At 46.7% G+C, this 71,785-nt stretch overlaps 1 protein-coding gene and 2 long non-coding RNA genes across 3 annotated transcripts; all 3 read left to right on the top strand.

The window, feature by feature from the left end:
* Positions 1-1,703: 1,703 nt before the first annotated feature.
* On the top strand, positions 1,704-6,358 carry LOC107402568 (uncharacterized). The gene is made up of 3 exons (XR_013050174.1): positions 1,704-2,818; positions 3,862-4,048; positions 5,598-6,358. It is a non-coding gene; the product is annotated as an uncharacterized LOC107402568 (long non-coding RNA).
* Positions 6,359-17,212: 10,854 nt separating this feature from the next.
* Positions 17,213-23,400, top strand: Kcna5 (potassium voltage-gated channel subfamily A member 5). The gene has a single exon (XM_016006409.3). The coding sequence runs from the start codon at positions 17,526-17,528 to the stop codon at positions 19,332-19,334; it is 1,809 nt and encodes a 602-aa protein (XP_015861895.1). The 5' UTR covers positions 17,213-17,525; the 3' UTR covers positions 19,335-23,400.
* Positions 23,401-42,181: 18,781 nt separating this feature from the next.
* Positions 42,182-56,828, top strand: LOC121828365 (uncharacterized). The gene is made up of 4 exons (XR_006070853.2): positions 42,182-45,973; positions 46,884-46,998; positions 51,312-51,449; positions 56,216-56,828. It is a non-coding gene; the product is annotated as an uncharacterized LOC121828365 (long non-coding RNA).
* The last annotated feature ends 14,957 nt before the right edge of the window (positions 56,829-71,785 follow it).

Genomic DNA, 71,785 nt, shown 5'->3' with positions numbered 1-71,785 from the left:
CCTTCCTTAGATCCTTGGGAACCACTACTCCAGAGGTGCACAAGGAGCTTTTACTGTGTCCAACACAGCATCTACCCCAGGGGGCTCCCAGTGGGGCCTGGGGCAGGGGTGTCAGGTGATGTAGGCGACTATTAGTCAGGGGAGACAGGCAGTTAAAGGTGCAAACTGTGGGCATGTAGAGGAGGCAGCACCTGCCTCTGGGCAAGGGCCTGGGGTATCAGAAAATGCTTTTCGTGAGAGGTGGCAACAATTCATGTTTGTACCGAGCAGGAGACTGAGCTGGGCTCATAGGTCTTTATGGCACTGCCCGCCGGTCGAGGCACCGAAGGTGCAGAGGTCAAGCACATCACAGAGGTCAGGAAGCAGAGGCAGGATGCAAAGCCAGGTGCTCTGGCTGTAGAGCCTGTATCCCCATCCCTGGTCCCTAGCCTCTAGAGGAGCCAGTGAGCTAGCCTGGTGATGCAAGACCCACCTGCCTCCTTCTTATTAGTTTGCTGTCTGCCAAAATGGCAGAGTGACCTACTCCAAACACCAAAGGACCTCACACCACCTTCGTGGGCAGCTGAATGCTTTGCTGAAGCTGAGGCTGAGGCTGAAGGCCTGTGGTTGCCCCCCCCCCCCCCCCGCTTCTGCCAGTCCCGGAGCCTGTGGAGGAGGCACCTTGGGGCTCTGGCTTTCCCTTGCTCCATTATTTATTTCTGTCTCCCTCCCAAACTGCAAAGTTGAAAGGTAGGGCCCTTGACTTAACAAATCTCTTTAAAGACAGGCCCTTCAGAGTGGCTGGTACCGTATGGGGGACACCGATTGATACCTCACAGGACACAGAATATACCCTGGAGAATGTGTCATTTTAATGGGAGAACCAGCCACTCTGCCTGCTGCCCGTTCTTGTCCTTGGCAAACCCCGCCTCACACATGCCACCTTCATGCTCAGGATCCTCAGTAGTTCCCGTCGCTTCCGTGACCCCGGAGGCAGGTGTCCTATCAGTGTGACAGTGCTCACACGGACAAGAGTGGAGCCAATCAGCACAGCACTGTCAAATAAATAAATAAATAAATAAATAAATAAATAAGTAAGTAAATGGCAGAAGCCATGTTCCTTAACCAGCCCCCAGCACCCATCCTGAACTACCTCCTCTTTCTCAATTCTGGTGGGTGGCCTGCTTCTCCCGTCAGAGATCTCCATCCACCTGTAGATGCCCAGGAGCTCAGCGCACTCAGGTGCCACACATCCTTGCTCTGGCAGAAAGTGGTATCTCCTCCCATTTGTTGAAGTTTGTCCATCTCCAGTCGGCCCCTGACCTATAGAACAACTCCTGTTCTCTTGGCACCAACCCTGGAGGTTGGAGTGTATCTTCCGTCCTCAGGCAGCCTTGGAGCTCCTTGTATATAGGAAGGATGTGGGTGCAAACTTTAGTTCAGCCCAGCTCCTTGGTGCCCAGCAGGGCTTCATGCCTTTTAGATACCCAGAGTGGTTCATAGTTGTGGTTTCTATTTACACACACACACACACACACACACACACACACACACACACACACACACACACACACACACACACACGGTCTTGGACACAGTGGAATGCTCTCACAGCATCACTGTGTCCGTCTTCCCAGACATGAGTGTCAGAATATCCTGAGCAAACGTGACTTTGAGACTTGATCCTCACCTTTGTCCCAGTCCTTCAAGTTCACGACTGCCTGGCTCCTGGCTGACCACAGCTTGCTCACTCTGCCAGTCACTCGACTATGGTGGGCTGGGGCTGAGGACACAACAGGAAGTTGGGGAGAAGAGCACGTGCCAGAACCACTGTGAGTGGAGTGAGATGGTGTTCCTGGGGCCTTGCGACAGGAGGCAGTGAACAAGCTCCCATGGCATTTTACCAGTTTGGGTGTCCATTCTGCCAGTTCTTTGCCGTGTGACGTGAAACTCTCCTGGGAGTGTGGTGGGGCTCAGTTTGTACGTGTGAATGGAGAGTTACAATACCTACCTACTAAAGGGAATGTTTGGAAAGAGGGTTGAACTCGACGATGCCTGAGCATTTCCCAGGCTGGCAGAGCTTGGTCACAGCCACGGGACAGTCACATCATTACTGCTAATGGTTCCATTTCAACCAGAAGCAGAGTGAAAGTTTCTGGATTGGAAAATCCTATCTGAGGCCCAACAAGTCACTGGATGGAAAATGGGTATAGCGTCATGGAACCTGGGCAGGGCCTTAGTGTGAGAAAACCAGCCGCCGGGGGAGCAGATCCAACCTGGCTCTCGGCCCCCACCCCACACATGGCAACCAAGAACCTGCTTTGCTTTTCTCTTCATTTCTTTCCTCTCTCCTTTTGTTTGATTTTTTCGTGGTTGGGGATTGAACCTGGGCATCGCGCACGGACTCTGCCACGGAGCTATGTCTTCAACTCTTTCTGTTTTTATTTTCAAGACAGAGTCTTTTACTAACTCACCCAAGCTTGTCTTGAACTCATAATCCTCCTGCTTCAGTCTCCCTAATAGCCAGGATTACAGGCCTGGCTAAGAATCTGAGTTTTCAACGAACAAAATCCTTCCATGATCAAGGTTGGCCTTAGTATATTTGGAAGTCCTTTTGTGATCACCCCAGGAGCTTCTCCCCTTCTTTTCTAAGATAGTAGCCATCTGCCTGCAGACAGGTAGACACCGTGGGAACAGAAAGCCCACAGAAACAGCTGGTTGACCCCAGGTTAACCCTGTCAGTAGGATGTAGTCTCACCGAACTTCCCTTTCATGACCAGCAGATGGCGAGCGTGTGTTAGTGCTGCTGATTCCTGGATGCCATCGAATTATTTGCAAGGTAAAAATCCTCCACCTGCTCCTATATGGAGTTCTATCAGGCAGGTGTGGGTAGCATTCCAGATATCCAGTGAAGATGTCTTCCTCCAGCTGGATGCAGAAGCTTTGTTCCCAGTACTTGCATAAGAAATGCTGAGATACTGAGGTAGCATCTTTCTACTATAAGAGTTGTTGGGTTCCTTACTCTTGACCTATGCACCCACATAGAGGCAGGTACCTCCCACCTGCTAGCAGCTGGATTCTAGATTAAATTAAAATGGAAAATGAGCAATTTAAAAAGAAATACTAGGGCAAAAGTCATCAGACAGCAACACCAACTTTCTTTCTTTCTCTCTCTTTCTCTCTTCCTTCCTTCCTTCCTTCCTTCCTTCCTTCCTTCCTTCCTTCCTTCCTTCCTTCCTTTCTTTCTTTCTTGTTTGTTTTTTTGTTTTGAGACAGGGTTTACCTGTGTAGCTTTGGAGCCTGTCCTGGATCTCTCTTTGTAGACCAGGCTGGCTTTGAACTCACAGAGGTCCGCCTGGCTCTGCCTACCTAGAGCTGGGATTAAAGGCGTGCGCCACCACCGCCAAAGCTACATGTCAGTCAGGGAAGGAGCCTGGCTGGGAAACCCAGAGGGTCTGCAGGACCCTGTGGATGGATCAGTTCATAATTCATTTGTGGTAGTGTGGAAATAAGGGGCCTTTTTCTTATAAGCCTCTTACATGGTTCATTGCCAGGGTTCTGGGAGGCAAGATGGGATGTCAGAAGGAGCCTAGTCTCTGAAGCCAGACTACTTAAATCCCAGTTTGGTCATGTATTATTAGTCATGTGCCTTTGGACAGGAGTCTGAATTTCTGGAGACCCAGTTTCCTTATCTGAAAGGCAGAAGCCACAAAAACATAAATTGCAAACTATTATGTATTGTTTAAATGATTTTAGAGTCATATAATGAACTTGACATCTGCAGGTGCTAAATAGATGTTAATAAATGGCTGCTGACATTTGTTTTGTTTTATTTTATGTTTTCCTTCAGTAAAGTAAGTTAATCACCTGTCCTTTCCAAAGGGGTGTCTGAAGTTCTAGAAGACGAGCCTGGAGGAAGAAGGCCCCAAGAAAGGACACAATTCCCTCCTCCCTCTCTAGGTCTTCCTTCTGTGAGAACCTACGTCAGCTCACCTTCCAGTGTGCCTGTTGACATGGCACCATGCTCTTCAACTGATGGGCCAGAGTCCAGGGCACTCTGCCTGGGAAGGTGAGTGATGTCCCTGTGGAGGTTCAGCCTCTCATGGAGCAGGTCTCTGCTGGGCTGAGTGACAGCTTGGGAGATGGGTGTCCATGCCAGCACAGCTTGTCTCTGAGCTGGCCCTTCCCTGAGGTCATGAGGCCAGGCCTTTGTTGCTCCTTCGTGCCTTCCAGGAGCTCAGGCAATAGCCCAAAGAGTGAAAGGGAATTATTCATATACTCACATAGCATTCTGCTCCCCCAGCCCTCCATCATGATCTTAGCTGGTTCACTCCAGATCTCAGGTAAAATCTTACTGATGATTTTCTCTCCCACCTGTCTCTGCAGCCTTCTTCAGTGGATGCTTAGGTTTTTTTGGCATACATCTTCAGAGCCTGGGGCCTCTCATAGGTCCTATCTATAGGGGAAACATCTTTTATGGTGATATTTTATTTGTACTGAAATATGATTTTATTTGCATGTTAATAAATAAAGTTGCCTGGGGGTCAGAGCTAATAGCAAGCCACAGAAGAAGCTGGGCAGTGGTGGTGCATGCCTTTAATCCCAACTTTTGGGAGACAGAGCTAGGTGGATCTCTGTGTGTTCAAGGATACAGCCAGCATGGAGACACATTGAGACACATCTCAATACCAACCACAGAAGACCTGGAGGTCTGTACAGACAGGCAGTGACAAGGAGGTCATGTGGTTGGGTCTACAACCAATGAGAAGGCAGAATAGAAAGTCTATAAAAAAGACAAACAGACAGGAAGTAGCTCTCGTGCTGAGGAGGACAGAAGTGGCAGTGAAGGGTAAGGTTTTTAGCTCTGACCTCTTGGGCTTTCATCTTTGCATTGGCTCTGTGTTTCTCATTTAATACGATGGTTACACCTACAATCTTTCATCCTCTGGCTGGTGAGAAGACCCTGTTAGCGCCAGGAATCTGGGCTGACCCCTCAGCTATGTTTTGAGTTACACCCGTGTCCTGATACCTAATCATGAACAGGTCTCTCTTATCCCAGGGTCTTCCTTGGTCTCCCTACATGTCAGAGTCTCAGTAGCTACCTCCTTTGTTCTTTGGAGCTAACCATAATGAATGAGCATGATAGAAAACTTTTAACAGGTGACCAGGGCTCATTCCCATCACCCACAATGTGAGTGCTGCAGCTAGATGGCCACTAAGCACAAGCATCCTGTGACCCATGACTGCTGATCTAACACGGATGCCTGAGTACCCTGAGGCTTAGGGACCATCACTGACAGATATTGTTGACAGTCTGAGGTATTCCTCGTAGGAACTGGGAGTCACTCAGCTCACCATCAGTGTTAGCATGACAAAAATGGATGACTTGTGGGGGGTAGAAGCAATGAACTTGAGAAGAAGGAGCAAGAAGATTCCTGGGATCATGGGCTGGGGCTTGAGTTTTTTGTTTTTTGTTTGTTTGTTTCTGAACAGTGGGAGGTCCTGCTTCTGCTGGTGGACAAGGGGACTAGACAAGAGGAACCCAGGAAGGGAGTTGTCCCTCCTCAGGATGATTTCTGATGCTCTCTCCCTTAACTCCCATGCTTTATTTCTTCTAGGATCCGTGACCATCACTGCTCACTCTCTCTGCCATCTCTTCACCAAGTACTGCTTACAGATGAATTTCAAAGCAACCATGGTTTTCCATGTTGGCCTCATCATCCTTTCCTTCAGCTTCCACCAGAAGACATCTCTCAAGGGACACTGGAAGAGGACACTCCTCTTCATGGAGACCTGGGCAGAGGACAGCATAGCACTCATCAGACCTCCCCTGTCCCGCCCCACGAGCTGCAGTTCATCTAACAAAAGAGGAAAATCTCCTCCCTTCTAGATTTCAGGAAGAATGAAATGGACTCAGGCTTCATACCCACTGCTCACATGGATTTATACTATCTGTGCACCTCCTGCCTCTACTAGATATAGTTCTTTAGTGGAAGGGACTGTCTTGTTTTCAGTGGCCACTATACTGGGCACCTACTTCATCTCAACAAATGTGCCTCTGAGGCTTGGATTCTACAGCTGGTGGTCATGGCCACTGTAAAGAACAGGTCTGGGTGTGGACAAAGTCAAGGATGGCTTGCCATCTGACTTGAAGTGGGAAACTGACTTGGTTTCCGATGTGGCTGTGAACAACTACCTCCTTCCACACACAGCTTTTGGCTCACCACCCTCAGCATGTGTGTCTCTGTAGTTGTATGTTTCCATAGCACGTTATTAGAGTGAGAGAAAGGGATATATGCACGGATCAGAATTGTTTTCTGTCAACATGCGGATTTCTCTGCTTTATTCAACTGTCAAATAAATATTGACAAATGAAATCATCTGAGGTCAACGGTTCTCCTGTCTCAGTGGGAGACACCAGAGTCCACTAAGAACTCTGAACGTAAACTGTGCAAAAAGTTTCTACAGGGTGATAAGGGGACTGTTGAGAAATGGTTGTTCTTCATTTATTCTCACATATAGAAGTCTCCTGAACCCCCTCCCTGCCAATCAACACCCGAGGCAGGTGGGCGAGCTGGCCCCGGGGTCATAAAAGCAGGAGAGCTGCCGGGTGGTGATGGCACACACCTTTAATCCCAGCACTTGGGAGGCAGAGTCAGGCGGATCTCTGTGGGTTCGAGGCCAGCCTGGTCTACAGAGCGAGATCCAGGACAGGCACCAAAACTACACAGAGTAACCCTGTCTCGCAAAACCAAAGGAAAAAAAAAAAGAGCAGGAGAGCTGTCCCAGTCCCCCACCAGCTGCAACACTCGGGAGAGCAGATCCTGCACCTCACCTGGGCAACACAATAGAGCCAACTCAATTGGCAGAGGTGTGGGTGAGCCAGCCCAGAAGTTGTGAGCATGGGAGAGCTGTCCCTATTACCCATCTGTTACGTGGTGGCGTGGGTTGGGGAAAGATGCCTCCACCCATCCATCAATGCCTGAAGCAGGTGGAAGAGCTGATCCCTACTTTACTTGGGGATTTGTTGAAGTTTACTGTCTTCCGTGTATATAAAAATAATATTTTTAATTTTAAAATTTCCAAATTTTAATATATATATTTGGTTTTTCAAGACAGGGTTTCTCTGTGTAGCTTTGGCCTCTCCTGGAACTTGCTTGGTAGCCCAGGCTGGCCTCGAACTCACAGAGATCCGCCTGGCTCTGCCTCCCGAGTGCTGGGATTAAAGGCGTGCGCCACCACCGCCCAGCCCTATATTTCTATATTATACTACTGAATATTTTCTTGATTTTCAAACTCATTCCCTGCCCCCCACATACACACTGCTTTAAAGTGGAATTGCCAGGGTCACTGCTTTGACTTCCTGGTTGTTCCTCTGTAGCAGTGAGGAAGACAGTGAGAACCTCAGAGCCACTCCAGACCAAGGGTGGGCCACATCCAATTCTTCCAGTGCTTTCAATGGACACAGCACTAGCCTGTGGATGTGTGAACTGGACACCTTTCCTCTTCAAATGAGAGAAGTGAGCCTGAGAGGCTTAGAGGTTAAGTGACTTACTTGTTCAAGGTGACCCAGAGTATAAATGATGGAGCGCCACCTGCACCCAGGCTTGTCTTGTTTTGGATCCTATTCCCTAAGAGTGCTTGGAGGGTGACAGGGTCAAGGACTGAGTTCCCCGGAAGGAAGTTCCTGAGTAAGCTGGAGTCTTTAGAAATATCCATCATGAGGTGAGCCCAGATGTGGCCCAGCTGTGCACCTTGACAGCTGAGTTCTATCTTAGTACACAATATTATTTCATTTTTAGTGTTTGCAAAGTGCTCCTGGCAGCTGAGGAGCATAAATTGATGCCTTTCTCATGCCTGCTTTCCTTCCTGGGCTGTGAACACAGCGGCTAGAATTGACCTACGAGAGAGCAGCCAGCAGGTGGTGCTGTCTCAATTAAAGCAGGCCACTCCTGCCTGTGACATGACAGTAAACTGGTCCCCAACATTTGCATCATGGAGGCCCCACCCTTTAGTGACTTTCTCGTAAGAACCTGCACAGGTCTGGGACTGCTCCAGGCTCTCATTAACACACACTGGGACACTGGCTTCTCTCCATCCAGCCTTTCAGTGCTTGAGGTAGCCAAGGGCATGATGGAAGAAGAACGCTGGACTAAACCAGTAAGAACCTTCCTCTGGCCTCTGTTCCTCAGAAAGGCCCTAATGACACTCTCACCACCAGAAGTGACCATGGCCCTGCCACTTGCCACTCAAGACCTGCCCTCCCAATCACCTTATTTGAACTAACTAACACTAAGTATCCAGATCCATAAAGTAGGGTTACTTGCAGCACCCACCTCTCAGTGTTGACTGTGTTGGCAGTGGCATTCTGTTCTGACTCAGTTTACCTGGAGGCAGGGTCAGATATAGAGGGTAAAGGATTGACTTATGAACCCAGGCTGCTTCACCTGTGCTTCTGACCTGATGCCCACAACCCCCTTCCAGACAGACCTGTAGACCTTGGTGAAATGCATGTATTTACCTATTCAATCTAAAGGCTGCAGATAAAGAGATGCACAGAAGAACGAGGTATAGAGCCTACAGAACGCACTCCAAGGACCCACATGTCTTCAGCATGCAAGCTCCCTGAACTCAACTCTTTGACGTTTTCAGGGAGACTTCATTGCGTGGACACAGCTGATGAAGTTGTTAGCTGCTAGTGACAAACTGACGTCAGTCGCTCTGTGCTAGTCCCCACCAGCTCTCAAGTCCTGCCTCAGGTCTTCCAGTGACAAGCCCTCATCCTGAAGCTCCCTAGGGGCTTCAGCCTTCAGACCACTCATTGTTCTGGAGAAAAATCCACCCCTTTGAAGATTCCAAAGATCTCAGGGGTTGTATTGTAGGACATGGAGCTGAAAGCCAAGTATCATGACTACACAGCTCAGCTCATGTATTCTACATGAACTTGCATTCTACATGGAACCTAAGATAACCTACAAACTCAAAACTGTGTTTCCATCTTCTAGAAGGAAGAACAAAGGTTTGGACAGGTTCGTTTACCTGTCCACATCATGTAACTAGTAATACCAAGTACAGACTGGGGACGCTAGAGAGATGGCTCAGTGGTTAAGAACACATACTGCCCATGTAGAGGACCAGAATTCCCAGCACCCATTTCAGTCAGCTCACAACCATCTGTAACTCTGGTTTCAGGGCATCTGCCACCTTCTTCTGGCCTGCAAGGGCAACTGTACTCCCATGAAAATACCCCCATGTAGACACACATGCATACACATAATTAAAAATAAAAATAAAAAATGTAAAAACAAGAAGTGTAAGGTGGCACTCCTGCCTTAATATTTTGTCTCCCAGTGGCAAGCTCTTTAATTCCATAGAGGGCTAGCAACCTTCTTTCCTCACCTCTGACACACACACACACACACACACACACACACACACACACACACAGGGGGGAGAGAGAGAGAGAGAGAGAGAGAGAGAGAGAGAGAGAGAGAGAGAGAGAGAGAGAGAGAGCACTCTGTCTTGAGCTGTAAGATTGCAGCTCACGAGGTTGGTAAATGACTTCCTCTAATCTAGTAGAATAATCCAGGACTTCTAAGGGGCCATGGAGCTCATGCAACCAGACAAATAGGGGCTGTTGTCAGCCATTTCTTTGTCGGTAGAAACAAAGGTGAGGACTTCTGAGACTTCCAGTGGGTGGTACCTAGACACCAGCAGACAGACTAAAATTCCTCATCACAACTCTTGATATTCGAGTCCTGCTAGCAACATCAGCTGGCTGAAAATAAGTCAGTTATTTTCCCCCAGATTAATAAAAAAGAAGCAGGGTAGGAGGGTGGGATCGATCAGTGGGCTGAGGAGTCAAGGGATAAGAGAAGGCACACGTTAAAATAGCAGCAGATGAATACCATGTAATTTCAAACAGTCGATAACGTCACGCCGAAAGGCTGGTATGTCCGCTGAGATAATTGCCCTTTTCCCGATTAGTGTCTTTATCAGGAAAAGAAATGATTGCTGTGTGTGAGAAATCACGCTGCCTCTCATTTCATGGAAGTGGCAGTAATGAGAGCCCAGACTCCCACTGTGTGGGCTATCCACACACACAGCCTTTGAGGAGTAGGCACGGGACAAGCCAGTCTTTGGGATCACTATTCATCTTCCAGGAGGTATGGGGGAGACTACTGCCTGAGCTGGATCTTATGTGTCTGGGTTTGAAACCAAAGACTCTCCAGTCCCTCAACAGAGCAAGCATCCTCATGTTTCACGACTGTAAGAGGCTATTTGACAAGCTCACCTCTCATTTCCCTTGCAGCTTTCCAAGTTAAACTCCGAATCACCAGGCCTACTCCCTAGGGTCAGAACAGTGTGACAGTACAATAATCATCCATTAAGAATGTCTGCATCTTCATCCCCAGAACCTATGAACATGCTACTGTGTGTGGTAGAAGAGGCTTTGCAAATGTGAGTGCATTTTAAGGATCGTCAATTAGGAAATGTTTTGGATGAGATGGGTGGAGTAAATGAAATCACATCTTCTTAAGACATAAGAGGATGAAGATGGGTCGGGCAAAGAAGTGTAACCAAGGATGATAAGGGAGCCATTAGCCAGGGAATGCAGGCGGTCCTGAGAAGTTGGAACAGACCAGAAAGTGAATGCTCCTCGAGTCCCTAAAAGGCATCAGACCTGCTGAAATTTTGATTTTAGTTTAAAGAGTGTAATTTTGAACTCGCAGCCTCTGGAACAGCAAAATACTGAGTTTATTCTTGGCAGACTATTATAGAAGCAATGAAAAGCTGATACTGCCTAGGAAGGCCTAGGGCAGATGATGTCAACATCAAGATGTCAACCTCTCAGATGACACAAACTAGGGTCATCTGAGAGGAAGAAACATCAACTGAGAAAACACATCCATAAAACCTGCCTGTAGGCAAGCCTGTGGGTTTTTTCTTGACTGATGATTGATGTGGGAGGGCCCAGCTATCATGGTGGTCTTGGATGGTATAAGAAAGTGAACTAAGCGATCCGTAGGGGCAAGTCAGTAAGTAGCATTTCTCTACTGTCTCTGCTTCTGTTCCTGCCTCCAGGTTTCTGCCTTGAGTTCCTGACCTAACTTCCCTCAGTGGTGGAGTGTGCTCTGACAGCTGTAAGCAGAAATAAACACTTGACTTCTCAAGTTGGTTCTGATCATGGTGGTTTATCTCAGTAATAGAAACCCTCACTAAGACAATAAAACTCTGTTACCCCAATACCTTCCATCAGGGTCTCCCATGCTGAAGCTGATAACCCAAGATCCACTTTCCCCAACTTCCCACTAACCCAGAGGATCACGGCTGCATTGTGGTGTCAGCACAGGGAGATGACACAGTGACAGTGCTGGTCACTCTGAACAGTTAATGGACATAGCGTCGGTGGGTGCTTACTATAGTCAAATGGCACAGACTGGCTGGTGTCAGTAACACACTGAGCACTGTGGTTTCTGAGACAGCTGACACTTAGAAACTCTATGGGAAGTGGTCTTGACTACTGTCTCCATAACGTCTTCACACAAGGAAACTGAGTCATCACGAGTAAGTGGAATTGCTGAGCCTCTGCCCTCAGACAGGCCCTCTGAGAAGTCCTCTCTAGCTTTAGTGCATATCAGGATCACACAGAAACTTCCGATAACACTGGTTCCTGGGCCTGTCTCCAGATACTCTAATGCCATGTGTGTGGAGAGGGCACTGACTTCCCAGGATGCTCCAGTTGCATCCGGTGTTGCTGGTCAATGAATCACATTTGAGTAGCACGCAGCTGATGGCTACCCCAGCTCAGCCTCCACCACTAGGACCAGCGGCTTTAACACTATCACTGAGCCTCAGTCCTCTTCCATGATTCATTCAAGTTCTTGCCAAATCAGAATGAAGAGGATTTACTTTGACAGGCATACTGAGAAGAAATCAATGCAGAGATGAGTATTGCCATGAACTGTGTACCATCCTCATGTTTTCTCCCAGGCTTAGAAGGAATGCTAATTGTACAACAACCAAAGGATCTTACATTTGCTTAGCTGCTTTTAAATAAAATGCCTTTATCATGCTTTTTGACAACCTCGCCTAGATTCAAAAACGTATCTTCTGACATAGACTGCAAAAGCCAGTGGATCTTTGGTCTTATCCATTGGGAAGAATGTTTAAAAATACGAATTATAGTTGGAACTGGGAAATTAAAAATACAAATTCCACCATCTCTAACCTTAGATGATAGGGAAACTATTGGCTAATGATCTCACAGAAGGTTTTCATCTTATGTGAGTGAGTGCTGTGGTTAGATAGTTTGAGAGAGGAAAAGAGGGATACAAGAAAGAAAGAAACTCTGGCAACTCAGCTCTAACCTGCAGCTTGTCAATGGAGGAGTGATGACCACAGGGAGGCCCAGGAGAAAGCAAGACACCCAGACTCACCAACGCCAGCTGTTTGGTGAATTTCCCAGCTACTGTATATTCAGGTCACATTACGCTCTCTGTTCTCTGAAAATGCACTGGACCCATTAATGAATTTATTCTGCGATTATCACTGTGTAGGGAGGCAGAAAGGGAGGAGGTGGGACGGGGAAAGCCAAGCTCCAGATGTGAACCTTAATTTGTGAATGGCCTCTCATCTTAATCCTTCTAAACAGAAATCTGGGTCAATGTAGGCATAATCTCTTTTCCCCTCTCCCCTCACCCTCCCAGGATGCTCCTTCCATGCCCAACCCCCAATTGTTTCCCACGTGTCCACTGGCGAGGGAGAGACCTGTGTCTCCAGCATGCACACATCTGACTTGTGTGTGCTGGTTCCTTCCTCTTCTGTGCTTTCTCAAACAGGAAAGGGAGGTCACTTCCAGGGCTTCCTTTCAAGGTGTTGGATTGCAGGGCAATGAGGAGGGAAGGGGTGGAGAGGAAGAACACCTTCTCCCCTCATTAATGTATATGCTACGTGTGGAGGAGGGCTATTTGTCTGGGACAGAAGATTGTGCAAAAGAGTATCACCATTCATTCTATGGTCAATGATTGCATGATCATGCATCTTTCTAGTGTAGCATAGAGTTGTATATTTTATGGAGTCAGCACTAAGACCCAAACTAGTAAGGACCCATTGATCAACTTTTCCTTTATTTATTTGAGATGAAAAAATGCTTTGGTAGATTTCAAACAGTCTGACTTCTATTGGGCTTTCATTGGTGCAGACAAAGAAGTCTTAAGGTTGTTCTGCCTTCTCTGGACAGCGCCTCAGAAAGATGCAAGGCAGATGGAGAAAACAAATCTCCCCTAATCCGGATGTGACTGTGTCCTACCATCTAGAAAGAGTGGTGGTTTTGTTTAATTACTGTTTCGAAAGGAGGAGAAATTCGATGATACAGGGCAAGCACGTGAGCAGGATAATGTGGGAGAGCTCCTTCCCAAGAGTGATCAAAGCGGGAGGGAGATGTATTCCCCAAATTCAGCATCTCTCAGTTTGCCTGGTGGAATCTGCCCAAACTATTTCTCCATCACAACAGTCTCTGGTCCACCTCCTTGAATGGGAGGATTGGAAGCAGCTGGAGCACTAAGCTTGCTGCCTGGATAAGTGTCTTCAGCCTGTTTGCAGGCTGTGGCCGTGCAAACATTTCTGATGAGGGTCTCCTGTGGATCAACCCTCCACAGTGGAAAAGCACAATTGATACCTGGTGCTGTAACCAGAGCCAAATGTTATTTCTGTTCCTCTCTGTCCACTTAAAACTTGCTCAGTAATGGAAGCTTCCCCCCACAATCTAGGTGAAAATATAGGTCTTCACATTTGGGGTTATAGTATGTATTAATTGATTAACATTATATTAATATAGTACACAGAACTACAGTGACTACTTCTCAAACAATAGGAGTTAGGCTGTATAATCCAACATGCTAAATTGACATTTTACCCACAATGTTGTTTTTATCCACAAAATTGATGTGGCACGTTTGGTAACAGGTAATTCAGTAATATATAACCTGAGTTAAGGGTCAGAGCAAACCTAATTTACTCTTTGCCCTATTTGGTCGTCTAAATGGCTCTTACATTTATCTGGTTAGATATCAACTCCTCAGTCTCTGTGAATGTTAGTTATTATTAGAAATCACCTTTGTTCCTGTCCCTCAGTTTCCCCTTTATGCCTGATCTAATAGCTGCATCTGTTATTAGTTCAGCTGCAATCAGTGTGCCTTCACTAAAATGTATAATATAGAGCTCACATAATGTATAATTTTATAAGGAGCCCGAAGTTAGTAAAGCATAGCCTGGTTCACATTTTCTCTTCAGTTCTCTCTCTCTCTCTCTCTCTCTCTCTCTCTCTCTCTCTCTCTCTCTCTCCCCTCATTTATCTACTTATATATTTACTTGTCTGTAGATAGATAGATAGATAGATAGATAGATAGATAGATAGATAGATAGATAGATAGATAATGAGTGGTTAAAACCAAGTGTAGGTGCTCACATACACCTTAAGCATAAAGACAAAGACATTTTCTAGAGGGAGGAATGGGAAGTGGGGAGAGGTCGAGACGAAATACAGGCTCATCAGCACAGCTGCCTCATAGAGACACAAGAGAAGTATCTAAGTGTGGAGGAAGGCACCACTGTGACAGGGCTGGGAAGAGAAGATCTCTAAGACATGGCCAGTCAGCTCCTCATGAACTGGCTTCCGTCCACCCGGCTGGCCGGTCTCACAGAACCCTTCCTCAGCCTGCTCTGTCAGTTCCATTAACTTTGTTTCTGGTCCTCAAGGCAGGCCTGGGATTTCCTTTCTGGATTCTGAAGTCATAGCCTTCCTTCCACCTCAACAGCCTGTCTTCCGCTCACCCCCTCAGGAGGGCCTCTCTAGATTCTGAAAGGAGCCCAGCCTTCACTGTTCTCACAGCACCCTGTGTTCTGTGAGGAACGTCTCAAAGTTGAAATTAAACAAGCAATGTAAAATTGGGTGTCATTGTGTTTTTCCTTTCTTGGGGTGTACCACTAAGGGGTTGCAAAATATGTCTGCCTTGGTCATTAATGTTTTATTTATACCCTGGAGAAATAGCTTGCATGTAGTAGACATTAATTAATTAATTTAGTAAGTGAGTAGTTTTCGATACTATCTCAAGCAGCCCAGGTGGGCCTTGAATTGTCTGTGTAGCTGAGGGTGACCTCTTGAACGCCTAATCTTCCTACATCCACTCCCAAGTACTGGCACTGCAGGTATGTGCCATTATGTCTGGCGTAGTAGGGGTTTTTGTAAGACGGTCTTGCTATATAGCCCAAGTTGCCCTCAACCTTTCAATTGTCCTGCTTCTACCTTCCAAGTACCGGGGGTAAAGGTGTGCCTTACCATTCTTGGTTCTCAATTAATAATGGATTAACAAAGTTGACATTTTCTCTCTCCCTTCTCCTCTAGCCCCAGCTCTCTTTCATTTCAATGCCTTGCTTATAACATCTCTCTTTGGTTACACAGTCTTGCCAAGTGTTCCTGTGGTCTAGGAGGACTACTCTTATGAATCAACTCCCTGCCCCCCCCATACATTTTATTCTGGAGAAATAATGAGGTGTTGCAAAAGAGTCCTTGAGAGTCATCATTTAGACTTTAGCTAAATAAGGTTGCTATTCAAGGTGTGTCTTCCAGACGGTTAAATCAGCACTACCCAAGAGCTTAGTCTAAGATCCATGCCACCTCAGAGTGCTTCCATTGTTCATCACCCTAGGGTCCTGTCCAAATGTAGACACTCAAAACTGCAGTAACTTCACAGCAGTGTAAAACCAAGAAACCTCTGAAGGAGGCTGTGTCTAGAATTGCCACGCATGCCTTGAGAAACCCTCCCCTTGGCTTTTGATGCCTGCAGTGGCCCCATGGACTAAAGATGAAGGTAGGGTATGTGTGTGTGTGTGGGGGGCTGATGTCTATAAATGCCTAGGACTATATGTTATCTAAGCTATCCTCCTGCCTCTTGCAATGAAAGCTAATGCTCTCCAGGCCAGATATGGGGAGGAGTGATTCAAGCAACTTGGATTTGAATTCCAGCTTTAACACTTTCTATTTCTGTGGACCTCTGCAATTCTGTCCATCATCTGTGCCTCAATTTTTGTGTGTGTTGAAGGTAGTAATAGCACTTACTTACAAAGGAAGATGATGTAGAAACACACAAGAATGACATGGACACACCACCACCACCAAAGTCCCTCAGACACCCTCCACTCCCTCTCTTTACACAGGGCTCTGTGCAGCTACTAGCAGAGAGGATTCCCCTGCAGCATCTTACCTGACCAGGATTTATAACCCTCTTTTCTCATTGTGGTTTTGACAGTTGAGGATTTGGTGGAGAGGTTGGAGGGACAGTGCAGGGCGCAGGGTCATGAGATCCGACAGTTTCTCTCTTGATGAGGCTGCCCCTGATTCTGTACTGCCAGATCAGATTCAGATCCCCAATGTCTGGGTTGGAAACCAGGTTCAAGGGCATGCTGTGAGGCTAAGAGGTCTCAGCTTCCTACCCTTCAACGGATTTGCTGGAAGATCAGAAGAGCGCTTTCCCTCCCTCCCTCCCTCCCTCCCTCCCTTCCTCCCTCCCCCCTCTTTCTCCCTCTCTCTCTTACACACACACACACACACACACACACACACACACACACACACACAGCTCACCACTCCCATCCAGTCTAATTCTTTCAAAAGAAGAAGGGAGGCTGTAAATACTCTAAAGCAGTGATTCTCAACCTGTGGGCAGCAAACCTTCAACAAACCTCTATTTCAAAAAAAAAAAAAATTACCTGACGATTCACAACACTGGCAAAATTACAGTTATAAAGTAGCGACCAAGTAATTTTATGGTTGGGGGTCACCGCAACGTGAGGAACTGTATTAAAGGGTCGCAGCACTAGGAACGTTTGAGAACCACTGCTCTAAAGAAACAATATGCAAAGGACTCTCTTCTCCTGGTTCTCTTGTTCTTAGATTCAGCTAAAAGCCTTTCCCTTCCATCTAAAGCAGCTCCCATCCGCTCGTGTCCCCTTGGCTTTCAGTGTGTTCCCAGGTGATCTGAGATCCTGAAGCTATTCTCATCCTGTTGCCCTGGGAGTTTCAGCACTCCTGGAACAACCTGTTCCTCTCTCCTCGCGCTCTTTCCCTCCTCCCCTTCCCGTCCATTTTTGCTGTGGAGCCCCAGCTGAACCCTCCAGAGAGACACTCTCTGACTCGGTCCCCAGAGGAGAAAAGGGAGGGGGAGGAGGAGAGGAGGGAGCCACAAAGGGCGGAGGCCGGGGAGCTCAGCCAGAGAGGGGCTGCTGGAGGTTGCATCTGCTGCAAGGAGGCTTTTCTGCTGCCTGGTAACCAGCTGCCAGAACACTGAGAGAGAGAGAGAGGCTGGGAGTAGGGGCAGAGGCTTCTTGACGTCAGGACCAGCCAAGGGGATCGGGCCAGCTACCCCAGCCAGCCCAGAGCCAGCTGGGCCCTCAGCTGGAGAGAAGCCCGAAGCAAGGCGCTGAGCGTGAGTTGGGGGTGTGGGAATCGGTTGTCTGGGGCGCAGCATGCCCCCTGCCCCTGGGCCATGGAGATCTCCCTGGTGCCTCTGGAGAACGGCAGTGCCATGACCCTCAGAGGAGGAGGGGAGGCAGGGGCAAGCTGTGCGCAGACCCCCAGGGGAGAGTGTGGGTGCCTTCCGACGGCAGGGCTCAATAATCAGTCGGAAGAACCCTCACCGAGGGGGCGCGCCACGCATGAGGATGAGGACCAGGGGGGGCAGCCTTTGCCCCCTCTGCCTCGGGAGCTGCCACAGCCTAGAGGGCTACCTGCTGAGGATGAGGAGGAAGAAGGCGACCCTGGCCTGGGCACAGTGGAGGAGGACCAGGCTCCACAGGGTGCAGGGTCGCTCCATCACCAGCGAGTCCTCATAAACATCTCCGGGCTGCGCTTTGAGACACAGCTGGGCACCCTGGCGCAGTTTCCCAACACCCTCCTAGGGGACCCAGCCAAGCGCCTGCGCTACTTTGACCCCCTGAGAAATGAGTACTTCTTCGATCGCAACCGGCCCAGCTTCGATGGCATCCTCTACTACTACCAGTCTGGGGGTCGCCTGCGCAGGCCGGTCAACGTCTCCCTGGATGTGTTTGCGGATGAGATCCGTTTCTATCAGCTGGGGGACGAGGCCATGGAGCGCTTCCGGGAGGACGAGGGCTTCATCAAGGAAGAGGAGAAGCCCCTTCCCCGCAACGAGTTCCAGCGCCAGGTGTGGCTAATCTTCGAATACCCAGAAAGCTCGGGGTCCGCAAGAGCCATCGCCATCGTGTCGGTCTTGGTCATTCTTATCTCTATCATCACCTTCTGCTTGGAGACTTTACCTGAGTTCAGGGATGAACGGGAGTTGCTCCGCCACCCCCCAGTGCCGCCCCAGCCCCCAGCCCCCGCCCCAGGGGCCAATGGCAGCGGGGCCGGCGCCCCTTCCTCTGGCCCCACAGTGGCACCACTCCTGCCTAGGACTCTGGCTGACCCATTCTTCATCGTGGAGACTACATGTGTGATCTGGTTCACTTTTGAGTTGCTTGTGCGCTTCTTTGCTTGCCCTAGCAAGGCAGAGTTCTCTCGGAATATCATGAACATCATTGACATTGTGGCCATCTTCCCCTATTTTATCACCCTGGGCACCGAGCTGGCAGAGCAACAGCCAGGAGGCGGTGGTCAGAATGGGCAGCAGGCCATGTCCCTAGCCATCCTCAGGGTGATTCGCCTGGTCCGGGTGTTCCGCATCTTCAAGCTCTCCCGCCATTCCAAGGGGCTGCAGATCCTGGGTAAGACTTTGCAGGCATCCATGCGGGAGCTGGGGCTACTCATCTTCTTCCTCTTCATCGGAGTCATCCTCTTCTCCAGCGCCGTCTACTTCGCAGAGGCAGACAACCAGGGGTCCCATTTCTCCAGTATCCCAGATGCCTTCTGGTGGGCAGTAGTCACCATGACCACTGTAGGCTATGGGGACATGAGGCCCATTACCGTGGGAGGCAAGATTGTGGGCTCACTGTGTGCCATCGCTGGGGTCCTCACCATCGCCCTTCCCGTGCCTGTCATCGTCTCCAATTTTAATTACTTCTATCATCGGGAGACTGACCATGAGGAGCAGGCTGCCCTGAAGGAAGAGCAGAGCAACCAGAGGCGGGAGTCTGGGCTGGACACAGGGGTTCAGAGGAAGGTCAGCTGCAGCAAGGCCTCCTTCTGCAAGACTGGGGGTTCCCTGGAGAGTTCTGACAGTATCAGAAGGGGTAGCTGCCCCCTAGAAAAGTGTCACCTCAAGGCCAAGAGCAACGTGGACTTGCGGAGGTCCCTATATGCCCTCTGTCTGGACACTAGCCGGGAAACAGATTTGTAAAGAGAAATCCAGGCAGACTGGTGACCGTGGAGCTGGGAACAGGGCCGGCCCTCTGGAGCCTGGACATCTGCTGTTTATACCACAGAGTATTCGAAGCCCACCTGATCACGATGTCTGGATGCCTGCCTGCCTTTCTGCTTTTCACCCTTCCCACCACCCCGCCCTCTAACTTCCCCATTTTTTCCTCCTCTTTGCAGAACACCAAGGGTCACCTATTTTTAAGAAGTATCACATTCCATGACGCAGGAGCTGTTGAGATGGTGGGCCCTGTGAGATGGATGTATTCGTAGCCAGTTTTCTATACCCAGCAGAGGGAGGGATAACTCAAACAAAAATGACTTTAAATAGCTCAGATCCCAAGGGAGTCATAGCCCTCCCTATCCCTGTGTTCCAAATTTACTTTACATGTGATTATATTTGTGTATGGGGCAAATATTTGTATGGCTGATGAGTGCATTTTTGTACAGCGGTGCACATGAACAATTTTTGGTGTGTTCTTAAGATATACTTTGAATTACAAAAGAGGTGGGGTCATCTTTTCCTAGGACACTTGGGGCCAGAGACCCTGAAAAAGATGTTCAGGTTCCTGTGCTATTGGTGCTTTGTGTCTAGGGTAGAGAATATTCTGGAAGACTAGAACATCTTTTTTTTTTTTTTTTTTTTTTTTTTTTTTTTTTTTTGGTTTCCCTTAAACATTTCTTGTGACATTCTTCACAGAAGCATTTTAATGATGTTGGAAGAAAACATTTGGGAATTCATTCTTTTCATTTTGATACCAGGAAATAAAACGCGACTCCGACTCCGTTGGGCCAAGTGTTAGTTTTTCTACTGCTGATGTGTGTTTTGGCATGTTAATGAGTGACGTCTGCCACTTGCTGTCTGGATTTGGAGTCAGTGCAAAGGCTTCAATGGGGTTAGAAAGCTAAGAAGCTCAACATGCTCTTTCTGATGGGTCTCTCTGAGCTCAGAAGGCTCATAGATGGATTGCTTGTCTCGAGGCTGTGTGACACGGATGTATTACAGTCAGCACAGACTCTAGAAGAGAGTGAGATCAAAGGAAAGGGGTGGTGAGCCCCGCCCGGCAACTGTCCTCTTGTGGCACCAGCTCGGAGCTTCTCAAGGTTGTCTCCTTTCCTGTAAGTCCTAAGTCCTTCATGTTATTGTTCTCAGTAGCTCTGAGAAGCAAGCCTGATGCTCACAGAGAAGCCTATTCAGAGGAGTATAGTCTGGGGAAGGTCACTCAGGGAAGCGCCTGCCTGTTCACTACCCTGGAGCCTGGTTTGGCAGAGGTGTGAGCCATGCCTTCATGGTGGGGAATATGGAAGGGTTTCCTTGTTCCAGCTCAAGGACAGCCTGTGGGTTCGCCCCCATAATTCCTAAACTCAGAATGAATCTCTTTGTTCCTCTTTCAGCTGGATGGTTTGTGGTATAACCACACAGCAAGTCTTATTCCAGCTTCAGTTTCTCTCTGGGTTCCTGAGCTGTCTGGGTTCCTGCTGCTGCTTTTTCTACGATACAGGCTGGTGGTTTTACAACCTCACTGGGGAAGCTGCTGGTCCAGTGGTCCCTGCTTCAAGGTGACACTGGGTTTCAGTGGCTAATTCTGAGAATGTGGCTGGGCCTCCCTATCACCGATTCACTAAATTCAAATTTAAGAGCTGTGGATATAAATAAGATGGGATATAAAAACCAGTTTCTGAAAGCCCGGTCACTCCTAGTCAAGAACTGTTCTGGTAGCCGATGATCTGCAAGAGAAACAGAAGGACCCAGAAGCCTGCCTCTGTGGGCTTTCAGTGCAGGGAAGCTTAGGGGGAGGAGCAAGAGGCCCTGTTGGTTGACAATGTGCAGTGTGTCTAAGCAGGGCACCTGCCAGAGTCCTGCTCCACAGTGTCACCTCTGACCTCTCTGTGCTTTGAAAGCTAATGTCTGAGATTTGGCACTGGCCTGGGAATTGGATCTGGGAGGTAGCCCCTAGGGCTCCGACTTCCCGGCAAAGCAAAACAGATGCAACAGGGATAGGCAGGATTAAGTGAGGTGGGCTGTGCTGCCCTCAGATTTGGGGTTCATCTAGGTGTCTGATGAAGTATTGGCCCCATTTACAAGGACTTCATCTTTAATGTGTCCAGGGAATGGGCGCAGTGTTCCGCACATGCTTAGGGACACAGTGGAGGAAATGAGAAAATCAGGACTGACTGTTGTGCCTGTGTGTGTGTGGGTGCTGGGGGTCCCCTAGTTCAGGTCTACAAAAAGAGACCAAGATGATTTAACTAGGCTTCCCAGTCCCCTGTTCAGCCTCCTACTGGAGATGGCGACAGCAGGAGACTTTCCACACTCTCAGTGCACCCTACCCCCCCCCCCCCGCCCCGTTGCACTGATTCGGGTAATTGCTGCAGTCACCCAGCCCACCACTGTGGTTTGCCGTGTGTCCAGTCACCAGGAAAGCCACCTGAGGTGCAGACTGCTGCTGAGCTATCTCTAGCCCTGTCCCATCCTCCTTTTCTCTGTGTCCTTGCTTTTCCACATCCTTTTCCTTTGAAGAGATGAAATCAAGTGACTTCAGCCATGCTTGTTTATCCAGCTGTTTCTTGCTGGCTCCCACAGCAGGAAACCTGTCTTCTGCATGGATAAGGTGTGCAGAGAGCTGGGGGCTGTGCTCTGGGAGGCAGGCACTGCATCCCCGCCCCATTTCTTTTTCACTGTTTACAGGTTTTCTTTTCCTGCTGTGGGTTTGAGGTGGGGCAAAGAGAAGAAACTCGGACTCTCTTTAAAAATTCCCAGCTCCTCGGTTGGCCCAGCTGGGCTGCTCCCTGGAGGGGGATTCAAACAGTTCAAACTGCTGGTCCCTGAGGAGTTCTCCACAGAGTTTGTATTGCATTATTCTGCATGATGCAACACTATCTGCCTTGGGGTAGGTGGAGCAGAACTTCTTTGGGGAAGGGGCACATTGTTCTGAGTACCCTCCAGAAATGGCAAGTTTGTTTACAATGGAGTCTGGTCCTGGGTCATGCTCTTTTCTCTCTGTTGTGGGCCTACTGTCTTCCAATGTGGTGTGGGACATCGGGAACAAATGGAGAGACACCATTCCTTCTTCCTAAGGCTTCTGAACTCACAGAGAAAAGGACCAGCCGTTGTAAAACAAAAGCAAGTCCCACAAGACAATGAGTGGCCAAATCCCTCCTAGGGATTCCCAGATGGAATGTCATCCTCGAGCGTGGTGAAGAGTTTGGTTTAGGCCACCGGGGATCTCCTAGAGAGCTCAAAGTGGAATTCCGGCAGCAGTCTAAAGGAAGACACTACTCTATGTCAGGTGGTGTCTTGATTTATTTAAGATTGATGGCCATAGTGCAAGCTCCAATCTTGCTAAGGGGTGAGGAGGTAGGCTTGGCTTTTATGGTACTAGTTGGCAACATTTCTGAAAGGGAGCAGTTTGAAAATGTTTTAGGTGTTGTGGGCTGAGGCAGAATCTAGCCTACTGTAGGTGTTTATATAACCATTCAGAATGTAATCCTTTACAAATGCAGCATCTGCCCCTGCTGGAGAGCTGCATGCCCTGTCACTTTGGCTTAGTTGTCACACAGAGTGGCCTCTTGGGGGTTTCATCACATTTGTGAGCCCAGATCTGTTCTCCTGATGTCCCTGTATTCAGCTTTATTTGTATTTATCGCCAATGCCAGATCCTGATGTGGAGAGGGCAGTGCCCCACTAAGAAAATGCCTTTGAGAAAGACTTAGCTTCTTCCTGCCACTTCGTGAAAGTCGGCTTTTGCCATCTGTCTGTGGAGCAGGTCGCTCTGTGTTCAGGGAGGAGGAAGGAGATGCCACACTGGACATCTTGTCCAGGATTTTCCTTAAGTTGCTGGCAGAAGGATGCAGCCTACAAGAGTGTGGAGACGCTCCTTCCCACATTTGACAATTGACATTGCGTAGGCAGTCCAGAGGATGTACTTCAGTGACCTTCTTCAACTGAGGTTTTTTTGCTCTCTCTGTGTGTGTGTGTGTGTGTGTGTGTGTGTGTGTGTGTGTGTGTGTGTGTGTGGAGAGAGAGAGAGAGAGAGAGAGAGAGAGAGAGAAGAAGAAGAAGAAGGAGGAGGAGGAGGAGGAGGAGGAGGAGGAAGAGGAGGAGGAAGAGGAGGAGGAGGAGGACAGAGAGACTTTGGGCTGGTTCACATTGTATGGACGAGTACAGCATTATGCATGGATGAAGGTGTCACGGCCCCTCCTGGAGTAAGTCCACTCCAGCCCACAGACCTCCAGACAAAGCAAGACAGACATTATCCTCCTTGGTGTCAAACTGTGCATCATGGATTGTTTCATCTGGAAGAGCTCTTATATGTTACCTGGTTTGTCTCCCCCATTTTACAGATGGGCAAGCTGAGGCCTGGAAAGAGATGATTCACACTATTTGTCCATGTGAGATTAAAATTGTTTTCCCCTGACTCCAAGACTGGATTTCTCTCTAGAAACCTCCGTGCAAGTTTCCTGCCTAGCCTCCCGAGGCATATCCTTGCCCTGTATGATTCTTGCACCCAGCTCTCTGGGACAACTTCTGCATACTTGTTAAGACAAATGAAGTTGTATTTATTTCTTTTCAAGCATTTCTAGGCTCGGAGGGATCATGCTATTAAAGAAGCAACACTGAAGCTTAACAGGGCACAGCGTCCAGACAGGAATGTGGGGTCCCTGGGGACTGAGAGGAGAGTCCCACGTTCCCTTACAACAGGAGAGCTCTGCTAGAGCCAAGGGCGTGGAAGGCCCAGGTGAGACCCAAAGGACGAGTTTCCAGTACCCCAGAGACAGACACAAGTCTGGAAGACAGTGACAAACACATTATTTTAGAGTTAGCTAATACACAGCGTCCATTTCCTGCCCTGGGAACCTCCACTCAGCTCCACTGCTGTCCCCAGGCACTCGCCCTGGTTGTTGGCTCCTGTCCGTGTCTTATCTTCTAGATTTGGACTGGGAGCTGTTTGGCTTAGACAGTGTGATTTTTGACACAGGTCAAGTCCCTGTGATATGATAGTGAGAGGTCATAGCAAATCGTTGAACACTGTGTTCACATATTCAAAAAAAAAAAAAAAAAGAGTGTGGCCTTTTGGGGCTTTAAGTCTTTGGGTTTTACAAAAATTCATCTCCTAAAATAGTTTCCTTCAAGAATTCCTCAGCCCCGTTGCTTGGTAGGCATATAAATTGTGTTTTAACCTAACCTGCCCTTCTGGATGCCCCAAGAGCCAATAACATAACACGGCAGCAGCAATGGGACGCCTGTTACAAAATTCCACGTCACTCTATTTGGAAACCCAAGAGCTGATTAGCAGCTTTGTCTCTAGCAACTGTGCCCTTGGTAGCCTGCTGTAACAGCGGAGATCACTCCTGTCTGGATGGTGCCTCAGAACCCCCACCACTGACAGGAGAGTCCAGGGGCTGTGTGTTTTTGGGTTGTCTTCCAAGCTGTCCTCCACTGAGGCCACTTCCGTTGTTAAGGTGGACATCACCTGGGCGACTGAGGCAAATGGTCCCATTTGCACTCGGGAGCCGCCTCATCCAGCTGCAATCCAAGCTGAGTGTCTGTCCTGGGCACCTGCCATTTGCTGGCACAGCTCTCCCTCCACCCAACCCCCTTGATGATGCAGCTGCTATTGGCTGTTCCTCTTCGGCTGAAGTGATGTCACCTCTGAAGTCCACGTCACCTGGGGCGGAGTAGTCTGTGGAGTCACCTCCTCAGATGGTCTTCCTGCTGCTCTTTCACATCTCCAGGCTGCTCTGCCTGTAACTCTCAGAACATCTCCTGTCACCACATCAGTCCAGGGCTCCCAAACTTTGGTCAGTGCCCCGAGCCCGACTTTGAAAGCCCCCCAGAGTGTGATGCCAAACCCCTCTTCCCCATGAAGCTGTCCCCAGTCTCTTTGGTCCAAAGTCATTATCCTTCTTGAGTGTTTCCTTCACAAATGTATTCTGCCCACCTGTGGGTGGTTGGTGGTTAACCTGCATCTCTGTCACACAAGCTCAAATTCCTTCTTAGGAGCAGACTTTAACTCACCACCCTCTGTGGGATGTCTTTCTGTATGCTGTGAATATGTGTTACTCTGATTGGCTGATAAATAAAGCTGTTTGACCAATGGTGAGGCAGAATAAGGTTAGGTGGTACATTCCAACTAAAGAGGGAGGAAGAAGAAAGGCAGAGGGAGGGGAGATGTCAGTTGCTGCCAAAGGAACAACAACATGCCAGCAGACTGGTAAGCCTTGGAACATGTGGCAAAACATGGATAAGAATTACAGGTTAATTTAAGTGTAAGAGCTAGTCAGTAATAAGCCTGACCTAATGGCCAAACAGTTATAATTAATATAAGCTTCTGAGTGATTATCTTATAAGTGGCTACAGGACCATGGGGCTGGGCAGGACCAGGAAAAACTTCTGATTATAGTACATACTCAGGCTTTTTTTTTTTTTTTTTAAATAACATTGACTTTTTTTTTTGACTCAAAATACAATTACTTCCAGGCTTGTGCACAAACATTGTCTTTGAGAAAGTAATGCCCTTGGCATCCATGCAGCTGTGGGAGAATGGCATTCATTCCCTGGTCATTTCCCTTTGCTCTCCCCTGTGTACCAAGGATACAGTCCAGGTGGATGTAACATGTCTTGTGAACTGAGATTTCTGGGAGTCATAAGGACAATTATGAACAAGGACTCAGGGCAGTGCTCCAGAGACCAAGAGGCAGCTATGGAGTAAGGATGGAAAGTCAGCACCCCGATGATGACAGGGAGAGTGATCCAGTCTGGTTTGCCAAGGACAACCCAGGCATAGTGTTATCATGAGCACTCAGGAGGAGGCAGAAGTAACATGGAGGTGCCATTTTCTCCTTCCATTGTTATCAGCTCTATTTTAGGAGCCCCGAGTACGACAATAAAAGCAGTAGCAGTGCCCCGAGGAAAGCCAAGCTCAGCCAGGCCCCCACAGATGCTCTAAGTTCCCCTGTGCCAGCTGCCGGGCTGGATGCTGGGATTTCAGTCTAAACAAGATGTTCTGTGGCTTTAATCCATCCCTACAGCCACAATCCATTCCTCAGCTTACGACTTGGTGGCACAGTAAGCAGTCAAAGAATGACAAATTCAAAATCAAACCGTACTAGCCAGCATAGCCAAGGACCCCAGAGTTCTATGGCTCCTGTACTGCTGTGTTGTTGCTGCTGAAATGTCAAATGTCAAGTTATTTTTCTTTTAGTTGGCACTGGGCATTCAGGTTGACATTTAAATTTTTAGAGTTTATTCTTGGACAATTTCATTCACACACACACACACACACACACACACACACACACACACACACACCATGTGTGGCTATACTACTGAATAAAATGACTTGCCTTCCCCTTGCACACACACACACACACACACACACACACACACACACACACACACACACACACACCATGTGTGGCTATACTACTGAATAAAATGACTTGCCTTCCCCTTGCAGCCTTTGGCTGCCAAAAGCTCTTTAGCCAGGAGTGAGGCTTTATGAGCCCACCCCATCCATGCTGGAATGTTCGCAGGCTCCATCTTGTACAGGTTTTGTGCAGGTAACCACGGCCACTGTGACTTCTTGAGTACTTGAGTATGTTGGCTATATCATCTCCAGAAGACAGCCTTTCACAAGCTTCTTCTCAAAAAAAAAAAAAAAGAAAAGAAAGTTATTTTATGCATATGAGTGTAAGCCTGAGGGAATCAGAAGAAGGCCTCAGAGTTCCTGGAATCCCAGTGTTACAGATGGTTATGAGCTGCCATGTGGGTGCTGGGAATCGAACCCAGCTCTTTGGGAGAGCAACCAGTGCTTTTAACTTTTCTTTTTTGTTGTTGTTGTTTTTTCAAGACAGGGTTTCTCTGTTTCTTCGTGCCTTTTCTGGAACTCACTCTGTAGCCCAGGCTTTTAACTTTTAACTGCTGACCCATCTCTCCAGCCTCACACACTCCTCTTTGAGTTGATTCTTGCTGGATACATGACACATTGGGCACCGAATGTCGCAAAGTGTTGCGGCACGGGTGTGTGGGTTCAAGCAGAGCCATGGAAAGAAAACTCAGACAGAGGCACCTTAAGAATGAATTTAGCCTTTTTTGGCTGCAGGTGGATCCAGTCTCTAAGGACTGAAAACTTTCCCTTCACCCAGGGCATTTTTATTTTTCTCGGTATTTACAGTTTAGCTAGTTGATTTCCATATGTTCAAAACAACCTGAAAGAAGCTCCCAATAATACAACACCAGTTCAAATTCTTTGATTCATCATGTACCACAGTTTTCCGTGTTTCCTGAACCAAGTTTTGCATAGGCCTCTGTATCCTTGGGAGACTCTCAGACAAGATTCACATAGAGAGCAACAAGAGAAACAAAAGGTGTCTTGTTAAAAAAAGATGGATTAGAGCTAGGTGCTACTCTCTGGGGACAGGACAGGTGTAGCCCAGCAGGAATGCCACCACAGGTACAGACCTTATCATCCCATTCTGACTTAGCCACATCAGGGGTCCTTATCTGGGTGGCTTTGCAAGTGGGGAATGGATTCCAGATGGGAACATCTGACAGTCACCGGAACAGAGCCTGAAAGGAATGAGAATCTCCTTGAGCTGGACAGAGGCCTTGCTCTGCAGTTTTGAAAGGGGCTATTCTCTAGGGGGAGCCTGGGCTGAAGGTGAAGTCTGCTCAATCATCTGTTTATTATTTAATTAAGTGAATTAAAGCTCTCTGGTCTGATGGTTGGTCTGAGGCACCTTCAGGCTGTGGCAGCAGAGGAGTATCATGACAAGGTATTGCAGAGATGAGGGAATCCAGCCAGAAACAAAGGAAAAATGTCACCGCAGTGGAAACTGTGTATGTGAGAATTGTGTGATAATGAGATGAAGAAAGACTGGCTATGAACTCAGTGGAATTTGTAAGGAAATGTAGGTGTGCATATATTTGGAGAAGAGATAGATAAATGTTCAAGGGGCCATTTTGGTGTGTGCTATACAAGAAACCAGGAGATGTTATCATTGCCCAATTGAGGGTTCTCTTTGGAGAGCAGATTCATAACCAGTCCATGGAACTGACACAAATGTCAAGTTCCTATTGCACTTCAAAGGACTAGTACTTATTCACACTTTGGTGTGAACTGGTTAAATCAAATACAACTAAACATAACCAAACACTTGAGGAAATGTGACTTTCAGATTTGGGATGGCGGAGGCCAAGCCTGGCAGTAGGCTGCCTAACAACAGAGCAGAGGGAGGGCTGGGGGTTAGAACATGGAGTCTCCAGAGAGCAGCTGTGTCCAGGAGGTGGAGGACAGAAGGGTTGGGGGTCAGGGGTTAAGAGTGGAAGGCAACTAGGAAGGAAGGCGAAAGAGGATGCTGGATGTGATCGCTGATATTGGTTGTTAACCTGACATACCTGGGAAGAGGGAACTTCAGTTGAGGAAGTGCCTCCGTCAGACTGGCTTGTGGGTGTGTCTGTCAGGGCATCTTCTTGATTGCTACTTGGTAAAGGAGGGTCCAGCCATCTATCTAACTGTCTGTAGGTGGCAGATGGGCCTGAGCCATATAAGAAAGGTAGCTGAACATGAACCTGGGGGCAAGCTAATAAGGAGCACCCCTCCATGATTGCTGCCTTGGCTCCCGAATTGTCCAGAAAGATGCCTCCATCAGTAAAGCACTTCGGTTAAACGAGTGATGTTTGGGCTCAGGTGGAGCTGAGTTCAAATGCAAGAGATCCCTTTCTAAATGGCCTCTTGTAAAACAATTTTTCCCAAGTGTGAAACAGGTCCACGGCAGGATTCCTTTTAGAATTGTCACAGAGCAAAACCAGTCTTGGGATCTGCCTCTGTACTAGAAGCACGGCCCAGATTCCACCTAAACATCAGAAAATAAAACAGCTAAACAATAAAATAAATCACATAACTGTTTGTCAGGCAGGAAACCTTCAGCAAAGGTGAATTGTTGTTAGGATTATAACACAAAACTCCAGGAAGAAGCCTGGAAGCCACCTTCAAAGCCACACCAGCAAATTCAGCTCATTCAAACTCACTAACAGCCCAAACCAGTCACAACAGGAAACAGGACACCTGGGTGGGGTAAAGGAGGCACTGAGATTGTTGTGGATCTTAGAGACAAGTAAGGAAGAGAGAGAAGAGAGAAGAGAGGAGGGGAGGAGAAGGGAGGGGAGGGGAAAAACAGTTTTCAGTGTACAGGAGGATTTGTCACCGGGATATGGAAGACAAGCAGATTCATAGCCATTCTGACTGTTTCTAAGTTTTAAAACACAGACCATGATTTGCAGAAGGGGGCCGGGGACTTCACTATAGTCTATGGCTTTGGGACAGAAGTGACTAGGATCAGCCACCATGGCTCCTTGGGCTCCTGTGCCATTTATCACTTATCAGCACTGAGCTCCAGGAGCTTGCTCTGCTCAAGCAGAGTCGTTGGCTGACAACTCCAGCCAGGGAAAGCCAGGGTATGTTTTGACAACCAAGAGTTTCCCTTTGCAAGCTGTCTGGGCTCCCAGGTAGCTCGGGAGAGTGTTAGCTGTTAAGTCAAGGCTGTCATTCTCAAGAACTTTCCCTTGGAGAGTACATGTTGACACTCTCCAAAGACTGATAGGAAGTGTCCTTCAGCTCTGGGAAAAGGAAAAAACCAACTGTAGACAGATTGCTAAATGGTCTTATTAAATAAAAAGCACGGAGCCAGATATACAGGTGAAAACCTGAGAGATCAGAGAAATAGGAAATGCCACAAGCTAACCTCACCTCATCAACTCTGCTGCTTCCAAAGAGAGCTACTTCCTGTCTACCCATACCCATATGCCTTTCTGTTCTGTTCTGTTATCTCATTGGCTCTCTCAGCCCAGCTACATCACTTCCTCTTCCTGCCCAGCTCTGTTACTTCCTGTCTGTCTGTACAGACCTCCAGACCTCTATGGTTAATGCTGGAATTAAAGGCCTGTGTCACCACACTTAGCTCTGTTCCCCAGTGTGGCTTTGAACTCACAGAGATCCAGACAGATCCCTGCCTCCCAAGTGACAGGATTAAAGGTGTGCGCTACCATTGTCTGACTTCTATGTTTACTATAGTGGCTGGCTGCCACAGCACTTAGCTCTCTGCTGGTTTCTTAGCAATATTCAGGAGAGAGTTTTTGAGATTTCCAGGTATTTATCCTGCAAGTTATCTGGGTCTTTTTGTTGTTTTTGTTTTTGTTTGTTTGGTTGTGGTGATGTATTGTGTCCCCCATATACCATGTCCTCCAATAAAGTTTATCTGAGGATCAGAGGAAAAAGCCAGCCACTATAATAATAATAATCTCAGTATGCTGTCCTGTCTCTAGTTCTGACTCTAGATATAGCCACTACTTTCTTTTGGCAATTCTACTTGAAGAATCTTACCATTTTTTTTTTTTAAATCTCAACTTTCAGAACTACCTCATGGATAAGTATAAGGCATGGGACCCCTCTCCTTACATCATGCAAAGGACAAAATTAAGTAGCACTAACTGCTGCTTCAGTTAGTGGTACTTAATCTTCATTGGCTAGTCAGCCTATCTGGACTACAAACAACTCCCAGCATTGTGAAACACACCTTTTGGTATGTCTATGAGCATGTTTGCAGACAAGACTAACTAAAGAAGTAAGACCTACCCTGAAAGTGGAAGGGACCATCTCATGTGTTGGAGTCTCCGCCCAAAAATGGGATGGGGAACGGAGGCACTTCAGCTGAGCATTGAGCCCTGGCATTCTCCTTTATTTGTTTTCTGGTCTACCATATGTGAGCAAGCAAACACATGGTCCTTCCACCACACTAAGGGCCACTCCCATCACCATACTTTGTCTATCATGATGGACTGTATCCCCCAAACTGTAAGCCAAAATAAATCCCTCCTCTTTGAGTTGTTTCTTGTCTAGTCTGGAATTGGATCACAACACACCCACCATCTACAAGCAACTGTAGTTAGAAATTTTTCATTAATCACTTATATTTGCCAGAGACTATTTTAAAGTTGTATGTAGTATTCAGTTTACTCCCCAGGACACCCATGTGTGGCACTACTGTAATAATCATTTAGAACTGGAAAAGGAGGCGAGAGATATATGCTTGCCTAAGACTCCATAGGAAGGAAACTGCAAAGCTAGGGTTTAATTCCAGGCAGTCCACCCTCAAAGCTGGCACCAAGCTAATCCACATCCTAAACTCCTCTCTTGCTGTGTCATAATGAAGATGAGTTCATCTGTTCAATAAACATTTACTGAGTGCCTACTCTCTGCTGGGAAAGACCACATGGTATCTGACTTTATATAATCCAGTCTAATGTGGGGGAAAGACATAGATCACATAGTTTTACAGAGCTTTGTGAAATGACCTGATGAAAAGGCACTAAAGGATCTACTGTGCCATGGGAATGTCTATTAGGACATTACCTGCTCAAATAGATCAAAGGTATGGGTCTTCAAGATGCTGTATGATGAGGTCCTGTTCTGCAAGCCTTTCTGTGGCCACTCTTGTTGGGAGCTCCTTGGTCTCAGTCTAGCTACAGGATCCTTGGGTGGAATGAGAATAGGGCAGGAGAATGCATCATGCAGCCCATTGGGTGACTGCTTTTCTCTATCCCTAAGGAGATGACTTGGGAGGATCGAAAGGCCTGAGCCCTGGAGGACACCATGGAGGCTCATTCTTCCCAAAATCAGAACTCAGAGTCAGATCCTCTGTGGTCAGAGAAAGTTCCTTTAAAAATAAAAAGCCAACCACATCTGGACTTCCATAAATGGGTGTCAATCACAGACTGAGCTAGCACCTTGGTTATAGTTAAAGCAGACAGAGAAGGTGGAAGATCGTGTGGCACTGGGGTCCCACTGGCCTATTTGGAAAGGCCTATGCACCTGGTACTCCTTCAGTGGCAAAGTGGGAGCACACCTAGGGTCCCTGATGCTGCCTTACAGAACGGCATGAATGTCACTGTTGGGGAGGGACAGGTAGACGAATTTCTAAACAGTCTTATTAAATAAAAACACAGAGCTCAGCACAAATAAAACATCACCAGAGGGACACAAACTCGGGGGCTGCACTTTAAGTTTCTGCTTTGATTTTGTTTGAGGTTTTGTGAGATAGGGTCTCACTATGTAGCCTAGGTTAGCCCCAAACTCCTGGCACCCCTCCTGCCTAAGCTTCTTAAATTCTGAGATTATAGACATGTATCGCCTGGCTTATGTCTGAAGTGTTTTATCACCGAGTGGGGTGTGTTAATTGGAGAGGGGAAGGACAGGGCTTCTCTGTCACCTCTGAAGAACCATGGTGGAGGCCTCCAAAGGAGGTCTCTGGGCTCTTTCCTCCAAAGGAGGTCTCTGGACTCTTTCCTCCAAAGGAGGTCTCTGGACTCTTTCCTCTGAAGGAGGTCTCTGGACTCTTTCCTCCAAAGGAGGTCTCTGGACTCTTTCCTCCAAAGGAGGTCTCTGGACTCTTTCCTCCAAAGGAGGTCTCTGGACTCTTTCCTCCAAAGGAGGTCTCTGGACTCTTTCCTCCAAAGGAGGTCTCTGGACTCTTTCCTCTGAAGGAGGACTCTGGACTCTTCCCTCCAAAGGAGGTCTCTGGACTCTTTCCTCTGAAGGAGATCACTGAACTCTTTCCTCTGAAGGAGGTCTCTGGACTCTTTCTTCCTAAGGAGGTCTCTGGACTCTTTCCTCTGAAGGAGATCTCTGGACTCTTTCCTCCAAAGGAGGTCTCTAGGCTCTTTCATTCCAAACCATCAGAGTTCTCAGGAATTAGTGACTCAGAAAATTAACTAATTTCATTCACTACAGTTCCTCAAGGAAGAAAATAACAGTCCAACCATGGACTTAGAGGAAAAAAACAATGTCCAGAAACTTGAGTGAGTGTTAGCCTTGTGTAGGTTGTGGAGAACAAGAAAGAGACACTGTCTCAAACAGTGTGGAAAGTGAGGAATGACATTTGGGATTGTCCTCTGACCTCTGTGTATGCACCATGGAGTGTGCATACTCTCACTTCCACATGTGAATGTATACACACACATGCACACACACGATATATGTGCACTATCTCACACATTACACATGCACACACATAATATGCATATATAAAATCTCACACACACCTACACACACACACACACACACACACACACACACATCTTAAATATAAATAGTGTATCTCCTCTATGCTGTTACACATTCCAAGCTTTCACATCATGATTCTGACTAACAGCACTTTTAGGAGCACGATGTGAATGGTGCTCCTTGAAGAGCTGATGCAGTACTGTGAAAGAACATCTAATAAGCTAAGAAGCATTTTAGTCTATAGTTTCCATCTATATTTCATAAAGCTATTGCATCAGAAAAACACTAACATGAAGCAGTGTATTAGTAAGTCTAGGTTAGATGCTGCTGCAGTAACAGAAGAATCCAAGTTCTTACTAACTTCATATGCACCTCAGAAAATGGCAGACTGCTTAGTTCATGCCAGTCACTTGGGGACCAACAGCAACAAAGTAGTCTCTGATGGTTAGTTCTTGATAACTTGACACAAACAAGAATCCTCTGGGAAGATGAATATCAGCCGAGAAATTGCCTCCATCAGACTAACCTACAAGCATGTCTGTGTGGCGTGTTATTGATTAATGGTTGACATAAGAGGGTCCAGTCCACTGTGGGTGATACCACCCCAGAGCAGGTAGTCTTGGGCTGTATAATAAAGGAGTCTGAGTTAATCATGGAGAACAAGCCAGTATGCTTACAGTAAGCAAGCCATGATTTCTGCTTCAGTTCCTGCCTTGAGTTCCTGCTCTGGCCTCCCTCAATGATGCACTGTAACCTGTAAGCCAAACAAACCTTTTCCTCTCCCAGGTTGCTTTTGGTCATGATATTTGTGCAGCATCAGAAACCAAACTGGGACATGGCCACTGTCTTGTACATCTGGAGTCATTACGTCAAAGGCAGAGAGCTCTAAAGAGTCTTGCCTGGGTAATTACGTATGTTTGCTTAGAGATGATACACATCATTTTTGCTTCCAACTTACTAGCCAGAACTAGTCACAGGGCTCCTGCATCCCACGAATGACCCCAAAAGAGTGCTCTTTCCCAGAAGGTCAGAAACATGCGGCAACAGGAATCACTGCTTCCAACCAGTAACTGAGAGGTGAAACAATCAGAACACAAAGGCATGAATCTGGTGGTGGCCAGTGTTTAGAGCATCCACCTTCTGAGCTGTTACTGAGGCTGAAGTGAGTCCTTTTTTTTTTTTTTTTTTAACTAGACACAGATGTGGCTTATTGAAGTTGTTCTCAGTGTCATGAAAATTGGCTGTAAGGGTCTTTCCATTTTCATTTACTGACTTGACTCTTAGGTTTATAAAATTTGGCAAGGTCTCAGGTTCTTGAATTTTTGAGGCAAGAAATGAATCCAGAAATCTAAGAGGCCACAGAGACACAGGACATTTGGGGCCAACCTAGGACCAGAACCTAGGACCAGAATCTGGCTCTCCTCCTTGGACTTCGTTCGTGCGTATCGACGTCATATTTACTTCAGCGGTTTCTCCAGGACCAGATGTTCCCTCTTTGTGGCACTAGCCCTGTCTCTATTTTTGCTGAGACAGCTGGATCATCTCACAATTCACCCATATCACTCCTTTCATCAAATAATGGGATACGTGTGCAGCGAGACCAACACCCAGGCCTGTGGTCTAGTTCCCCACGGAGTGGCCCTGTTTTCTAAAACACAAGTTCGTTTGATGGGATGGGTGGCCCATCCAGCTTACAGGGGGATGTGACAAGGCATGGCTGTTGGGCCGTGCATAGGGAAAAGTTCAGGTCCTTCTGTTTTGGTTCAAGTGCTTGTTTGTTACTTGATTAAATACTTCTTCAAGAACAGTCATGCACCTGTGCCAGGTGATGAACTCCAGAAGAGCTGGGACTGTTTTATTCAGTCCAGCTGCCGCGCTCCCGGGATAATTTGTGATGTGAAGGATTGCTTACCATGAACCACACCTCTGGTCGGTGTTGATGGCATTATCCTGTCATATAGGAGCTTTGCTGAACAACTGTTAGTCCCATTTACAGATGTATAAACTGAGACTAAATGGTGGAAGCCATGTAATATGTATACGAGACAGGGTTCAATCTGGACCCTCTAAAGAGTCTTTCTACAGATTCTTTCTACAGAACCATGATGTCTTAACGTTTTGGCCTCTGTTCACCTGCATCTTTGGTAGCCTATCTTCATCCTAGTCTACTGGACCACGATGAGGTCTCTTCTGCTCCATTTGATGGCCTCCAAGCCCTCCGTGTTTAATTCTCTTTGAACAATTCTTATCATTGAATGAATTTCCTTTTTCAATACAGAGGTCAAACACAGGGCTTTCTGCGAGCAACTTAGAGTATGCAGAACCCAGCCCTCAGGGGTTAACACTTATCATATGACCTTTTTTTTTTTTTTTTTTTTAAAGTTATCTCAAAAGTAGAAGAACTTTTTTTTTTCAATCACAAAACCTATATGGCTGAGACTGTACTTTTGATGACAAATGTCAGATTTTGCATCGTATGATGCTGTATTGTTCCAGTGTAAGTTCCATTATTTTCTTCTTCAAAGGGTCCCCTTTCCTCCAGGCAGGTGTCACCAGGCACTGTAGACTGAGCTGAGATGTCTTCTGACCGGTCTCTGTGGAGGGGATTTAAATTTTAGTGCCATGCTGGCAGGCAGTGAGCAGGGGTGTCTTGTGTGTGACGCCGGTGAGATGTATGTGGGACTCATAGGTGGACTCTGAACTCGGGGCAGTGTGTGTTTCCCTTGTGAGCCCTGCACCCAGCTCAGGACGTTGTTAGTGAGGCTTGACAAAGGTGAGCCTTTTTGTGCTTCAGAATGCACACTGTTCATTATAAAGGGGGCCACAAAAGGGCTAGGGTTAATAATAACTACAATAATGGTTTCTGTCACCTCTGTTGAGTAAAAGGTAAAGTGTATGCCTCGCTGTAATGGGCCACCAGTGTCCTGTGTGCTCATTAACAGGAAATCCGTGGTGGTAGTGGTGGTGGGGGGTCTTTTTTAGTTTTACTTTACAGCAGTGTAAGCAGCCCTTCTCCGCTGAAGTGCCTTTCTCTACGGAGACTGGCCTGTGTTTATTTGTATCCAAGTCAGTTTCCCCAACCATGAAAGATGTCTCCCTCACCTGCCTCCCAGGATGCTTTAACCACACGCCTGTGTTATGAGCACACACATGCAAGTCTCATGTCCTCCACGAGCCGCAGGCTTAGTCTCACAACTCACGTATCTTTGTTTTTTCTGTTACCTAGGAAAAACATGTCGTTCACAGAAGTGGATCATAAATCCCCGTTGAAAACATTACAAAATTTAGACATAATCACATTGACATTATAGGCCTAGAATCATTGCAGAAAGAGTCAGCCAAGGACTTAGTGACAGGAATCTCCTGGACCTGGCTCTGAACCCTTTCTGCAAGGGGAAGCTGGTGACTGAACAGGCTGAGGACCCTCTGGAAGCGTGTTTCCTTATCTTGTAAGTGCTGATGGGCTATGGCTGTGTCGCAGTGGAAGAGCGCTTGTCTCGTCTGGGAGAACTCCAGTCCAGCACTGTAAAATTAAAACCTAAATTCTAATCAAAACGCTCACTGAAGTTCCTGTCTTCACGCAGACGAGAACTGTAGTGACGGCAGCAGAGACTGGCAGTGACTCGGGCATCAGGCAGAGATTTTCTCCTACAGAAGCTGCTGCTGATTTATAAGAAGGCCATCCTGGACAAAGCTGGAATTAGTTCGACAACGGACAGGAAGCGTGGAGTTCCACTTTTGTGGTCTCTGATTATTTCACAGGAGTTTGGGGTAACAGGTCACTCACTGAAACTGAATATTAGACAGTCAACTCCAAAGGATGTGGGTGAGACAATGGAACCTTTTTGAAGACCCTAGTCTGAAACCCCAGGGAAAGCCACCATGATGGGGCTGGAAGGCAGGAAGCAACTTGAGTGCACATGTGACTGTGTGTGCATGTGCATGTGTGTGTGTGTGAGAGAGAGAGACACAGAGAGATAAAGAGACAGAGACATAGATACAGAGAGGCAGAGAGACAAGTACAAAGAGACAGAGAGACAGAGACAGAGAGACAGAGAGTGTGTGTGCTCCTGAAGTCAATTAAACCCCATATCTTGCTTCACTTTTCTTTGTAAAAAAAATCTGGAGACACAATGCTCCCAGTAAGCAAAGCTGATATGGGATTAAAATGTGTTCACAAATCTGAATTGACAAGGTTTTCCAAAGGCGAAATGTAAATACTGCATGTCCTCATCACTAACAAGGACATCCCATCATTTTAGAGGGAGGAAATTCTGGGCTTCGATTCTCCCTTTGTGACTTCTTTGAGCAGCTGTTAATCTCAGTGAGTTTAAGTCCTTGCCTTCCAAAGAGGTTAGCTGTCTTACCTCAGGGAGAGCAGGGGATGCAGGGAAGTGGTTGGTCTCGGTCTGAGGCCTTCACAAAAGTCAGGCCCCTCCCTCCTGCTGCTCTTGTTGCTATGCATCCACCCTGCTTGTCTTAGGGGAGGGAGCTGAGGAGGCAGCTGTGGGGTAATGGTTCTCAAGAGGCAGCTGTCTTGGTGGTGATGTTCAGACGTCAGCCCGTGGGGCAGGGGTGAGGGGGGAAGCAAAGGTGGCATCCTTCATCTCTTCGCTGACCTGCAGTGAGTGTTTTCTGGCCACCCATTTCTACTTTTGGAGGCTGTTATCTCAGGGGAACAGGGGTGCAGCAGAAGAGGTGGACCTCAGGGTGAGTTCAGGTACCCACCTCAAGAGGAGTGTTCTCCTTCCTACAAGTAAAACGGAAGTTACTTATGGCAAGAGGCCAAGGACTGAATCTGAAACCTAGATGATAGAGCCAGCAGGACTAGAGATCTGATTATAATTTAGATTCTTAGAGCCACTGGGGAGAAAGGGTTCATACTTTATAGTCCATTTACTAAATGCCCAAGATTGCCTGTGCATATGGTATTGCTAATAGATAGATGGCGAGTCTAATGCTCCTGTTTGACACAGCACTCTCTCTTGTCTGTCCAATAGATACACATATTTTAAAATCATAAGTCTTCTTCTCCTTCCTGTGCCTTTCCCTGCTTCATCAGAAAACTGATTATGAATTATTAACTACCACGTTATGGTTTCATTGTGAAATGTCCTCATAGGCTCATGGGTTTGAGCACTGGGTCCCCAGCTGGTGACGTTGTTTTGGGAGGTTGTGTCACCTCAAGGAGACAGGCCCCAGCTGGCAGAAGTGGGTCACAGCATTGTTTGGAAGGTTACCCCAGCTTCCAATGCTTGCTTAGAGTTCTCTGCTCCTGATTGTCACTGTCACACACTCCTTCTGCCTTGCCTCCTGTTGTGATAGACATGTCCCTCTGAAACTGTGAGCCAAAAGATAGCCTTCTTGAAATTGTCACACATTTGGTCACAGCAACATAGAAGTAACTAATACTGGATTCTAGTACCCACAGGTACTAGAATGCAGATGAATGACATGTCCCCTGCCATCTGAGAATTTTAATATCACCAAGCAAAGGAGAGTCATGGGGACTCTGGCCATGGAGGCAGAATTTCTCTCTAGCTGAAGCCAGGGGCATATGGGCTCTAGGCCTCTTGACCAGAGACTACTTCCCAGACCCTGAGGCCTAATAGGAGGATAGGGAGTTGAAAGTGAACTAGGCAGTGCCAGCTGAGCCCCAGAGAGGAGTTGCCTTGACCCAGATGAGCAGGGGGCGTGAAGAGATGGTGTGGGAAGATGGAGGGGCTGGGCTGGAAGTGGAGGGGGAGAGAAGGGAGAAAGGGTGCTTGCTCTTGAACACCCCATCTGAAGTCCAGTGACTACAGTTCCAGCCAAGCCTGGTCCTCTACATGTAAAAAGGCTGTAGGTGAGTCAACCTTTTATCAGTGGGTGATTTTCTGAACTCCCCACATGTAAATGAAGTGACTGCAAATGCGGCGCGCTCCTCGGCCAGCGAGGAAGAACGACCACCACGCGAGGATTCTTCTCAGATCACACTTTATTGGAGCGCCTCTTGATTAAGGGAGAGCGGGAGGTGAGGGGCCCCGAGGACTAAACTGCAGCTGCTTATATAGGGAATCAGGTAAACGTGCTGTACTGTGATTGGGTCCCGCCAGAATGCTAGCACGGGGAGCCACGGGATAGGCTGAGGACATAGAGCCAATTACCATACTCGTGCATCATAGCCAAATATGGCGTTGTTTACAGCTAGGCTACCAGGAAGCCAGCGCCATCTTTGAATGGCGGCTCCTTACATGCAAACGGGGTAGAGTTTCAGGAAGTTTTAGTGTGAGACCCTCATGCCTGCAGTGTGCTGTGGTCTTTCTATAGGGCACTTCTGGGTCACCTGTCAACCTGGCCTTGCATAGATTTTGGAGTAATGGTGACTTGCATTTAAGAATAATCATTGCTCCTTCTTAGGAGGTTAACCCCTTCAACTAACTGACTTAACCCCTTTGACTGTAAACCAGGAATGGTATTGTAAGTCATAAACTTGCTGGAAGGATGGAATTGAAAGTGCTTAAGTGGTTCTTCCCACACCCGACCCAGTAGGCTTTGGAAGGACAGGGCTCCACATTTGCTCTTGGGCTGCTGGTCCAGAGGTGTCACCTGCATCTCATAAAATGAAGGTGATGTGTAAGAAGATGTCAGCTTGCCCAAGCTGCTGGATGCTTCCTAATAATACAGAGCAGGCAAGGGCTTAGAGGTTCTTCAACTCAAGTCTCTCATTTTATACACCAGAAAGTTAAACAGCAATACACATTCCCCCAAGCCCAAGTCTGCACTTGCACTGAAGACTGTGCTGGATGATTGACCAATGAGAACTTTGTGATTGTATAGAGTTGGAATATTGCAAATCTAAAGCCGAAATTATCTTGGGCTGTCGTTAGCCCCCTTAGTAGCCATTTACTGTTCACTTCTGTGTCTGAACTAACAAAATTTTGATTATCAGATGAAACCTTTGGGATGTACTAATAGACCCTTGTTACTCACCAACTCAAAAGCTAAGAATGTCATTAGAAAGCATCTGAAGCCCACAGCAGAGAATTCCCTGCTTGTTGAAATCTGCCTACCTGAAGTCTGCATCAATGTATTTGGTAAATGTCTTGATATGTGACCTTCTTTTGTTCTGTAACTACAGAATTCACATAACCACTTCCATGAACACTCAGGACAACCCAAGTCCACGTTCCCTACTGTTAGGATTCCACCACTCCTCCAGCTATATGACTATGCATGCGCTGTAGTAAGTAGCTAAGTAAGGGGTCTTACGTCATCAGTGCGTTGTGTGATTATGCAATCTGAGCATGTGTGGCATAGCTCCATAAGCCCACATGTGCATGTGCAGGGAAATCCTTAAAAATCCAGTCACGGACTCCTCCCTTCTCTTCTACTCTCTCCTCCTCCCCCTTTCTCTCTCTCTCTCTCTCTCTCTCTCTCTCTCTCTCTCTCTCTCTCTCTCTCTCTCTCTCTCTCTCTCTCTCTCTCCCTGCCTGTGTCTTTCACAGACCTGGCCATGCTCCCTTCTGCCCCATCTCCCCTCCTAATAAAGCTCTGATACTGAGTTCTGTTATCTTTCTCGTATGGAAACAGGCGCTGTATTTAAAACCAACACCTACCATATCCATTCCAGATGGCTCAAAAATAAGTTATTTATTATCCTTTTTGCGATGAGAGCTATGTTTTCTGTGTCTTACACAAATGCCACAGAGATGACGCTGAAGGCGAGGTTACCTCCGAGTCCAGAGATCGGCCTCTCTCCTTCCTCTGATTCCAGCAACCTGGTCTTTGTTCTGGCTCATGCCATCTCAGCCTGCTCCTAGCCCAGTCACAGCCTTGCATGACAGCCTGTTCTGAGTGGCCACGGGCTGCTCATTGGAGCAGAGAGAAAGGGCTGGAGAGAGACATGCGGTGGTTGCCCCAAGGAGGAGGCATCAGCGACAGGACACTGAGGCGTTCTGGCAGCAGTGACCCACTTAGAGAGGGGACTGCTGCCATCATGCATCTTATGATTGAACAGGCAGGTACTGTGGGCTTCTCCTGTCAGAGGTGTGCGTGCTTAGTGAGGATGATCATCCAAATGAGGACGGGGAGGGAGAGGGAAGAGGAAAGGAAGGGTGAAGGGGAGATGGAAAAGGAGAGAAGGGAGGGGAGAAGGAGCAGGGCAGGGATAGGAGCAGAGAGGGGGAAGAGGGAAAGAGAGTATAAGGCAAAGGCTCACCTAAGGGTGGCTGAACATACAAAATCAGGAACTCGGAGGGCAGCCCTGGCTTTCCTGAAGGGATGACAGTGTCTTGGTGGTTCTACAAGAGCATGAAACATATTAGGGCTAGATATGAGTCATCTTAAGATGTCCCTCCATCCTCTCCAGGGACAGGGGGGCGGGAGGAAAGCTGCCTAGTGTCCAGCAGGTGGCAGCAGTTCCCAGGGGGACTACTCTTGGGGGAGCACGCTGGATGGGGTCACCTTCAGAGAGCACGTTTATACTCCCAGGTAGCATCCCTTGAAGACAGAGTGCAGGGCTGGGGGTTCCGAGTCACTTTAACTCCCTCCCTCCCATGTGCACAGTGCAGAGAGTATGCATCTATGGGCTTCATTTTGGGAACAAGAAAGGTGAGGTCCTCAGAGGGACTCTCCGATTCCCATGGAAGGATGATCACAACCACCTTCCTCTTCACATTTAAAATTGCCAATGGCAGGCTGCAGTGGTGCATGCATGCCTGTAATCCCAGCACTGGGGAGGATTGAAATTTCTGCCACCTAAGTAGCCAGGCTACTCTGCCTCAAAAATAAACAAATATAAACAAAAGCAGCAACAACAAAAGCAATGAACAAAAATGCAACCCAGAGTACGGCAGCCACGCTTCCTTTCCCCTGAGCCAGGACGACCTCTCTGTGCTCAGCTCCTCAGCCCATTGTGGCCCCCTGTGAACTTCAGCACTGGCTTCCTCAGAGGTGGGAAGGGATCAGTCAGAGGCAAGGGCAGGTGGAATCACCCATGACCCAGTGATGAGATGGATACTCAGTGCTGCAAACTAGAGCAGGCGTAGAGGAGGCAAAAGCAGAAGCTGGTGGGGGGAACTGGGTTCCCCCCTAGGCGGTAGTTCTTCAATAAGCAAAATACGTGAGGCCCTTCAGATATGTATCCTGACACCAAAACAATCCCAATGCAAATCCAATCACTTTTCCATTCCGAACTCAGGTGGCAGCCTTGCCATTCCAAACGCAGTTACCAGTTACCGTTCTTATTTGGAGAGAGCCTAAGAGAGCAACAGATGCCACACAAAGGGCTTAGTTGAGCCAAAAATACCCAGAGGACACAGCACTCAGAAAATGCATGTTTTACTGAGGGATAAAGGGCTTGCCAGGACTCTGGCCAATGTCAATAGTCAGAACAAAGGACATTCAGAGTCCAGGACTGGCAGAGGGCTCTGAAGTGGTAAAGGAGGGACGTGTCTGGGTTTAGATGTAGGTCAGTCCTAAGTGATGTTGTAGCTGAGGGCACCCCACACAGTGAGACATGCATTTGGGATGCTTTACTTTTAATATCCCCAGGATCAGTTTTTCCTCTAACATAGTTGGACCACTGTTCATTGTCATACCATTCCTGTAAATCTCCTTCATGCTATTTGCAAAAATACAGCTCAATGCTGTATTGTTTGTCTAAGCTTATTGGTGTTCTCGCCAAAATATCCCCCTTTTCTCACCTTTTTGCACAACACTGAAAGGTAATTCCAAGAATTAAAGAAATAGGCATGTCAGGACCTCCTTCAGACATCTCTACAGTCAAAGTTTGTGTATTACAATCTGCCTGCCTTGAGAAAGCACATAGACATTCATTATGGCCCAACCTATTCCTTGGAGTTTATGCTACATATTTCCTAGAGGGGATGCATTTGTCATTACCTGGAGCAGACTAGGCAAGAAAATAATGGAGGTGGCCTTGTTCCATTGACTTCCAGTCAGAAGACTGGAATTCTAGCTAGAGCTTAGCAGAGAACTAACTAGAAGCTCTTTAATATCTCCATACCTCTGTTTCTGCATGAAGAGGTGAAGGGGACTGAAGACAGAGTTCAACTCACAGAGTGTTTATTTACTGTGTTTGAGACCCTGAGTTTGACCCACAGCACTACATATGATATTTGTGGTACGTACTTGTTATCCTAGGATCTGGAAAGTAGATCTAGGAGGATGAGAAGTTCAAGGCCATCCTCAGCTACGTAGTGAGTTTGAGACCAGCCTGGACTACCTGAGAGCTTACCTACCCTAATTCCTCCACCAAAAAGAAAAAAATGTGATGGCAACTGTGAGCTTTGATCTCATGCTTTTTGGAAACCTAATGTGTTCATGTTGGCCTAAGTGGAAGGTAAACAATAAACCAATATCATAACTGCTGAGATTTTAAGGACCTTCCTCATCTTCCAGCTTCGCAAGGCTCTCCTTTGGGGCAGTAGGTGATGCCTTTTCTCAACTTCTGGATAAGTTTTCGCCATGAGCTTAACATCTGGAGGATCTGCTAGAGCACATCATGGGATTCTTTCACCATGTTCAGTCATCAGGGTCCTGGCGAGAGGTCCAGGCCAGGGGGTTCCAGTGGGGTCACAGGCTCTGCCACTAGACCCAGCTAACCAAGGAGACACGTGGTAATAAGCACATTAGGGGAATTTATTCAGTATGGCTACATCAAGAAGGAACAAGGTCTGCACCCTCTATTTCATGTTCCAGGAGCTCATAAGAACAACAGAATCACACAAGGAAGGAGTAGAAAGGAGGAACTAGGGGTCTGCAGAGCCAAGAAATCATGGAGAAGATTTGGTCTGGTTGATTATTGTCCTGGGACTGACCACGCAACTGCTTGGGGACAGCTTTAACTCTCATTATGGGATGCCAATAAGTCACTTGCTATTTGTGGAACCCAACAGTGACTGCTGAAGAGACTCTTCAGAGCAATAACAGGCCACAAAGGCAAATGGAAGTTAGTTAGTCAATATCTGGGTCACCCTTCAGGCTTAGATCAGCGCCTAGGATCATCTGTATGGTTCTTCTGTGTTTAATAAGACAGAGGGATCAGAGGGCCCCTAAGTGAATGCTACATACCTTTTCTTCCAGGTAGTGAGAAACACGTTCACTTTAAGAAGGGAGCAGTTAAAACTCCTTGGGTTAAGTCAGTCTGTAACAGGGGTCAACCTATTGAAGCGACTTCTTATATTATCTATTATTAAATAAAACTAGGGAGTCAGATATTGGGGTAAAAACCTGATTGATCAGAGAAGCAGCAGAAAAGCCACCAGTGACCTCCTCTCTCTCTCCTTTCTCAATCCAAAAAGGGCCTGCAAATCTTTTTAAGCCCCTCCCTATCACTTCCTGTGTCTCTCTATATGTCCTGGGTCCTCCAAAACCTCTATGGCTAATTCTAGTAAGCTAGTAGCTAACACTGCCCTCTGAGTTAGTCAGAATGCAATCAAAATACCCCAAAACATCCTACTTTCTCCAAGAATCCCTAAGTCACACCTACCAGGAGTCTCGGCATTCCCACTCTTGGGCCTGTGTGACTCTTGCCAGCGTTCATGGGAGTCTGAGCACTGTCAGAGAATGGTGGGTGAAGGAGAAGGTGCCCCTGAGAAGAACAGAGTGGATGTTTTCACTAATATTTGCATGCCCAGATTCCTCCATTCTTTGTGTTTGCCAAACTGCATGCTTCATAAAGATGCAGAAAGCAAGTGTTTAATACAGAGAAGTTGAGAAAACACGGTATGAAAGCAAGGCCCAGCCTGGGAGCATTCATAGCCTTGAAGTGGGTGTGTGTGTTGGGGGACAGCATACAGGGACAGGACCCCAACAGTGAAATTCTGTGTAGCAGAGATGCTAAGATTTCTTTCACCCCAACATGCTGCAGTCTTGGGGTGAGGGTTACAAACCCAGGCCTTAAATTTGATTGATTTATGTCTATGGTAAAGGGTGACAGAGGGGACAGAGGTTCAGTGTGTTAGAGTTCTACTTTTCAGAAAAATAAAAAGGCAGGATGAAAAGCCCATAGCAGCATGAAGCCACACCAGCCCCCAGCTCCTGCTTGGTGTAGGTGGTAGTTCTTTCTCGGGGTGGTGGCAAGGAAGCATCGGGCCCCCAATTATTTGGTCTGGGGCTTTCTAATGGCCCTGGGAGGAGATCTACCCTCCTAAGGTAGTTGTAAGGTGAGCTACTCTCTCAGATGTACTACGGGGTCAACAGCAAGGAAAGATTGACTTTGGACTACAAACTGTTTAGGACAATTTTGAGATGGCTAGCTGAGATGATCCAGCCTGACAGACTACTTGAACAAGGACTTGAGACAAGCCCTGCACTTTCTCAATATGCAGAGACTGGACAAATGGTACAGGACTTGACGATTAACCCAAAAATTTTCTCTTCAAGATTCCCTAAAGATATCTTCACCCCTAGAAAGCAAAAAGAAAAAGAGAATAAGATATGAGATAGATCATTGAATCTACTCTGAGAAAAAAGATAAAGAAATAATAGGATAAATAGGTAGATCACTGAATCTACACTGAAGAAAAAGGGGAAGATATAAAAATGACAAAAGGTAGACTACTGAATCTACTATGAAAAGAAAAAAGAGAGAATATGGATATGATAAGATAAAAAGGGAGATTATAGAATCTACTTTTTAAAAGGAACTACTTGTTTTAAATAAGTGATGAAAATTTTTTGTCTGAGTTTATCAAATGTTACTGGACTGGACATTGTTAATATATATAATGGAGTTTTTATCTGAATCTGTCAAATGTTAATGGACTAGACATTGTTAATGTAATCTTGACTGTGTATATTGTATATACTTACTGGATATAATTTTTCTTGTATTAGTTATAAGCTTTTTTAAATTTTAGACAAAAAGAAAGGAAATGCGGTATTGTATTCCCCCAAATATTGTGCGGGCTAATAAACTTATCTGGGGTCAGAGACAGAGCAGCCACAATATTAAACATAGAGGATAGACAGTGGTAGCACACGCCTTTAATCCCAGCACTTGGGAGGCATATCCAGGCAGAAATCCATGTTTTCAAGGATACAGCCAAGCCTGGTGACTCATGCCTTTAATCCCAGAAAGCAAGCCTTTAATCCCAGGGAATGATGGTAGAAAGCAGAAAGATATATAAGGTGTGACGACCAGAAACTAGAAGCATTTGGCTGGTTAAGCTTTCAGGCTTTGGAGCAGCACAGTTCAGCTGAGATTCATTCTGGATGAGGACTCAGAGGCTTCTAGTCTGAGGAAACAGGACCACCTGAGGAATTGGCAAGTGAGATAGCTGTGGCTTGTTCTGCATCTCATCTACCAGCATTCACCCCAATAACTGGCCCCGGGTTTGATTTTTATTAATAAGAACATTTAAGATTCATGCTACAAACAAGCCCAAACAAACAAACAAAACTGGGCTTGGGGAGAGGCTAAAGGTTGGGAGAAGTTTAGGAGTAATGAACTACTTTTACAGAATTCATCAATATCCTGAGTTTCTCTGACTGTTGGGACCACCAAGGAAAAGCCCCGGCTTCAATTCAGACTCCGGTTAGACTCTGAGACCAGTTAGTCAGCTCTGGAAGCTCTTGGTGAGTCCCACCCCTCCAGGACCAGCTCTCATGCTCTGAGAACACCCGCTTTGCTCTCCCTGATGCCCAAGGCTCCATTGCAGGCCCTTCATACAAGCTGCTGCCCTGATATCAGCCTGTAGTCCAGGTGAGCTTCTGTTCCAGTTGGAGAAAGCACACTTACTGATGATGGTCCTGATGTTGGAGGACCCCAGCCCTCAGAATAGGGGAGGTGTTAGGCAGGATACCAAATCCAAAGTCACCCCCAGGTCCCTGCCTGGCCGGGTCACCTCTAGCCATCACACATTATTCAGGAGAATCATGCTGCTTTTCGTTGTCCCAGGGTTCTCCCTTTGGATATGTTTGGGTTCCTCAGCCTTCATGGCTCTTTCATTCATTCAGGCTTCATTTCAGACCTCCCAACTCTCTGGATCTGTTTGTTCTTGTTGGGGGTATAAGAGAAGGTAGGAGATGTTGCTATGTGAATCCCTACTAGTGATTTGATAAGTTGAACCTTGAACTGTAGTCTAGATGCCTGGGCTAGAAGTATTTATGTCCTGTGACCTCGGATAAGGCATTCCCTGGGAGCCTTCCTATTTAGAAAGATTTCATTAGGAAAGAATATTGTAGGAAACCAGAATACCAGAGTGGCCATTTCCTGGCCTCTTTCTTAAGATCAGGTGCCCAGTACATCTTTGCAGCTCTCTGCTCTCTCAGGGGTCAGGGCAATTCTGTGCACACTGCAAACACCCAGTGAGTGTATGTGAATGTAGGAGATGAAGGATTGAAGATCTTTGAGAAGTGGATGTGCAACCTGAGAGCAAGAGACGATTATAATTAGAAACCCAGAGCTGGTGCTGGGAACCCAGCTGAAGGGCTGGCTCCCCGTGCCCTCCCTGTCAGACACACTGTGCAGGCTCCAGACAGCCTGGGCCCCAGCCAAGACTAGAACGCTGGCTTGAAATGAAACCCCAAGGGGAAAGTCATCCATCACAGAAGGTAATGGTCCATGGAAGGATTCGTCTCCCTCCTTCTCCCCCAATCTTCCTGGACTAGCTGTTGGGAACGAATCTAACTTTCCCAGGAGAAGAAAGGCCAATTTTAGAACTGTTTTCTAAGTTGGTTACAGTACAGGGCATTCTGTGTGGGTCCCATACTTAGGTACGCCTGAACATTCTTGGACTGACCCCAGACCATCCTGCGGTACCCCTGGTCTCACTGTCTGTCTCTTCTTCCAGTCTCAGCCAACTATGAGGTCATTGCATGGAATCCTTGGCTTCCTGAAGTGACACAGCAGGCCCAGCTCTATCTATAATATCTATATTAGTCACTATCCTTACCAGTGGTAAAGGGGGGTACGGCCAGCTCAAGAGTCATTGCTGGGCTGGGGCTACAGCTCACCCACAGAGCCTTTGCCTAGCATGAGCAAGACCTCGGGTTTGAACTCTAGCACTACACTAGAAAAAATTAAAAAATAAGCATCATAGTTGCTATTTCTCCTTCTCTGTATCTGTGTATTGTGTACAAAAGCACCAAGGCATACTCACATGGCTTCTTTTTGTGTTGTTTATTTATTTATTTTTGTTTTTACATCCCAACCAAAGTTTTCCCTCCCTCCCCTCTTCCAAGTTCCTCCCCGCCACTTTCCCTCTCACCCCCAAACTCCATCCACTCCTCCTCCACTGTTTCTCTTCAGCTACATAAGGGCACCCATGGATTAGCGGTGTTTTGGTTTTTTTTCTATTGTTTGCTTTTGGAGACAGGGTTTCTCTGTGTAACAGTCCTGGCTATCCTAGAACTCACTCTGTAGACCCGGCTGGTCTGAAACTCAGAGATGCACCTGGCTGTACCTCTCTAGGACTGGGGTTAAGGGTGTGAGCCACCACCACCTGGCATTCACATGGCTTCTTAAGACTTGACACTCAAAATAGCAATAACATGATTACCTGGGATATTGCTAAAATGTACAGACCTCAGGGTGTAGCTCAGACTCACTGAGTCAGGATCTGTGCTGTAACAGGCTACATGGTGTTTTTCATGCCCATTAAAGTTTGCAAAGTACTGCTTTAACTTGGTGGTCGTCAAAGAGGACAGCCATGGCGCAGCAGCAGCAGCAGCACCTGGGAGTTAGAGAGTCATTAGAAGCTGCTCATGGCACACACGTTATCTACACACATATACACTGTGAAGGCAGAGGGCCTCAAATTCAAGGCCTACCTGAGCTGCATAAGATACCTGGTCTAACGCTGTCTCAAAAGTGTCTGGGGACGGACCAGTCGGAGGGGAGGATATTGTTGCAGGAAGGGCAGGTTGGTTGTGTTAAGCCCCACCCAGACCTGCAGAATGAAATGCTCCAAAGACCAAACGTGCTTCAAGAAACCTTCCAAAGGGCTAGAATGATAGTTTATCAGTTAAGACCTCTGGGTACCCTTCCAGTGGACCCAGGTTCAATTCCTAGCACCCACATGGCATCTCACTACCATCTCTAACTCTAGTTCCAGAGAATCTGATCCCCTTTTCTGGCACCAGGCATGTGGTACCCCAACATATAAGCAGGCAAAACACGCCCCACACCCACACAATAAAATAAAATAAATTCCTTCCAGATGGTTCTGATACTTTCCAGCTTGAGAACCACTGGCATGATGGATACTTTCATTAGAATATAATTTTAGAAGCAAGGGGAACACTGTGAGTCAGTCTGTGGCAGCACCCAGTGTTCCTCTTTGAGGTGAGCTATAGTTTGAATCTGGAATGTCTATAAAACGCCCCTATATTAAAGCCTGGGAGCCTTTTAGGAAGTAGAGCCTAGTGAGAGGAGGATACAGCACCAAGGTGTGCCCTTGCAGGGGATGCTGAGATCCTAGCTCCTTCCTTTGCTTCCTGGTTTCTTCTCTGGCATTTGTTCCGGTTCATAATATACCATGATGCCACACGTCCAAGGCAGCAGAGCCGCTGATCCTGAACTGGAGCGTCTGACACCCAGAGCCCCAGAATAAACCTATTGTCTTTAGAAGTTATTTGATTGGTGTATTTTGTCAGTGATGGCAAACTGATGTACTGGGGTCTCAGCGTCACAGAGCTTTTATCCCTCTTTAATGAGAACATCAGAACTTGTAACTAGAAGGTGTATGTCTCCACATCCCAAGAGCTGAACAGATGTCAAGGGAAAATGGGCAAATCAGTGAGTTGGTCTGTGGGAAAAGAACCTTTAGGAGAGTGCTCTAGCTGACCTTGAATCCTTTCTCTTCAGGGATTAGACGATCGTGTTGACGCTGAACTGGTCCAGACCTGTGGAAATGGCTCTGCGTCCCCCATCTTACAATGCTGCCCATCTGTCCTTCTTAGCAGCTTGCTTTCTATTTCATAGCTCAAGGGCCAGCCTGTGGCTTGAGAGGGCTAAGTTCTCCCAGCCCACCACTACCTTTCACATGGTCAGGCGCTGTCCCCAGAGGCCCAGAGAATTCATCTGTCAAGTGAGGGGTGTTGGTGAGAGGTGTCAGCTTTCTGGCTTTTCTCCTGTGACATTTTGGGGTTGACTTTGCCCTGAAAGCTGGATCAGACACCTCTTCCATTGTCTTGCTGCTACGCCAGGGATCTCACATTTTCTGACTCTCACTCATAGCGTTTGCAGGGGGAGTGAGTGTTTCACTGCGAGCTGGTCCTTAGCAGAACTGTTTAAATGGAAATTCTTTTGGACCAACATTGACTCCAGGAGCCCAGGACCAAGTCTACATTGCCCTTCTCCTTCATCCCTGCTTTGGGTATTTTTAGATGCCAAACTCTTGTTCAACAGAGCCTTCCCTTACTTAGCACCCCAAGCAGAGAAAACCTGCCTTGCCAATTCCCTGTGCTGGAGAGATATACCACCACCACCACCACCACCACCACCACCAACAACAACAACAACAACAATAACAACAACAACAACAACAATAATAATATCAATAATAATAATTTAGCTGAGACTGTTGTCCTTTGTAAATGAGGTTGCATTACCAGTGTTGTTAGTTAGGGTCACAGCCTGTGCTAGACTGGATCTATTGGAGAAATTATTTTGGCCACTCCACGTAGTTAAAAGGATATTTATTTAATGGCATAACTCACAAATTAAGTAATAGGTAGGTTGCAGGGTCTGGGGAAGGTGTATTGCAGTCCAGCAGTGTTCTCTGGAGCTCTGCTCAGTCAACCTCCGCTGTTCAGCATCGGGGCACAGAGAGAGCGCACAGAGAGAGCACTGGCCCATCCAGCTCTCCGGTCTCCTGGCGCCTCCCCTGGCCCCGCCTCGTAGGCATGACAGTTGCCAGAGTCTCAATGGAGGTTGGAACTTCCAGATCCAAGCTGGAATGGCTACCCACTACATGGACCATCAGTCCTCAAGAGTCCAATGAAACAAACAAGCAGTGAAGAGCAGAGAAAGAGAACTTATTCAATGCGGCCACACTAGGAACAACGACAACAAAAGAGATCAGGTGAGCCTTCACGTCCATTATTAGGGTGCTGCCATGAAGTTTAAGTAGAAGGTAGGAGATGAGTTATCCATAAGCCATCGGTCCTGGGGGGGTATGACCCTGCCCATCACCCAACCCTTCATTATCGGCTCAGCTCCAGTCCCTCCTGCGAGGTAGCCTGACAGGTTGGCAAAGTGCATGGGACTTCTGTCTGAGGGACAAAGTTCCTCTCTGGCTGGCGCCAGGGCTTAGACTTTGACTTCTCTTACTTTGAGGTTCCTGGAGAAATTCCAGTTTCATGGGGACCATAGTTTTAACCGACGGATAAGCACAGGGAAGTCACAAATGGCTCTCTTTGAAATGTCTCACTCCTACCTGGATGGTTTCAGTAGGGATTTTCTGTTTCTTCATGCTAGAAGATCTTGGTCTAGTACAGGGTATGTAGAGGTTGCATGTCCTCTTTGCTGCCCACGTTAGTGATGCCTCCAGACATTAGGGCTGGCTCTCAGTTTTATCACTATTTATGGATATAGCATGGATTTACTGCCTTCTTTCCTATGAGTACAAATGCATATTTAAGTCTTAAACTTCGTGTTATTTAGTTAGCATTTATATACGCTATGGTAGATGCTTGCATTAGTTTAGCCCACACTGACCAGTAACTAAGCCCCAGGTAGTGGAGTTTCATGATTCCTTTTTAGATAAGGAAGGAACTGATGCTGAACTCAGAGCCAGAGATCCCAGGCATCCTGTTTCCTCTCTGTTCCCGGCTTAAGGGTGAGGGGAGGACCAAGCCACTAGGTGGAGGACCCATTTCTAAGACAGTTCAGTTTGAGGTTTTGGTGTCTTGCTCCACTCCCTCTCCCCAGTCCCTTCTAGGTTAGCTGGGTGTGGTGTGGGTCTGTCTGTGTTTGCTGTTTCCCCAGGGTGAACCAGGGAAGACGAAGAAGATAGAGTTAGTTGGGACAACGGGGTGCAAACAGCTCTTCTGATCTGCAACCACAGCTCTTGCTTCCCTGGTTTCAGTTATCTGTGGTGTTAGAAGATAAAACCAAGAGTTGTGTCTGTGACCCAAGAAGCTGGAAGCAGAAGTGTTGAAGAAAAAGGCAAAGGATGAGATTATTGGGAGATATTTTGCTTCTTAGAGAGATTTTAATGTGTTCGGCCATTTACAGAAAAGGGAAACCCTAGCCTTACTAATGCGAAATTTCCTTTTAGGCTCCATAGCACGTGGTTGTTTTCTGCGGTGGGGAACTAACACATGAAACTAGGATTTTTTTTTTTTTTTTTTTTTTTTTTTTGATTTTTTGAGACAGAGTTTCTCTGTGTAGCTTTGGTGCCTGTCCTGGATCTTGCTTTGTAGACCAGGCTGGCCTCGAACTCACAGAGATCCACCTGCCTCTGCCTCCCAAGTGCTGGGATTAAAGGCATGCAACACCACTGCCCGACTGAAACTGGGATTTTTAAGAGTCAGAGGAAGAGGTTAACACATTAGAGTTCTCATTTCCTACAGAGGCTCACAGATACTGTCCCAGATTAATATAAAATATTAATCTAAAAATTTTAAGGATATCCTAATACACAAATGATATTCTAAGTAATTTAAGTATGTTAACCAATGTCACAAAGATTACCAGGGAAAACATGAAAACAGTGTGACTAGTGAGAATCAGAAGCCTGATAGAGAGGAAGAAGGAAGAAGTAGATCCAGTGCATTCCTCAACTGTGACATTAAGCAGGCATAATTTCTGCTCAAATGAGGTGAATTAAGAATAGAAGCACAAATATTTTGTTTTCTGCTCTGCTAGTCAGAACAGGAAGAATAAAAACTCAAGTCCATGGGAGCCATCTCGAAGCACAGGGGGGCTGTTCTTTATCCACGGCTTTCTGTAAAATAACAGTTTAAAGATTATGTGTGCCCAATTATTTGTACAAAAATATAAGCCATTTGACATGTCCAGGGGGTCAGAGATAATTATGTCCCAGTCGGCAAGATTTGGACAGAGCAATGTTTTGACTTCTAGTCCTGGCAAATCCATCTTCTTAAGCGGGAGAGCCAAGGAGGCCAGAGGTCAATGGAGATAAGAGGTCATGTGACAGCTGGTGAGAGAAGAAGCCGGAGAAGACACCCTCCCCCAGAAAAGAGGGATCATGCACGCACATGCGCACGCACATGTGTGCATGCACACACAACAGAGAGAGGAATCATGGGATTAAACAGAAGAAGTCAAGGGCAGAGGTCAGCTATGAGACCAACATCATTTGTTCTAGGCTTATTCAAGTCCCATCTTAGAAGTCAGTCTGGAGAAAAAGACTGCCCTGTCCAGAGAACAGGAAAGGATATCAGAAAAGAATGTGGCCACTGTACTTTCCTCTTGTCTGAACCTCCAGTGTTCAATAACTGGTCTTCTGGCTTGTTTTAAGGCCCTGTCTTATTTAGGGTTACTATTACTGAGCTGAAACACCATGACCAAGGCAACTTTTATGAACAAAAAGCATTTAGTTGGGGACTTACTGACAGTTTCAGAGGTTTAGTACAAAATTATTCGCGGCTAGGAGCATGGCGGCCAGCATGGTGCTGGACAGCAGCTGAGAGATCTACATCCTGATCCACAGGCTGAGAGAAGAAAAGACAGAGAGACTGGGCCTGGCATGGGCTTTTGAAACCTCAAAGCCCACCCCCAGTGACACGCTTCCTCTAACAAGGCCACATCTACATGATCCTATGGGGGGCATTCTTATTCAAACCACCCACAGGCCCTATGATGGAGTCCTTAATTTCTGTAACATAAGGAAAAGCCTAGAAAAAATAAAAGATGAAAGACATGCCAGCTCATCTTCCCTCCACTCTGTGCAAAGGAGTTTTCTGGTGAGCATTCATTTATGTGGTGATGCCAAATGTGAGCTGAGAACTCCAGTTCTGGGCGGTCAGGATGGCGCAATTAATCCAGAAGAAGCTAAAAAAGAAGCAGTTTCTGTGCAGTGACTCCAGAACTTGTCACACACACACACACACACACACACACACACACACACACACACACACGCACGCACGCACGCACGCGCACACACACACACACCCCTCCAGCTGCTGGCTTTTTGAAGCTTTTCCTGTAGCCTGCCCATTTGTACTGTAAGACCCTCTGTCTATGGCTCTATGAATCTGCGTGCCTGGCTCAGCAGAAGCCCTCCCGAAATATGCTGCCTCTTCCTGGCAGTTCTCTGGTTTCTGATTCCCTCCTGATTTGTGTAAACTTTCTCTTTGGCTCAGATGCTGAGGACTCTCTCAAATCCACTGTAAGTGTGCGGGAAACACTCCAGATCACGTGGCCAGCAGAGCATGGCCAGTGAGAATTCATTCCGCTGTGTTTAGCAAAAGCACTTCTCCCCAGGCCTCCCAAACACTGTTACAAACCTCTTCCTTATGGCCTGTGTCTAAAGCCTACCCTGCATAGCACTGTACTGAGCTCTTCTATGTTGTCCATGACTTTTCCAAGTTCACCCCCTCATTCTCTTTCTTGTGCACCCCGCCCTCACCTCCTTTCTGTGCAGAGCGCCTGTCGATGCCCCTGTGTTTTAACATAGACTCTTCTCTCTTCCTGTAATGTGCATCTTCTCCTCTCATTTTCAAAGCTGCCCTTGGTGACTTCACAGGTTTACCAACGGGTCTTAGAACATTAGAACACTGAGCATCCTTCTTTCACCCATCTGTCTCCTCCCATCTTCTCTTAAGGTCCCATAGGGCCTATGACTCATCAACCTCTCTTGGCCGGCCACCACCACAGCGTCCATACTGAGCTCACACCTGGAGCCTCCATAGTGCAGTGGGTGAAATTAAGCTTTGTCATCTAATGGAATAGAAATCTTAGCCATGCCACATCTTTATGGTGTGACCAGGGCAAGACAACTACAGTGCATTTTAGTGTCCCTACTGAGCACCCACATGAGGTGGTTCACAGCAGTATGTACCTCCAGCTCCAGGAGACATGACGGACTCTTCTGGACTCTTGGACAACCCTACACACATGCCATGCACTCACATAGTCTCTCTCTCTCTCTCTCTCTCTCTCTCTCTCTCTCTCTCTCTCATAGACACTGATAAAAATAAATGTTAAATTTGGATCATTCTGTAAAGGGCTTTCTGTGCATGCCAAACACTGTTAATTTCAAATTTAATTATTATATCGAAGGAATGCAATGTAGACTTACAGGTTGGTTCTCTGACCACATTTTCTCTCATCTTTTTTAAAGGACCTGCATGAGGTAATATGGGTGACAAAGGTTTCAGAATTTGAAGATGGAGCTTTAAAATAAAAATAAATCAGCATTTGGAACCGGGAGGTAGCTAAGTGGTTAAGAGTACATGCTGCTTTTTCAGAGGACCTAATTTGGTTCCCACCACCCACAGCTCACAAGCACATGTAGCCCCAGCTCCAGGGGATCTGATGCCCTCTTCTGGCTTTTGTAGGTACTGCACTCCCGGGCACACACCCACACATATATACCTACACATACACTGCAGTCAATACAAAAATTCATGTCTGAGAACTATGAACATGAGTTACAAAACCACAAAAAAATAATCTCATAACATTTTAAGTAAGTTTGTGAGATTAAGTTGGTCTGCATTTATATTTCTACTGGACATGCCCAAACAATAGAGCTTTGCTCAGCAATAAAGAATAAGACGTTCTGTTCGGGGAAAATGAATGGAACTGGAGATTATAACGTTAAGTGAAAAAGCAAACTTGGGAAGGCAAGTCTCATTTGCTTTCCTTCCTTTTCAGAAGCCAGGGAGGGTGAAGAAGACATGAAACAGAGACGGGGACTTCTAGGGACGGAGAAGGAAACAGGCAAAGAGAGGGTATATAAATTTCAGAACGGGTGAGTGTGGCCAAATCACTTCCCAACCATGCACAGAGACCTCATAATTTAACCCCTCTGCAAAGTTAATATGCACTGATCAAAATTTTGAACTTCCCTGGAGGATGGCCACAGGCACAGCTTTCTGAAGAGATTGGCCTCCTCTTCGCCTGTCTCCAGTCAGTCTTTCGGCTTGCAGTCTGCTAAGAGGCTGCCACACCCAAAGCCCGAGAAACTTACAGGTTCCTCTGGCAAGTGAGCATCAGAGCTGGACTGTTTCTTCTGTCTTGGTTCCATCCATGACAAGACATGTGACACTCAGGCTCTCTGCCCTTGTTCTATCATGGGAGATCTGTGTCCCACACACATGTCCCCCACACAAATTATGGAAAAGCCTGCGGAGACCTTTTTTTAAATTTTATTTTTTAATGATTTAAAAATTATGATTATTATGATTATGATTTACATCCAACAGCAATTTACCCTCCCTATCCATCCCCTTCATTTGCCCTATCACCTCCCCCCCCCCCTCCCGCCCCGTTTCTGTCTCTATTGCAGGGACTCTTGAAAAGCTAGAATTTCCATTCAAGGCTGAAGGGCTGGGCTGAATCCCAAACGCTTGCCTTGGGTTCCACCTGCTGGAACAATGATGTACTGCAGCCATTTCACTGGCCAAGCTATCCTCAATGAAGCAAAGAAACAGTTTATCATTTACTGTTGTGATTTAAAATGTTTTTATTCTTCTCGCAAATATTACATCTATACTGCAGGTTTCCCTCTATCCTCTCCCCCAGTCTCTCGCCCTCATCTCTCCTCTCCCTCAAGATCCACACCCCCTCAGTCTCCCCTCAAAGAGCAGGCCTCACGGGAATAAGACTAGGCACATACCATAACATCAAGGCTAGACGAGGCAACCCAGTAGGAGGAAAAGGGTCTCATAAGTTGGCAAAAGAGTCAGTGGTTGACCCCCACTCCCACTGTTAGTAATCCCACAAGAACACCAAGCTATTCAGCTATAATATATAAGCAGAGGACCTAGGTAGGACCCCCACAGGCTCCCTGATCTCTGTGAGCCCCAATGAGTCCCAGTCATTTGATTCTGTGGACAGTGTTCTCGTGGTGTCCCTGACTCCTCTGGTTTCTCTGATCCTTCCTCCTCCTCCTCTGCAGGACTCCCTGAGCTCCACCTAATGAAATTAATTTTTTTTTGAGACAGAATTTATCTTCTTTTCAAACCTCTGGCAGACTGGAACTTGCTGTGTAGATCAGGCTTTCCCACAGAGTTCCTTTTCCCTTATTTCCTAAGAGCTGGGGTTACTAGCCTGCACCCCAGGACCAGGCTCAACATGACCATCTAAACATCCTTGACTTGTTTCCATCATTGAAGATAACTAGCTAGCTGGTAGTTCAAAAAATAGACAAATATAATCTGGTGGATGGGCTCTGGAAGTCCAGGTGACAGAAAAGGGGAGCAGAGGAGATAGATTCAGTTTTAATCATCTACCTTACCGAATTCCAATGAATGGCCACTGTTCTGCTCTGTATGAACTGACTCGTTTTTTGTCACAAGTTCATGGTGCCATAGAAGTGTCCTTAGGACCCTGTTAGCCACAGCAGTGGCCCCCCAAACAAGGCAATGACCAACAGTTTCAAGTTCCCCTTTCTTCCTCTTATTTTTTGGTTGTGAGCCTAGCCTTTAACGGCTGAGCCATCTCTCCAGCCCTCCCCTTTCTTCCTCTTTATTTTAAAGTGTGTTGCTAATCGAGCCTGAAGGAGCCTGAGCAGTGAGTCAGCATTGTTTTCCCAACCAGTCAGAAGACCCCCACACCAAGGCATGGTCCCCAAGATGCCACCACTGAGAGGTGGTGGGGCCTTCAAGAGAGAGAGCTTTATAGAAGCTCTTAAGGTAATTGGGGGCGTGCCCTCGAAGTACATTGTAGGACCTCAGGCCAATCATTACTTATCTTCACTTCCTGGTCTTGAGGTGGTAGTTTTGGCCCACCACATTCTCTGCATGGAATTTGTCACAGAGCAAATCAGTCAGACTAGAAATTTAAAAGGCGGGAGCCCAAACAACTCTTTTTCTGTATAGGTCGGTTATGTCAGGTATGTGGTTATGGTGACGGAAAGAAAGCTAACTAATGTGGTAGGAAGATGGCATATCTTTGGCAAACCCTATCTCTTGAAGACTCCGTCAATGTTGGGGACTCTGCCTTCACATGCAGACCAGAGAGCTGCTGTGAGGGCTAGCGCTGACTGCCAGGACGAGAATATAGATTCCTTTCTGTGATCCTAGTTTTTCTATGTCACAGTGGCTTTTTCTCCTGTTCCCATTGTCTCCAGCCTTCCATCTTTTCCCCGATTCAGGTCTTTCCATCTCTTGCTGCACTTGCAGCGGTGGCATTACCTGATCGGTCTCCGTTCTGTAGTGCCTCCCTTTCTGGTTTTCTGGTCTTGTTTTTGTTTGTTTAAGTCAGTTGCATGCTGAAGACAACAGTGACTCTGTGACTTTAAACCCAAACCAGACTGTCCTGTCCCTGGTACAACCAGGATAACGACTCCTTCTCATATAAAATATCCTGGATTCTTGACAACACTGACAGACCAATCAGCCCCTTCTCTCCGGTCCTCCTCTTCTGCCTGTGCTCTCTCCTAATCGGAACTCCAGACACAGAGGAGTTCTGGTCTCCATTCAGGCATTCTCCACTGTCATCCCCCTGCCTCCCTCTGTCTGTCCAGCTTCATACTTCCCTTCCCTGATGGAAATTCTTTTATTTTTCTCCTCTAGCTCCAGCTTCAGCCCGCCTCCCTCCCTCCCTCTTCTTGCCTATGGCCTGGAGGCCATCATTCAGATTCCATTTCTACTAGGTTTTTGCTGCTTCCTCCATAAATCAGCTAAGAAGGAAGCTTCCATCTCGCCCCACAGCTGCAGAGTGGTTCTGCTAGTCTCCTGAGTTCTGATTTTATAAGCAGCAACCCCCCTATCCCTACACACTACTCCTTGCCCCTTCCCTGCTCCAAGCCACAGCAGGGCCACAGCTACCGCAGAACTGAGTGGCTCACACCACTCCACAAGCTGTCTCTGCAGGAGGCTCAGAGGCATCCTGCTGCTCCCAGGCTCCAAACCTCTGTGCCCAGTCCTTTCTGAAGACTCTCTTTAGCCACTAGACCTTGAAGCAGGCAACCTTTCCCAGAGGACTCTGCATCATTCCTTCCTCTAGGTGGCAGCAATCATCTCCAGAGCACATGCCTAAGGGTAGTAGTTTGTGCAATAACAGCACAGTGGCAGGGTCTAGAAGTCCATTTGTGTGCACGGTCTGTCACGCAGTGTGAGGTCAAGGTGCTTGAATGAATGAACCAATTCACTCATCAGCTGCTTTGCTGGAGAGGTTGTGGTTTAATGGCATTGAGGTTTGGGGTTTTGGCTTTGGAGGGACCAGTTATTTTTATAAAGAGCCCAGAGCCTAGGTTCTGATCTAAGTGGTTTCCTCCGTGGCGTGGCTGGGCACACTACATCTGGATGACTGCACAGGCAGAGAGAAAGCCGGATTAGGGCTGAGAGAAGTTCTCTCAGGGCCTTAAGGAGGAAGCAAAAATATTAAAAGTACAGTCTGTGAGACCCAAAGAGGCTCAGCACCTCTGCCTCTGAGCGCTGGCTTCAAAGGTGTTCGCTGCCACCTCAGAACAGTTTTTACTTTTCAATTATTCCTTGGCAAAGGGGGTGGGGTGGAGACAAAGGTACAAGCATAGTTTCTGCAGGCAGAGTTGATAGCAGACGCTATCTTCCTCAACACGAGGTCCGGAGTACACACCCTCTAGTCCCTTCCTCAACAAGTTCTGTCTCTGTCTGGCTTCTCTGTTACCATGGACACCTAACCTGATCTCTTGCTTTTCCTGCCGAGTCCTTGTTTCTTGGCTCTGAGGCTCTGCATGCGGGGTGCAGTGGTGGAGCTGGCCTCTTCCCATTGCTATATTGGGAATTAGAGGCTTGCTACTGTGAATAAAGTGACATTTGCCTTCACATCCTTATTCTGGAAAGAGACTCCTATTCATGGCTGTATTTTTAGTTGTGGCTACTGAGAGGGGCTAGCAGGGGGGGTGGAAAGGCCGAAGCCTATCCCCCAGAGCCGGACGTCTGCAGACTGTGTCCTGTGTGCATAGGGGTGACCTTGGAGGCTGACAAATCAGGGATGTTCATCACCATTGCTTCCTCTTTAAGGACCCGAGATACATGTGGGAAGTTCAGTTTTCCTTAGTACCCCAGAGAAGATAGGTCTCCAAGAAGACTCACCGTGTGCTGTAGACATCATATCTCTACCTCTCACCAACCTGGAGGCTGGGGAAGAATGGGATCTGACACCAGGTGAATCAAGGACAGGTGGCACCAGCCCAGGACTGTGCTCATGGAGACTAGGCAGGCCACTGGCCAGAGCTTTTTGCTGCTGTGTCCAGCCGCCTCTTGCTCTCAAGGACTCAGTTAGGGACTGGGAGTGGGGAGGAGGGGGGCAGCCTGGATGTTTCTTCCACAGCCCTACCCTCCTTCAGGTGGCTGAAAAGCTCAGAGAGCCACTACACCTGGAGGTGGGTGTCTGCCCAGAGGCCTCCGCAATGGCTGTTAGAGGCTCCTGGGACTCAGGGGCACACTTACTACCTGTACTCTGCCTGTGGAATAAGGGGTTCCCAGGTCCCAACTCCTAGCTCCCCTTTCCTGGTGACAAAGAAAGCTGTGGTTGTGGTGGTATTGTGTTCCCCAATATATTGTGCACCCATATAACCTTATCTGGGGTCAGAGAACAGAACAGCCACTAGATAGACATAGTGGCCAGAAAATGGTGGCACACACACCTTTAATCCTAGCATTCAGGAGGTACAGATCCATCTGGGTCTCTGTGAGTTCAAAGCCACACTGGAAACCACCAGGCGTGGTGGCACACACCTTTAATCCCAGCACTTGAGATCTCATGTCTTGCTTGGGAAAGACACACGCCTTTAGTCCCAGGAAGTGATGGCAGGAAGCAGAAAGGTATATAACCGAGGACCAGGAACTAGGGCTGGTCAAGCTTTCAGGCTTTTAGCAGCAGTTCAGCTGAGATTCATTCCAGATGAGGACTCAGAGGCTTCCAGTTTGAGGAAACGAGATCAGCTGCGGAATTAATTGGCGAGGTGAGGAAGCTGTGGCTTGTTCTGCTTCTCTGATCTTCCAGCGTCCACCCCAGTACCTGGCTCCGGGTTTGTTTTTATTAATAAGACCTTCTGACAATTCATGCCGCACTGTGGCGACACAAGTGGGAGGCACTCATATTTTGTGCTTCCTGTCTCTCCAGGAGAAGTGCCTGCTAGCCTGTCCCAAACGCTCAGGATAGTCCCTCACAGGCACCGACCTCCATCCGTGGAATCTGACATACAGCGTGTGACGAGGCAGAGCAAACCCAGTGTCTGTCCTCGACTCTCCTCATCTGGACTTTGGCTGGCTTTTGGGATCCTACTCCTCATCCCGGGTCACCTTGCCCAACCTTAATACAAGGGGAGGTGCTTAGTCTTACTGCAACTTGTTATACCATGCTTTATTGGTACTTATGGGAGACCTGTTCCTTTCCGAACAGAAACAGAGGGTGAGTGGATTGGGGGAGAGCAGAGGGAAGGTGGGAGGGGGATGGGAGAGAGGGAGCAGTCCCAAAGCCAATAAAGGAGTCAGAGACAGCCCCTGCCCCACTGTTAGGAATCCTACAAGTACACCAAACTACACAACTGTCGCATATATGTAGAAGGCTTTGATTGGTCCCATGCAGGCTCCCTGGTTGTTGATTCAGTCTCTGTGAGCTCCTATGAGCCCAGGCTCGTTGTTTCTGTGGGTTTTCTTGTGATGTCCTCGACTTCTCTGGCTCCTACAATCCTTTCTCTATCTCTTCAGCAGGATTCCCTGAACTCAGTCTAATGTTTGGTTGTGGTTCTCTGCATCTGTTTCCATCAGTTACTGGATGAAGGCTCTCTGATGACAACTGAGGTAGTCACCAATCTATGAGTATAGCAGAATATCATTAGGCATTACTACATTGACAATTTTTTCTCCCTCCAGTTGTGTTTGGTTCTATCCTAGGTCTCTGGGCCATCCAGCCTCTGGGTCAGGGGTGGGCTTACTCTTGTGGCATGGTCTCAGGCTAGACCAGCCAATGATTGGCCACTCCCACAATCTCTGTGCCACCCTTACCCCAGAACATCCCATAGGCAGGACAGACTGTAGGTCAAAGGTTGTGTGGCTGATTGGTGTCCCAGTCCCTCCACTAGAAGTCTTGCCTGGTCACAGGAGGTGATCAATTCAGGCTACATATCCACTGTTGCTAGGAGTCTTAGCTGGGGCTGTCCTTGTAGATTCCTGGGAGTTTCCCTAGCATCAGGTTTCTATCTGACCCTGAAATGACCCTTCCAGTCATCTCGTTCAGTACCCTCCCTCTCCATCCCCCAAACCCGATCCCTCATGTTCCCATCCTCACCCAACCCCAATCCACCCACGAGATCTCTTCTATTCCTCCTTCCCAGGGAGATCCATGCATCCCCCTTTGGGCCTCCTTGTTACTTAGCTTCTCTGGGTGTGTGGATTGTAGCCTGGTTATCATTCACTTTACAGCTAGTATCTACTTATGAGTGAGTACATACCATGTTTGTCTTTCTAGGTCTGGGTTAACTCACTCAGGATGATTTTTTCTACTTCCATCCATTTGCCTTCAAATTTCATGATATCATTGTTTTTTACTGCTGAGTAATACTCCATTGTGTATAGACATTTGTGGTTGGTTATTTTTACTCTTTGCTCTTTGTGTGTGTGGGGGGAGTCTGCTACCCAGCTGCCAGATAGATCACACATAGAGGCTTATTCTTTCTTATAAATGCCTGGCCTTAGCTTGGCTTGTTTCTTGCCAGCTTTTCTTAACTTTAATTTATTCCATCTACCTTTTGCCTCTGTAGCTAGAGTTTTCCTGCCTTGCCCACAGTCAGGACAAATCTCTGTCACCTGCCAGTCCCACAGCCGCTCAGACCCAACCAAGCAAACACAGAGACTTATATTACTTACAAACTGTATGGCCGTGGCAGGCCTCCTGTTAACTGTTCCTATATCTTAAAGTAACGCATTTCTACAAATCTATACCTTGCCACGTGGCTCGTGGCTTACCAGCATCTTCACATGCTGCTTGTCCTGGCAGTGGCTGGCAGCGTCTCCTTCTGCCTTCCTGTTCTTTTATTTCTCCTCTCTGTTAGTCCCGCCTATACTTCCTGCCTAGCCACGACCAATCAGGTTTTATTTATTGACCAATCAGAGCAACTTGACATACAGACCATCCCCCAGTACAGCCAAGTGCAGACCATCTCAGACACCTGCACTCAGGCCCATGGTACTAATCATCCTCTATGCAAACCTGCTGGGTAACGCCACAAGGAACCCAAGAAGGGCTCCCACAGGACATACATTAACATCCCACAGCATGCCTCTGGACTTTTACCTTTCTTTTTCTGTATAACTTTTCTTTCCTTTTTATTCAGTGTCTGGCTGTGTGGCTGGCCCCTGGAGTCTTCCTCTCCTCCTCTTCCCATTTCTTGATCTTCTTTCTTTCTCTCTTTTCCCCATTTATTTTCTCTGCCTGCCAGCCCTGCCTATCCTTTCTCCTGCCTTGCTATTAGATCTTTATTAGACCAATCAGGTGTTTTAGACAGGCAAAGTAACACAACTTCACAGAGTTAAACAAATGCAACATAAAAGAATGCAACACATCTATAACCAATATTCTACAACAGATATTTACTTTAAATTTTTTAATTTTGTCATTTTAATTTGCTTACAGAAAACTTCCAAATATGATCGAGAGGGCTAGATCCTCCCCCACTGTTAACTAAAGACAGCACACAGCTGTGGTGCATTTGTCAAATCCAAGCAGTGAGCATTGCAGTATTGCTTTTGACTAAGCACAGACTGAAATCAGATCCCATAGTTCTAGTGAGGACCCTTCCTGGTTCCAAGGTCAAACACCAGATACAAATTCCATTTCATTATTATGTCTCAGTTTTCTCCTCCTGCATTTTCTGGTTTCTCATGGCCTTGGCAATTTAAAGGAGCACTGGTCAAGTGTTTGTAGAGTGCCCCTCTATTTGGTCCGTCTCATGTTTGCTCATGATTAAGCTGAGGTCATAGGTTAATGGGAGCAAGACCACAGAGGCCATACGGCATGGCCCTCTCAGAGTGTCACAGTACACTGACCAAACAGCTTACCATTCGGCTCCCATGTGCTTGCCGGCACCCTTGCTGTGGAGCTGCTGTTTCCTGCTTCCTGGAGGTTGTTCCCTGTAAATGCCACGGTCTAGCCTGCGCTCAGTTGGAGAGGAACTAAGTCTTGTCTCCAGGGCCATCAATGTCATCTACTTGCAAGTTTTCTGTGAAGACTCTATGTCCTTTCTTCAATTATTTACATCTCTCTGGGTGGGTGTTTCAATTTGCAGAGTATACTTCTGTAAGATAGTTATTTATTTGACCATTCGTGCCCCACTGTCCCAGTTCTGACCCTTGGGTCTTCTTTCAGGTTGGTTCTACTGTCCTTTGAGCATGCTCTCCTCATGGCTGTGCATGTATTTTGGTGAGTGCTTCCCTATTTTTAACCACACAAAATATCCTAGGTTTATTTTGCATTTTTCATGTTCACTTCTCTGGCAGCTTTGGGATATTATATTTTAAAACACATGCTCACTGCTGCTAGGGTATCACTGCTTTTTGGCTCTTCAGCAGACAGAGCTAAGAGGTGTGTGTGTGTGTGTGTGTGTGTGTGTGTGTGTGTGTGTAAACTCATGTTTGTGATTGCTTCTGAGTCTACTCTATTTATCTAGACAAATAAACATGAATTTCAAAACTGAACTAGAATTCCTAAACTATGTTGATCTCTAGTGCTGTGTTAGAGGGTTTATTAGAGGGAGGGTGGAGAGATGATGACTCCGCAGTTACGAGCATTTGATGCTCCTGCAGAGGACCTGAATTTGGTTCTTAGCAGCCAAATGGGAGCTGAAAACTGCTTGTAACTCCAATTCCAGGGGATGTGACACTTTCTTTTAGCCTCCAGAAGTACTCACATATATGCATGCACACGTGTGTGTGTGTGTGTGCGCGCATATAAATAAAACTAAAAATAAATAAACCTTTACAGGGTTTATTCTGGTCTTCTTTCCTTACTTTTGAGAGGCTTGACTCTCGTTATCGATAACATATTTACTTAACTTGTTCAAAGCCTAGGAATGTGTAGCACACATGTAAGGTAGTATCGGAATGACTATGAAACAGACCCCCAGACCTTAGCACCCCCGACTGCATGATGAAAGCAGTACTCAGGCCTTGGAGTCAGGGACATGAACAGCAACACCTGCCCAAAAGAGAACCAAGACCTAATCCATCAAAGTTCATGGCTCTGGGAAAGTCTCTAATGTTGTTAGAAACATTAGTTGGAAACAACTAATCTTGTTTTTTGGCTTTTGGAGATTTGCTTCTGGCTAACTGTTCTTGCTAACTGAGGTGTGTCAAACCAGAATGTGGTTTTTGTGTTTAAAAGATTACCTTGAGAAAGGCTTGGGACTGCACTTGGGTCCTGAACACCCCAAAATAAAGACTTTCTATTTGCTTGAACCCCTGTCTGAGTAGTCTTCTCTGGTGGATACTCCACACAGCTAAACCGGGTAGTATGCTGGGCTTTATACACGCCAGTTTTTCTAAATGTAAACTTCCTCAAAGTATAGACCATACAAGCATACTAGTTGATATTGGAAAATCAGAGTAGAGGTGGTCAGCACTTGTCTCCTCTACAAATGGAAGGAACCCAAACAGCAAATGAACAGTGGTGCTTTGCAGTGATTGGCTGTGACAGAGCGTGGGAACTCATCGTTGGAGACATGAGGACCCTGTTGGGTATAAGACCTTGGATGGCAGCTTAGAGGGAGGAATAAAGCACATAGGCAACTGCAACCCTAGGCCTACAGTTTTGGGGCTCCCCGGAGTGGGGAAAGGACACCATCACCAGAATGCAGACACTCCTAGATGGAAGAGAGTTCCAGCAATGACAGGCCTGGAGCCCAGGCGGGGGCCCGAGCTAGAGGGTGCAAGTAGCTTTGATTTGGGGAAGGGATTCACACTGTCCTCTCTCTCACCCCTGGAGCACAGGCTGCTGTGGTGAGGTACCATGTTGATAAAGGTACTACTGTCAGAAGCCCTTCCTGGACATTCTACTAAATTAGCATGAAAGCTTGTAGCTTTGTGCATCCAGTTATTCTCCAGTATTAACTGTGACACCAGCACTGAAGCTCGCTTGTGGAGAGGGCCGTCCTCAGTATATGACAGGCCAGGTGTCCTGTGCCCTGGGTGCTGAGGCCTGCCTTCCTCCTTGCGTCCCCCCTTTGACCTGCTGCTGCTCACGCTCCACGCAGTACTGCTGCAGCTGAGGGCTGGTACTCCCAGAACCCATCATGGCCACCTTGGGCTGCACAGTACTGTAGAGCAGTGGTTCTCAACCTGTGGGTCACAACCCCTTTGGGGCCACATATCAGATATTTACATTACAGCTCATAACAGTAGCAGAATTGTAGTTATGAAATAGTAACAAAATAATTTTATGTTTTGGAGTCACCACAACATGCGGAACTATGTTAAAGGGTCACAGCATTAGGAAGGTTGAGAACCACTGCTCTAGAGGGTGCAATTGTGTACTCCATGTCCCTTCCCTTACCACAGCTTCCATTAATTATAGGTACAGAAAGACCACATTACAGCATCCAGCTGGTTCCAAACCACCACCCTAAGACACATCTTAGGAGGAAGTCTTTTACTGTGAGAGCCACCATATAAAGTGGACAGAGGCATCTGATCTACCAGATGTGTAAGTATTGTCAGGAGAACAGCTGAACAGGCAAGTTACATGAGTCTCGGGAAGACCACACTTGCTCACTAGCAATGGACCCCAAAGAAAAAATTTATACAAAATTCTCAATAAAGAATTCCAAAGAATGGGCCAGCAAGATTGCTCAGTGGGTAAAGGTACTTGCTGCCACACCTGGAAACTTATCCCCAGAACCCACGTGGTCAAAGAAGAGAACTGACTCACTGACTCTAAAAGTTGTCCTCTTACTTCTGTATGCATGCTGTGGAATACACATATGCAAACACACATACACACATAAATCACACACATACACATACACAAATCACACACACAAACACAATACACTTATATATACCCACAAATCATATACACAGATACACATACACACATATCAGACACACACATATACGCATACACGTACACACACACACACACACACACACACACACACACACACACACACACAAATAAATAAATAAATAAAAACAAAGAATTCAGGGCTAGCACTGTGGATCAATAGGTAAAGGTGCCAGCTGCCAAGCTTGATGACTGGAGTTTAATCCCCAGAACCCATGTAAGGGTAGAAGGAGAGAACCGACTCTCCCAAATCGTTTCTGACCTCCACATGCACACTGTGGCATAAGCCTCCCTTCTCCCCCAAAATTAAAATAAGTAGATGAAAAAAAAATCCAACTCAAACCCCCAAACTTTTTGAATGATTATAAAGGCAGTCACCGAGATACAAAAGAATATGAAAGATAGTTCAAAAGAATTAAGGAAGTAGTTTATTATATGAACAAAATATTTAGCAGTGATGTATAAATAGCAAAATGAAGCAAACAAAACCTTGGAACTGAAGAACATTAGGAGTCAAATTAAAAAATAAAAATTGGGAGCCCCAAATCTAGACTAGACTGAATGGGGGAAAGCTAAAAATCAAGTATTTGGAAATATCTTAGTCAGACACATTTTTTTTTTAAAAAAAAGCAATATGAATAAAGCCTCTGAGATAGATACCAATAAATGAAAAGAGGGAAGTTATAACAATACTCACCTGTAACGAAAGGAGAGAGAATTCCCAGTGCTCGATATGACACCACAACTCAAAGAACCAGAGAAGCAAGAACCACCGGAGACTCAACTTCATAGGACAGAAATAATACAGACAAGAGCACAGACTGAATAAATCGAGACTCAAAATATACAGAAGGTCAATGGAATGCAGAGCTGGCCTCTTAAAAAGACAGCAAAATAAGACCTCGCTCAGCTTTGACAGAACAAAAGAGAAAAGGGTCAAATGAACAATAGCAGAGATGGAAAAGGAGATGTTACAGTTGATACCACATAAACACAAAGAATCAGAGAGTATTTAAGACAAATATATTCCAACAAATTAGGAAACCCAGAAGAATGCATAGATCTGTGGATACACAAAGCCTTCCAAAATTGGTGTGATGCTGTAGACAAACTAGAAGAATACTTAGAGGTGAGACTTGAAGACATTATGACAGAGAAAGATGATTTTTTATAAAACCCCAAAGCACAGGTTGGAAAAGGCACCACAGCTAGACAAGTGGAATTAAGCCGCACTGAGCACTTTGTCAGAGTACAGAGGACAAGTGGAGCCAGCATACAGCACACGGAACAGTAGATCGTTTTTACAAACTATGCTTCTGAGCAGAAGTTACTAGTAAGAGTACATAAGGAACAAACAGCTCAGCAGAAAAGCACACAAAAATGATGCGTTTTTCCCTCAGCTGTCTGAATAACTATGCAAGCTGGCCACCAGGGAGGAAGCTTATTTCCTGGTGTGATGGCTGTTCTTGGTTGTCAGCTTGACTACAACTGGAATTAACTAAACACAAGTGGCTAGATACACCTGTGAGGGATGTGTTTTTCTTAATTAAATAATTTGAAGTGGGAAGACCCATTTTTTTTTTTAAATCCAGATCTTTTGAGGTGGGAAGATCCACCTTTAATTTGGGCCACACCTTCTCTGTAAAGGACACAGAAGATGGGAGCTTGCTCTCTCTCTGCTTGCTCTTGCTCTCCCTGCAGTCCATTCCTTCACTGGCAGTAGAGCCGACTTCTTCAGGATTCCAGCATATACTGAAGACCAGCTGAGACATCCAGCCTTCTGGACTAAGCAACTACTGGATCCCTGGACCTTTCTTTGGTAGACAGCCATTGTTGAACTAGCTGGACCACAGCCTCCAAGCCATTCTAATAAATCCCCTTTACACACACACACACACACACACACACACACACACACACACACACACACACCCCTACATATTTGTCTGTCCCTCTTTATATATAAAATATTTGTCTATATCTGTACTTATCTATCTGTCCATTTATCTGTATCTATACACATATATACAAACACATATATTGATTCTATAAGCTCTGTTCTTCTAGAGAACCCTGACCAACAGACCAGGTAAGTACCAACCTAATTTCTCCGTGTACTGTGATCAAACCATGTGATGTTTTCAGCAATAGTGTCTTACTATCAAGTTCTAGTAAGCAACTTGTAGCCATGGCAGTAGCCTGTATTGTTCTGGGTTTCCTAAACACCCCCGCCCAACTTGAGAAGGATGTATTCAGCATACCCAAAAGTAAATACTGTGAACTATAATAACAACCAGGGTGTTAAGAGTTGCCTATGGCCACAATAATGGCATGGATGTTATATGAGTAACCAAGTGCTTTCTGATTGAATTCTAAGGCCTGCTCTGCAGGTGAAATACATGCCTGGTACTAGAAATAAGGCTAAGATCCAATAGTTGGAGAGTTCATGGGTCCCTGGAATGAGCCTACTATGACTACCTTGTTAAATGGACATAGTATCAAGTTTGCCTCTAAATTCATATATTGATACCTATAGATTAAAACAGTTCTTGGGCCTTATCAGAGAGACTTCCATTTGAAACAGATGGTGGTAAATGCAGAAACTCACAACTTATCAAAGTGTTTTTGTTTGGAGTGCTCAGTCACAAATGAGACATCTATATCACACCCCTTCACCCTAAGGCTCAGGGAGCATCTTGGAAGAGTGGTCTGACAGATCCTCAGTGGTCTGCTAAGGGCTGGTGGTCAGGGAGGACTAGAATGGAGTAGCATCTCTGGACAGGATAGGCCTGCTCCACTCATGAACTCATAGTAGCTGTGGTTATCTGAATGAGACCCGCAAGATGAAGCTGTCAACTTTCCAGCATGGGTGGGGAGCGGGGAACTCAAGAGGTCCCACCCCTAGATGAAGAGCTATTGACAGTTGATTGCTTCCAGGGGAGGAAGATCAAGTTTTCTTTAATGTTGTGGCCCCTGATAAGTCAACCATGTTCTAGTGGATGCCTCCCATGAGTATATAGGCAGCACAAAGTGGACTTGGTGGGTGGTAATAATAATAATAATAATAATAATAATAATAATAATAATCAATGTGCAAAGTTTTGAAGAGGTAGGGATGGGGGAGGAACCTGGGAGCAGTTAGAGGAAAGAATGGGGATAAATAGCAAAATACATTGTCTGCATGTTTGAAATCTTAAAAGATTAATAAATATTAATTAATATTATGGGATAATGATCTAAATAAATATTTTTAAAGGGCCATCCAGCATATGAATAATCCTCAACATCACTAGTCATCAGGGAAATATAAGTCAACAACACAATAAGATGCCAAACAAAGACTAACATGCTGGCCAGGGGGCAGGAAGCAGGAGATTTTGAACATTGTTGGTGGGAAGATAATTTAGAATAGCTGTGTGGAAAAATATGACGCTCCTCAAAAAACTGAAGGTAGAATTCTTATATAATCTAAATATTCCACTGGGTCCACATATCCAAAGGAAGTAAGATTATTTTGTCAAGGTAATATCTGGAAGTCCATGAGTATTGCAACACCATCCATACCAGTCAAGATGTGCAATCAACCAAGATGTCCATGGATGGTTGGATGGGCTTTTAAAATGTGGCCTGTAAATGGTGTTACATACTTATAATCTCAGCACTAAGGAGGCAGAAACAGGAATGGAGCAAGGAGGTAAACAGGAAAGGCCCATCCCTAGTGACACATTTCTACCTGCAAAGCTGCACCTCTTTAGACAACACCACTACTGAGGACCAACTGTTCAAATGCAGAACCCTGTGGGGGCCATTTCTCATCCAAACCACCACAGAGAGGGAAGTAGTCTGGTGTAATGTGGCATAATAGGACTACAGTCAACAACTAATTATACCTTTCAGAATAATTAGAGAAGTGTTGGAAGGCTGCACCACATAGAATTGTTTTTGGTGAGAATGCTAATTACTCTTATTTGATTATTATATATCCTAGACAAGTATCAACTTACAATCACCCAATACATATACACAAATTAAAAAACAATAAAGGCATGAGGCTTGCATTTTGAGAAAGTGATCACAATTAACCTGTACCTAGAATAGTAAACAAAAATTTCCAAAATTCCAGAAGGCTGCCCGTCTTCCTAATCATATGTGTTAACAGAGAGAAAGTGCTAATTTGACATCTAATGTTGTTGTGTGTGAGCTTTTGACTGCTTCTGAACTTTATAACATGTATTA

The sequence above is a fragment of the Peromyscus maniculatus genome, chromosome 3 (genome assembly GCF_049852395.1).
Source record: "Peromyscus maniculatus bairdii isolate BWxNUB_F1_BW_parent chromosome 3, HU_Pman_BW_mat_3.1, whole genome shotgun sequence".
NCBI lineage: Eukaryota > Metazoa > Chordata > Mammalia > Rodentia > Cricetidae > Peromyscus > Peromyscus maniculatus.
This window is presented reverse-complemented; position numbering and strand designations above follow the sequence as displayed.

Bases quoted from the DNA above. Each gene is read 5' to 3' on its own strand.
- Kcna5 (XM_016006409.3), top strand. From the start codon at position 17,526: ATGGAGATCTCCCTGGTGCCTCTGGAGAACGGCAGTGCCATGACCCTC.